The sequence below is a fragment of the Neolamprologus brichardi genome, chromosome 8 (genome assembly GCF_056152115.1).
Source record: "Neolamprologus brichardi isolate AB-2024 chromosome 8, ASM5615211v1, whole genome shotgun sequence".
In the NCBI taxonomy this organism is placed as follows: Eukaryota; Metazoa; Chordata; class Actinopteri; order Cichliformes; family Cichlidae; genus Neolamprologus; species Neolamprologus brichardi.
Window position 1 is genome coordinate 4,848,365 of NC_142111.1, and position 71,139 is coordinate 4,919,503.

A 71,139-nucleotide genomic window follows, 5' to 3' on the forward strand; every position below is an offset into this window, starting at 1 on the left:
GGATTTCTGGTTTCTGTGAGTCATCTATGACCTTGTGTCCTTACAAACCAAAGTGAGGCAGACTGGATAATTAAGGGGGAAAAAGTCACCGAAATGCGTGTGATTTTTAATATTTTTTTATACCTCGGCCAGAAAGACAGCTACGTTTGCAAGCTCTGCCAAAAACAAAATTATGGTTAAGCACCAGCCAGATTTTAAAATGAACTGCCATCTTTATCCAATTATATTACATAAGCTCTAGTTTTGGAAAGCTTAAAATGTTCATCAAATACTGGCAATAAAAACAGTCCCCTTATGTAGGAAACAGTTATTTGCAAAGGGATATATTCATCCAGTTCATATCTGAAATACAAGAAAACATTTGTTTAGAGGCAATGTGGAAAATTAAATTGAATTGTGACAAAAATGATCAAATATTATACTGAAAAATACAGCACCAGTCACTGTCTGATTGAAACATCAACACAAGTGGTTAAACATCACCTTTGAGACCAACTACGATAAAACTGAAGCAGAAGAAGTAAAATATAAGATTTATTTATAGTGCACTTTTGACAGATAAAAAAGTGCTTGAAAATAAAACCAGAAATAAAAACAAAATAATACTATAGAACAACAAAATTATAAAAATCTCGTCTGTATAGAAATGTCAATGGAGTCACAGGGATTTTTTTTCCTACTCCCATGAAATTATGAGCCTGCCAATGGGGAAAAATGTTTAGCTCCACAAACATGAAATATTCATTCACAATTAAGAAAAAAGAAACTGGCACGGATCCAACACACATAAAGCATGTATGCAAAGGCTTTTTGCTGCCACACACGTTTGTTTTAACAGCAACTTGGCCATGAAGGCCATGAAGGCAATCGCATGGAACGAAAAGCACAGAAAGGTTCCTCCAGCAGCTGGGACACAGCTGACCTACTTGACTGTAGACGGAAGCATTGACAGGAAACACAAACAGGCTGGGGTCAGTGATTTTATGCTGACACTGCTATTTCCCCCAAAAAATATAGACTTGGAAAAATAACCTTTAAAGCAATCCCAGCCCTCATTTTTAGGCCCAATATAAATAATAAGCCAGTTTCCTCTTAACCCATGAATGACAGAAGCAAAATTAAAAGTTAAGTTGAATAAAATAAGTTAATGCAGTTAATCAATAATATTATACAAGAACAGAGGACTCATGCCATCAAGCCCAGTTTTTTTAAAGAAGTCTTTCTTCTCTTTGCTCACAAGGCTTTTACACCGTTTCTTTGTACCATTTTCTGACCAAAACACTTCTTTCTTAGCTTGATTTTCTTACTCAAGTGTCTTTTTCGTTTCCCTTGATCTCACATCAACCAGAGAAGATACGTTCTGAAAGCAGGCAGTGTTTATCGAGGACCACAATGAGTACAATTCTGACATAAAAGCTGCTTTTGTTGATAATCTTCCTCCAACCGTGATGTTTTGTGGAAAAGCCAACTGCTCATGACTCATGTCATCTGCTGACCCTAATATGCTCCATTCGCTGTGGATTTATTAGAAGAACATGAAAAATCATAATGGATATCTGATATAAAGTATGCACTGAACAGAGACGGTGAGGCAGCCACTTTTTGTCTTTACAGCAGAATGATTTACTGATGATTTGAGCATGATGCATGAAAACAAAAAACATTGCAAATTATGCTCTTGAGCAGCAACGCTCGCCCAAGCTCCCTTCTAGTCTGCACACTGGCTTCAGGGCAATAGATTTTCTGGTGAGCAGAGTCTAAGTAAATTTACATAACCTGTTCACATCTAAATCTGTGAACAGAATGTCATTAGATATGCTTTCTTTAGTGAAATGTGATGCCAACATCTGAGATGCCAACAGAGATGTCCTAAGTTCTTCCTGTTAAAAGGGAGTTCTTCCTTTCCACTGTCACCAAGTGCTCACTCATGTGAGATCATCTTATTGTGGGTGTTTTCTCCCTAATTTTGAAGAGTCTTTATCTGTCAATATAAAGTGAGGCAACTGAATTGGTGCTTTGTGAACAAAAGTTAAATGAATTGTTGGGCTTCGTAGCAGTGAGTTTAATCAAATTAACAGCTGTCTGTGTAGGTTATTTGTCATCCAGGTCATGACAGTCTGGGCAAGAACTGCAGAAACCTCTTAGATGCGAGGCGTAACATTTTCATCTTCTGCCTTCTTTTTGAGCTCAAGAAAATTAAACGCTTCCATCTGTACAAATCATTTCATCAGCTTCTTGAGATTTTTTCCTCAAATAATATGATCAGTGCAGAGAGCAAACTACAACAAAGAGCACAAAGAGGAGCGTTCTTCATGTTTAGTTAAACCTCCCCCCAAAAGTGCCAGAATGTCAAACCACGAGTGTGGGCATGTTTCCAGACTTTGGCAGGAAGTTATCTATGATTTCATGTGACTAAGCAGCATGCATTTTAATGAAAAAAATATAAAAAGCAACCAAAGCCAATGAAACTTTTAATGGCACTGTTAAATGAAAGAAGATGTCCAAGTCATCAAGTTATTGTTTTTTTGCATGAGTTTTAATAGAGTTGGATCAAAACATTCCAATGGCAGAAACAAACATTTGCATTTGGATTGAACTGACATTTGAATATGTATAAGCTAGTCACAAAAAGACAAGCACTCTAGTTCTCTAGTTCTAGCACTGCGTAGTTCTCTGAAAGGATGCTAGCAGGCAAAAATATACCAGAAGAAATTAAAAAGCATTTTATCCCAGCATCTACATATTGTCTGTGTATCCTAAAGGGGACCTATTACTGCTTTGCTAGCTACAGGTGCTGTTACTCTGGTGGGTGTTCATGTTAAAAGCATCAAGTTTCCAATGAGGTTAGCATCGGTGCAAGTAAGGAAAAGCGAGAATGCACAAAACACTCCATTTCAAGTACTTTTTTCCCAACTCTTTGCTCTGTATGATGTCAGAGAGTGCAAATATTGCAGGCACACAGGAAGTTGGCTCGTTTCCCTCAGAGAACGTATGAAATTAGGTGCCGCACCAAGGCTAGGTATTTTTAACTGTGAATCATATTCAGACATATTCTAGTAGAGTTGGTGAATAAAACTGTAAATGAGTATACAAATTTAAATGAGTGAAGCAGGACAGTGACACTGAGAAAGTGGTGATTTTATACATTTTATAAATGCTAAAAAATATAATAAAAATATAATTGCTAAAAATTAATACAAGTTAAGTTTTCAAGTAATTAATGACAAGCTGAAATAAAAACTGTTTATTTTTGGATTATTAAAACATTTTCTACAACGTACGAAGAGGTAATCCAGTCATCTGATTCAGCTGTGTTTGAGTAGGGTTGCATGTAAAAGCTGCAGGACAGTAGCTCTGAAGGACTGGAGTTGGACACCCCGGCTCTAAAAATATGAACAGAATGGTGACATACCACTTATAAAACATAGTGATTACTGTTGCTGCTCCTATAGATTTGCACTTTTCCTTATTCTGCATTCTGTCATATCCATGCTGTTGCAATTGTGGATGTTTATATTAAACATGGGCAAAGTTTCAAATAATGAGGCCAATGTGTGCAGAAGTAGCCCCTACAGAATTCTCCATACACCTGATGCAAACTCCTGTTTGTGAGGGATAGCCAATCAGAACAAAGTTAGCTTTGGGGGAGGGGGGGGATATGGCTTGTCTATGACCAACGATGAACTTGCGAGGTGGCAGAAGGGTCCAATGTAAACGAAATAATGATTATTATGAACTCAATCATGCAAAGCTACCCTACCACAATTTTGAATAACATATGGACTTGTTAGTGACATATTAATATTGAATATTGGTTCATTATTAGCCAACACTGAACCAATGTTACTCAGTCTTCAGTGCCAAAAACAATCTAGACTAGCAATGTTTGGCAAGATGCACGTGTGCAGCTACTTTTCTCATTTGTGTATCAGTGAACTATTGAACAATTACATATTGTAAAAAAAGAGCACCTATGTACACTTTTAACTTTTTAAAAACCAGAGTGGATTTTACAGTACTTTTGCATTTACATAACAGTGGCATGGCACATACCTACACAATACATGCAAAATAATGACAACCTAATAAAACAGTAATTTTGACTCCAAGTCACTGTCCTGTGTTTCTGTGTTTGCCAGTGCCCACGACTCAGGGTGTATTTTTGAGCTTTTTTGGGTGCAGTGGAGTGCCCTGTTGTGAATCACATCACACAGACTCACGAGTGCAACACGGTGCAGTTAAATATTGATAAGCCTTTTGCGATGAAGGCCACAGATCGACCACGCAGTGTCTCAGAAATCCATTTTGTCTGAATCTGAGAAACATCCAGAATGCAAACTGAGTCCATAACCATCGAGGTCACTTAACACAATCTGTCCTTTCCACTTACCATGTATCTTTTTATGAACTCCTTTTGTCGTTCTCATTCAGTGAGATTGTTCAAAATCTGGTCGCCAACACAAATTCATACACAGTGTCAGAGTGCCCCCTTGTGGTCGAGCAAGTGAACATCCTCTTCCAACAGACTGGATCAACAGTCTGCTTGTACAGCACTTCCATTCAACCTGAAACGTAAACTGCTCATCCCTCTTAAGCCTCCACACCCTACTTAGTGGAGAACAAGGATGCCAAGGCCACAGCAGCGAACCCCAGAACTTCCACTAAGCCTGATGCCAGGCTGCTGTGGAGCTAAGCTGTGCAGGAGCTCCTCACTGCCTTTTGCTGTCCAGGATGGCCCTCCAATCATCGGACCATGACAGGAGTCGTCTCTGGGGGCTGAGGGGCAGGTGCTTGTTGTGGCAGGCAGTGAAAAGGATGTGCTCCCACGCTGGATTTGGCTCCACACCTGTCCAAGTCACAGAAATATAAACATTATTTAAGTAGTAGCTCCCTGTATGTGTGTGAAGGATATAAATTGTCCTGGAATAAATTGTAGGAACGCTGCAGCAGTTGCCTCATGAGGCAATCAAAGCATTGAAAATGGATGCAAATAATTACAACACCCACACTGAGTTTCACAAACATTATTATGCAAAAGTCCTCTTTAAAGATTTTGCTTTGTTCTTCATTTGTTCTTGTTCTTTCAGTGATTTAAAAAAAAATAGTTATCATCCCTGATCTGCTCAGATCAGGGAACTACTGTACTTTCCTACTGAATTAACTGCAGCAGCAATAATTTACACAACTCAAGCCGACTAACTTTGAGATCTACTCATAAGTTAAATACTCAGCATTTCAAGAGGGTTTTTTTTTTTATATGGGCAAATCTGCACTCACAGCCAGCATCAGACATTAGTGTGTATCTGCACATTATTACGTAAAAAAAATCTTTGCACTCTGGAACTCTGTTTGAAAAAATTACTAATGTACAAATGTGTTCTTTTGATTAAAAAAAAAAGTAATGAAAAGCTGACTGTCACACCAAAGCATGTGCACATTTGGAAAACTGCAGCTGTTTTAGCATGATGGTTACAATTTGAATACAAATGTAATCAGGTGTGAAAACATTTCATTCTAGCAATCTAATGCAATATTACTGCTGCTACCTTTAGCATGACAGGGGGCAAAGCATAAACTGTGCATAGAAAATGAACAATGGCAACATAATGTTCATTCATCACTTCGTTTTGGAGTCTGCATTTTATAGCACCAGTGTTGGCATGTTTTTGGCTTAGATTTAGACTCAGCTAACACTGGTTTCTTTACCAAGCTGCATCCTCCGACACCTGCTAATTTAAACACTACATCACAGACTAATAAAATGCTTGAATTTTACTGGACCTGGAATACAAACTTCTTGGATGGGCTGTTGCACACAACCATCATTATCTGTCACCTTTATGAAATATCCTCCAAAAGGCTACAGACAACTGCCTATGTTGGCCAACCAACTTGGCTTAGCCCCGGATTTTAAGTCCCAACAAAATCTAGATGGGTAAGTACAAATTGTTTCATGGTAAACTGATAAGAGAGCAGTGTGTGAGGTAAGCTGCAGGCACTGCTTTCACCGCTTGGAGATCAGTTATGATCTGCGCTTTGTGTGGAAACCAAGCTAGCATTATCAATGACCTTCAGTGGTATAGTCTTGGCTCACCTGTAAAAGTCAGCACATAAAAACACCTGGGAAAGGATTTTAGGACTAGGAAAACAAGGAAGGACTGTCTTTTGAGGACATCAATGTTCACATTTTGGACGAAGAAAGGGTTTAAGAGAGGAACAAAGGAGGCCATCTAGACCCGCTGTAAACAGCTGTCATTGAACAGAGGCGGTGGCTTATGGCACCAGCTATCAGCCACATACGGTCCCGAGTTCTTTTCCCAAGTGTTTCAACCACTCACACCTTGCCTTAGGTGACCTCAATCGCTCACATGACAACTGGGTGGGGTAACGTCTCACAGAGGTTTCCTCTGTCATCTGTTGGCTTATATAATATCTCACATAACTAAGAGTGGGTTAACAATCCTCAAGACCACCTTTACTGGAAGAGTTCACAACCAATTATTCTAGAACTGAAGACGCTGCTTGGATGAGACGTGAAATGTCTTCAAAACCTAAAGAAGTCTAGTTGGCTTATTTTCAGCTCTCACGACTACCATTCTTTGTGTTCCCATATTCAAGTCCAGGAAGATTATCCTGGATCCAAATCCACCATCACTCATGCTTGCGTGGATTCTCTCCAGGTACTTCAACTTCAGACTAATTGGAGATTCTTAGTTGCCCATAGGTATGAATGTGAGTACAAATGGTTGTCTCTCTATGTTAGCCCTGAATCGGACTGGCAACCTGTCCAGTGCGTACTGTGTTTCTTATCCTATGGCAGCAGGGAAAGACTTCCCTGAGACCTTGAACTGGACAAGTGGAGGAAGATGGATGGATGGATGGATGAAATAACACTCCTTTACCTTGTTGTTTAGCATCTTGTTGTATCCTATTGTGCTGCTGATCTTCTCATAGGTCATTTAGGTGCTTTTTCAGTGGGCATTAGTGAGTTTTCCCCTCATTATTGTCTGTGAAGGTTCTCAGTCATCCAGGTCATCGTAGTCTAAGGAGCTTGCAAAGAAAAGCGTCTGGACTTCTTTAAGTTGCTTGAAGACGTTTCACCTCTCATCAGAGAGGCTTCTTCAGTTCTAAGGTCAAATGGTGGAGAGTCCCAGATATAAACCTAGTGGGAGTGTCCCCCCACAGAGGGACAAAAGGACCCCCTGATGATCCTCTAATCGCCTGAGCCAAGGTGTGGAACTGGGTGTGGGTCCCAATCAGCCAGGGTTTCGGGTGAGTTCATTGTGAAACCTGGCCCCACCTTATCATGCAAATTCCTGAGGTCAGATGGCCCAGGATGTGAGTGGGTGTTAAGGCGTCTGGGAAGGGATCTCAAAACTGGATTATAGATGGCAGAGAGTTGGTGTCGTAAACCACCACCTGTGTTCAAAGATGGTCGCTCACAGTGGACATAGATGGCTTCTTTCACTCCTCTTTCAAACCATCTGTCCTCTCTGTCCAAAATGTGAACATTGGCATCCTCGAAAGAGTGTGCTTTATCCTTAAGATGCAGATGGACAGCTGAATCTTGTCCTGTGGAGGTGGCTCTTCTGTGTTGTGCCATGCGCTTGTGAAGTGGCTGTTTGGTCTCTCCAATGTAGAGGTCTGGGCATTCCTCGCTGCACTGTACGGCATACACCACATTGTTAAGTCTGTGTTTTGGCGTTTTGTCTTTCGGTTGAACCAGTTTTTGTCTGAGTGTGTTGCTGGGTCTGAAGTACACCGGGATGTCATGCTTGGAGAAAACCCTCCTGAGTTTCTCTGATACACCGGCTACATAGGGGATCCCCTATGTAGCCGGTCCTTTTGTCCCTCTGTGGGGGGACACTCCCACCAGGTTTATATCTGGGACTCTCCACCATTTGACCTTAGAACTGAAGAAGCCTCTCGGATGAGAGGTGAAACGTCTTCAAGTAACTTAAAGAAGTCCAGACGCTTTTCTTTGCAAGCTCCTTAGACCCCTCATTATTTGTTAGCATCTATCTTTATTTTTATGAACGTCAACATGGCCTTGACTACCCAGAATGCACTGCGATTGCAGCGGTCTACTGAAATTTGCAAAATGAAATGAAGCAAGCTAAAAATAAGTAGTTTGAATGCTTTTTGTTTTTGTTTAGCTAAACTTATTGTTCAAAAATGTTGGTTTTATTTCATGAAAGCCGTAGAGGCTGAACCGGAGCAGATTGCTTCACAGACCAAAAATAACCTAAAAAGATTGTTAGAGCATTAATATTAAAATAAAAGAATCATGATACACACAAAAGTGCACCCACACAAAGTTCCACGGAGGCCTCACCTAGAATGTCGGGTTTGTCGTCTATCAGGAGGTCGCCGGTGATTAACGTCTTGTCTCGGGTCAGAATGACTTGTTCCAGGAAGTCATGGCCCAGATGCTTCTCCACCCAGGCATACTAGACAAAAACACACACACATAGCAGATGAGATCTCATCAGCAAAGAGTGGAACACATTAATCATTTCCACAGAGAAATGGATATTTGTTATTGATTTGCAGTAGGCCTACCTTCTCATGTGGGCAGTGTTTGTAATGTTTTATAGGGCTGGTGCAAATAAAGACATCTGTGCTGCAGAAACAAAGGGAAACAAACAGACCAGAGTGGAAAAGTTACAAACACACAGTATTATGTTTACCTTCCAGCTGCTTAGGCCTGAACTTTTATGACAGGAATTCATGTGGGGAAGGTTCCCAGTAAACATGAAATCATGTGTATGGTGCATTACCCTGATGGGAGAACCTGCACATTCAGGCACTGGTGGCTAAAGAAAGCCATTCATTTTTAGCAGCAGAAGAAATGTAACTTTTGATATTTTTAGATGTTATTCACGTGCATTGTCCTCTGAGAATAATCCCAGAAAAAATAAAAAAGTAGTGACAGTCTGTGTCACGCTGATTCAGATCACACTTATTAAAATATCATCAAAAACTACACGCGACCATCCCTGAGTAAGACTCGGGGCGATGTGTTTTAAATCATTTATTAGAAAGAGGGGGGAAAAAAATACTGAAAATATCACAGCATGGGGGCATCTGAGTCGTGAGGCTGAGTGAATGGGAGAACAGCGTGGTGCTGGCGTGCACAAAGACAGGCTGTGTGGTGACACAACATGGAGGCCAGGTGTCTGTAATTGTCCCTATGGCCTGCTGCTGTCACTGACTGCAGAGCACAAATAGATCATACAGAGAAGACAGACAAACAGACCATCACATTCACTACTGATGCCAGGCCTAGGAGGCTTTACGGCAGCCTCGACGCTTGATTAGGGGTGGGTTTTTATAATCGATTTATCGATTAAAATCGATTCTGGCTTGGATAACGTAAAATCAATTCATTAAAATCCTGAATCAATTTTTTAAAATAAATTTATTTTGCCCGAAATGCCAGAATCTCTTGTGAAATCTCACAAAATATCAACAACCACCAAACAGCTAAGACAGTAAATGCGAGCAGGAACACGGATTCTGCACAAAGACACAGTGGGACCCGCGGATCAGAATCAGTGAGATGTCGCCTTTCTCACGGTCGGGGCTGAAAGCCGATTCTAAAGCTGTTAGTTTGATGTCTCTCCAAACAATATTGACCGAACCAGCAGCAAAAGAAGATCCAAACTAGCTTCACATAAACATCGTCATGAATTCACTCTGACTTTTACTGTTTTGCTTCAACCACGATGCACAGCTCTCTCTCGCTCTCTCTCTCTGTACTGTTTTCTTCATTATTCGCTTGCTTGTTACGCACAAGTCTACCGTTGTTTACAGCGCTGTCGGCCGACTTTTTTTTTTTTCGTTTTATATACTTCCGAAAAGAAAACCTAATTTCTGCCGTTCAATACTGAACAAATTTAAACTTTTTAAAATTATGCAAAATGCGAAAAGCTTAGCCGTGTCTCTAATAAAACCGCTGTAACTTCAGAGGTAATGTTCATATGTTGATTAATGGTTTTCTTTCGTTTTTGATGTACTGCAGAATATTTTTATAAAATCCCAGGCCTGGAAAATCACCTTCATGTTTTTCTGTGTTTTATCCTCAGCTACTTTGACACAAAGGCATCTGCTGTGATGCTCACACCTTTGATAAAGTCTTGCGTGTGTCAGCTTCCTTTTTATAGATACAAAAATATGTAAATGTACTGATCTGAATTATAATATTTCTGACTGTCAAAATTTCCCAGATTCAAATCGAAGTGAATCGAATCGTGGATCGAATCGATTCGGGACCTTGTGAATCGGAATTGAATCGATTCTAGAAAACAGTGACGATACCCAGCCCTACGCTTGATGCCTTCAGGCACAGCACTGAGTGGCAAATTGTCTCTGTTTTGGCAGCGTTGAGGACCCAATACAAAATCACTGTTTTAATGTGTGTAAAAAATATATAAAATGTGCTCCAAACATAAATATCAAATTTACGTGTATGTTATAGAATCTAGTCTTGCTGGCTTTTGTGAGTGACTGGAATGAGTAACAGGGGCTTTCAGACTTAATTCATTTGGTCAGGTTCAGACAAAACAGAAAAAACCTCCATCAAAAGGAGGCGTTAACAATCTGTCTCAAAAATCACAGACTGAATAAAAGATGGATGTACAGTATTGTGCAAAAGTCTTGAACCAATCCTAATTTGTATTTTGCTTCCGTGGAAGCTAAAAAAAGTGCGGTAAAGTCAGTTGAATCTTAGAAAAATGTCAAAGATTGCTCAGCTTAACAAGCATAAAACCTTATTTTTTGTCACCAAAAGGTGATTGACAAAGAGCTATTAGCCAAAAACTTGCCTTATTTCAGCATGGTGTGGAGTGTGTCCTTAAGAATTTGAGGAAATTGAACAGGTGAATGACAAAAGAAGAACAGGACATGAACAGTATCTGAAAATCATATCTTTAAGAACTAGGGAAAAAAAGAATCAAGCAAAGAGCTGAAAACAGATCAGAGAGACGTATCTTGAGTTGATCTACTGTTCGATAAAGCCTTGTCAGAAATTGTGTCATTGTGTAAAGAAAACCTGGTCTTATAAAGGTCTATGGGAAAACAGCCCTCTGATCTGTCCCCGGTAAACACTTTGCTGATGTGTTTAGGAGCATAGTCACTCATTTCAGGCTTCCCACCTCCCAGCTTTTCTTGTAAACTGGGCTGAGCAGGCCATTGCTGCTTTGCTGCTGGCTTTTGTATGAAAACAGAGCCTTAAAATGCAGCCAGCTAAATGTAGAGACTGTGGGGGAAGTCAGATAAAGTGAACTAAACAGGGTGAAACTGTGTGGAAAATGATAAACAAACCACAGAGCCTGGCATTATTTTGCAAAGTTAAATACATATTAACCCAGAACACCATTCCCCCCACCTCCCTTCTGATCAAAGTGCTACATGCAAATATCTAATCATGCACACTTTTCTCCCATTATAGTGATTTAAGCCACTTGTGATACAACAAGAACTCCTCTCAGTCTCTTTTGTTTATGTGAGATAAATGCACTGCAACTTCCAAGACCTACTCGTTCATCTCGGCCATCTCCTTGACCGCCTCCACTCCTCCTGGCAGCGGGTCCAAGTCTATGAAGAAACCTTTGGACTCCCAGATGCTGATAGCTTTTTCCTGGAGTTTAAAAAAAGGAAACAAAACGCATGCATACAGCTTATCTGCAACAGTGTAAATTATTCAGGTGCATGTACAGTATGTGTATCCACGTGAGTGTTCATGAGCCCTGAAGAAGTAAGTCCAAAAGGCCAACTTCTGTGGACATGATTACAAGGTAGCACTTTGCTTCTTGCTTGGAGTAGGTGAATTAAGACACCGAAGGAAACACATAATCAAATGGAGTAGTGAGTGAACTGCTCAACACTTCACATTAAAGTGAACCACAAGGAAATCGAGGTTGAGTCATTCATCCACACAAACCAAAAAGGTCCCCCAATCCTGATTAATGCTACTGAGCTAGAGCACTGTTAATCTCACAATCCCCAGAGCCATGGGATGAGAGCAAGGATAATGCCTGATTTAGACTTCTGCGGGAAATCTACACTGTAACTGTAAACTCCTATGCCATAACCTTCCATGCCATATAGTCTGACCCGACATGTAGTTACATTTCTCGGGTTACGTGGAAGGTTGTGGAGTACGATTAAACTATTTATTGTTTCTTTTTAACCAGAAACATTTAAAGGTATTTTCAGTTTCAGTTATACTATGATGTAGATTTGCCTCAGAAGTCTAAATAAGGCATGAGACCAGTAGTAGACTGTAATGTAGTACATGTGATTATTCTGCTTCCACTGTAAAAATTCCAGCATTTAATTTCCATTCATATTATGCTACTTTCTTCTAATTTTCTGGATGAAAATATTGTTCGACCATGCAATAGTCCAATACTTACTAAGAAGATTAGAAGGTACTGAAAAAGTGGGGCCATCTTTTGTTTTTCAGAATTCTGACAAAAAAATACATTTTTTTCCCAGTGGCCATAATCCTCTTCCATAAATACTCCTGTACCACCCTATTGAAAAGGTCCCAGCCCAGAGCAGTCAGAAACTTGACTGTTAACCATATGTAAATGAGACAGACTTTTGAATTAAAACTTGTAAAAAATAAAAATACAAAACCCAATTCGAGAAAGCCTAAGTTGAATTTCAGCCACTATATTTAGTGCTGCTGTCACTCACACAAAGGTCACTCCTCAGCTGCCCGTACTGCGTTGACACCCAAAACCCTCTCCTGTCCTCCAGGGTGACGTAGGGCTCCGTCGGGTACCTGGCCCGATACTTCTTCAGGAAACCCCCCTCGAAGTCCGCCAGGACTCCGTCCATGTCCACCAGGACCCGCAGTCTCTTCCCGGAACGAGAGGTGAACGACATGTTTGCGCAAATCCTCTTAATGGGATCTCGGAGCAAAGTTTTCCCTCTTCCTAGTAGGCGTGTTGCACTAAGCAGCAACATTTTTCACGCCCTCGGTCACTGCCCTCTCCAAACAGTCAGCAGAAACAGCTTGTGAGGTTGGCATGAGACTTACACAAACAAAAATAATTCCAAGCACTGGAGCTAAACCCCTTTCAGTACTCGTTTTCGACACTGTTATTTGCCCCTTGTGAATTTTTGTCCAACTTTTCACATTCTGAGCGGCAGTTGAGCTAACAGACGCTGGCTAGCTGACAGGCTAGCACCACAGCAGCCGCAGCGGACAGTTCAACTGTGACCTGCCTGTGGCGGTCACAGTTGCCGGGAGCTCTTTGTATCGTTTGTCAGTGTGTATTAGCCGGCCGGCATCCAAGGCATGCCTTTCTAAAATTCCACAGCATATGAGATAAACAACATATGCTGTTAGAGCTGTCTGAGGTGAAACGAGAAGTAAACAACTGGAGCTGCTGCACCAAAGGGAGAAGCGCTCAGCTGTAAGAACAAACTGTACTACGAGCCCGTGCGCAACAAAGATCTCACACGACCAAGATGGTTCACTCCTCAGGTGTTTTCAGGAGCCACGTACAGTGAAAAATATAAACATTTACAACAATACGAAGGTTTTACAACCACAATAATCATACACGCAACGTGTGTGATTATTTACTGGCTAAAGAACGGTCGTGAGTTAGGTTCATTGCAATTTATGCACAGTCATCTCTTTTTGCCCAAATGTGACAGCTTATTCTGAATGATGGATAGGTAGAGGGGCAAAACATTTAGCATCAGACAGGGGAGCTTCCAGAGATCCATCACTTGTACATGAAATACGTTAGTGTGTGTGTGTGTGTGTGTGTGTGAGAGAGAGAGAGAGAGAGAGAGAGAGACAGAAGAAGATGCTGGAGGCAGACCAACTAAGTCTAAGTCTAAGACCAAAACTTAGAGTAACTGGTATTTTAAAGATATCAAATTTATTCAATTTTAAACAAAAACATGATTAAAATCATATATAAATTTAATCATATTTATCAATGTCATCATATTTTCGTTTCCCCAAAGGAGCAGCACTATAGTGGTCCTGTAAAAGTAGTTAGACAAGAGGTCTCACCATAAAACATCTACGTTAACCCCGGTATGTACGTCACTTCCATTATTTCCTAGTCCTCAAAGAGAGAAGTAGAAGTCCTTTTTTAAATAAACACACACTCGTGCAATATATATCTATATATGTATCTCTCTCTCTATATATATATCTATAGATATATATATCTATAGAGATATATATATAGATATATATATATATATATAGATATATATATATAAAAGCAAATCTGGTAGCTGGCCCTTTAAGAATTCAACGGTCGGTTCTCTAAACCTCCTTGCGGTCTGTTCTGTTCTTACGATCTCGCGATAGCCTCACCTCAGTGGCGGCTGTGTGGCCCCCTGTCTTAGTCCGGACGGAGTTGTTTCTGACGTTTGAATGAAATACAGTGCAAATTACCTCCACGTTGGACCCAGGAAATAATGGCTTCAGCCTTGGAGCAGTTTGTGAACAATGTGCGGCAGCTCTCCGCTCAAGGTAGGGTTGATAAACTCATTAGAGTCTGAAGTATTAGCTAGTTAGCTAGCATATGCTATCCAATGCCTTGCCGATAGCTAGGCAGTCAAACTGGTCAGAGGCTTCTTTTTGCTTTATCATGTAAACACATCGCTAAGACGACCTTATGTCGCTGTAGTTCCTATGTAAACTACCACGAGAAGATGCGGTATTACACAAGGACCTGAAGGATAACTGCATAACGTGCATGTCATCAAACTAGATGTGAAAATTATACTTTTTGTTTTTGATCTAGAAAATAATTTCTGGGGACTGCCTACCGGTAGTCCCGCCCTAGCCTCATATGATTGGCTAGCGGACTGAATTGGCAAATATTATTGGCTCGAAGTCATCTGTCAATCCTGCTCGCATTACCTCTGTTGCAAGGCCTTGACAGGACACTTGGCCAGCCGATTTCAATTGAAATGCCCATCCGCAGCGCGGCGGTTATACACAGTTTTATGAGTCCGTGCGTCCTCTAGGTTTATAAAGAATAGCCTCTTTGGATTCGTAAACAAGAACATTCCTATTTTATCCATAATTTGACCAATTAAGCAACAAAGAAAATGTATCACTGTGCATTATTTCTCCTATGTTGATACAACAACTTTACTGATAATAGTTGTAGTGGGGTTGTGGTCAGACTGATTGAGTCTAGTCTTTGTAGCGTTTCCAGCTAAGTTTTTGTCCATGTGCCCTCCTTGTGTGCTTTGTAATGTAATAACAACCTTGTGAAATAGAAACCTGATGACATTAAATCTCAGCATAACAACCTGATTTTATTCTACATCTGGTGGGCTGGTGTCAAAAATTTAATCTGCACCTAGACCTGCAAAACAAGCTACCTTAAGCCTTTAGAAAGACACCCTAGTTTGGACTTCCCATAGATTTAAAAGATCGGTACAGAAAGTTAAGTGTGGTTAAATTTCTCAATGTTGACCTCAATTTCCCTTCATCCCTCCAGGCCAGATGACTCAGCTATGTGAGTTGATCAACAAAAGTGGGGAGCTGCTGGCCAAAAATTTGTCCCACCTGGACACGGTGCTGGGGGCCCTGGACATCCAGGAGCACTCCCTAGGTGTGCTGGCTGTGCTGTAAGTTTCCACTATAACTTTCTTCTGTCTCAGTTACCACATGACAAGAATTTTTTCCCCCCTCTAACTGGTCTAGTATTATTATTATTATTATTATTATTATTATTATTATTAATAATATTTAATTTTTTTATTAGTTTAGATTTTGGTGTTTCACTGCACTCTGCTTTCGTTCTGCTGTTCTTGGCCAAGATATTCTCCTAATGTTGTGTCTATTGAAGGTCACGTTGTACTTTTTGTGTTGGTTGAGGAAGAGGCGGTAGTTCTATAGGGGAAGTCTCTTGGAAAAATGACAGAAGGTTGGAGCCAGCTCAGGATTTAGAGGAAAATGAGAGGAAAAGTTGACAGATAATAAGTTCCTGCATATGATGTTCTATTGAAAGGGAATAATCTCTCTCACTTCTTCAAATTGTTTCCTTTCTTTAAAATTTCCACACATTCTCTGCACTATAGCAAATCCTGCACAGACATGACACTACTAAAGGTTTTCTGTTGCATTTACAACTGATAATAAATAACACAGAAATAAAAGCTATTATTTCCTGTTTACAAAATCAAGCTCGCTTCTGCTTACCCAACATTGCATCTTATCGATACATTTCCCTCCTTACTCAAAACTCAGCCCTTTAGCTCTAAATGATTTTTAAAAATCGGCAAACGAATGCAAAGTTTTGGCTAACCCCCCTTCCTTCCTTCCTTCTGCTTTTGCTCCAGATTTGTGAAGTTCTCCATGCCAAACATCCCTGACTTTGAGACGCTCTTCTCCCAAGTCCAGCTCTTCATCAGTACCTGCAATGGGGAGCACATTAGATATGCAACAGACACTTGTAAGTCTCATTGTTCAGTGAACTTGTTTTGTGTCAAGTTGTTTTTTTTTACATTTGTTTTTGTGATTGTTAAGACAGAAGCATTTTGTGTGTGTGTTTCTAGCTGAGCTGTCATGAATCGCTACTTGTGTTCATATATTTTACACAAGGTTATATAAATGTTGTTGGTATCAGTCACAGATTTGTATCAGTGGTTTGAAATCTGTTATGTGGATTTGTGGGATCTGGCAGAATCCACATGGTTAATCATAACTCCTCTGTTTTCCTGCCACAGTTGCTGGTCTCTGCCACCAGTTGACAAACGCACTTGTAGAGCGGAAACAGGTAAGAATGTCTCTTTCTATCATTCTGAGCCTAATCCAACTAAGGCTACGTTCACACTGCAGGTCTTAATGCTCAATTCCGATCTTTTATTCAAATCCGATTTTTTTTTTGTCTGCTTGTTCACACTACAAATAAAATGTGACAGCCAACGCGCTCTAGTGTGAACCCTCAAAGCGGCCCGCATGCGCAAAAGAACACATCACACACAACGCGCTCTGTTTAGACCCAGAGCAACAGTATTGTTTGACTGATGGCCCTTAATATAAAGACTTTATTCGGACTTTACGTTTCCCAATTTTTTTTAAGTTATAAAGTTATTTACATATGGCCCAATAATTATCCTTATTGCTGTTTTAGAGAGGAGCGGTGCTTCAAAGGATAGTTGCAGATTTCTGTCAGAATCTGGAGATTATACAGTACAAATAAAATATTCACGTTTCTCCAACGTTGTCTTCCCAGCAGTTTCACTAACATCTACACTGGATGACCAGGAAGCGTCCACGATGTCTTCTTGGGCGCTTCTCCGGCGCTGATAATAGGCGTCTGTTTCGTGTCAGTGACGTAAAAGACGGATTTAATGCGACTTGACCATTCAAACAGCAGTCACTTTCTAAAACATCAGATATGTATCGGATTCAGTACCACATACGAAAGTGACCCAGGTCGGGTTTGAAAATATCGGATATGGGTCGCATAGGGTCAAAAAAAGTTGGATTTGATGCGCTTTTGCCTGCAGTGTGAACGTAGCCTATATAGTGATGTAGTTTAGGCTTGACAAAAGTAGGGCTTTGTTGTAAAAGTGAATGCTTAACAAAAAAAAAAGAACACAATTGCATTTTTAAATTTTATTTTTTGTAAGAGAACTGTTAAGATTTGTTCATGATACATCTGCCTAGAAGAAAATGCCTTCTGCATTCTCTGTCCCTCTGTAGATTATGCAGTATGTAATCCTGTTGCACTTGTGCCAAGCAGTTTGTTTTCATTCAGCCCGTGCAGTCGGCTGCACCGTTGTGGCTGCTAATGAAGATCAAGAAGCTTTAATATCAGCGGAAAGAACAGAAAGCAGGCAGGCTTTCTATATTTCCTGGTGCTTCTGTAATTCTTGGTTTTACACTTCATGAGTCTGACTAGTTTGTGGCTTCAGAACTTTTGGCTTCTGTCAGAGGCCACATGTTTTTAAACAGTGTGTATTTATCTGCAGGCTGCTGATGTAGTGACATCCACACAATTGTAGCTCTTGAAGCTAAAGGGGTTAGGGCCTTTCCTGTCAGCAGTTCATTTGATGTCACTCACCCTACGCGCCACTATTGCCATACCCTCGTCAGCATTTCCTACTGAATTAGATTGTGTTTGTGGGATCGGGTGCTTTCTTAAGGAGTCGGTGTAAGAGTAATCCTTTCTAGTTGTTTATCATTGCTCGGATGAGCGTGAAGCGAATGCAATAACAGTAGTCCTTGTTGTGGTTCTTAGCTTCAATGAACAAGCAACCTGTTGCTGGTGCTAGCTATAACCTACAAGAATTACCACCAGCAGCTACAGTTCATGAGGGTGGATGAGAGACTCTGGAGAGTAATATTAAGGAGTGCCACAACAGTAAGCCAGGTTGCAGCCACTGAACACTCAAAATAATGGCGAGGAGACTGCCAGCAGACAAATGTATACTTGGGTGTTGATATATCTGGATGGCCGAATCAAGTCTGTGCGTGGGGAAACACTGCAAGTGTATTTATCCGCGCTCTCACAAGCAGCAGGAGAGTCACATGACCCTGCTGTCTAATACAGCACCCAACCCCCCAACCCCTAAACTTCCTTCCACCTGAATGATCATGTTAGTGTTTATCTCCTAAATGTGGCCTACATAGTGTGTGTGTTGCATTTACCTTGCAGCTAAAACCAATTTCCCCCCTTTGGTCAGAATGAAATGAGTCAGTCACAATCATTTTTCATCACAGGGCTCACATGAGTCATTTCATCACTAAGACAGCGCTGAGTTTCAGCACCACAGTGGAGCATGTTTTCCTTTCCCTTCTTGATCTAAATATTTTAGCGTGTTCTTCAGGCCCTGACTGTTTCCAGCACATTTGGGTGTCTCAGGACGACTTTCAGCTTAGTAACTCACAATTTCTCCTCTTCTGACAGCCATTGAGGGGTGTCGTGGTCCTAAAACAGGCAATAGACAAAATGCAGATGAACACAAACCAACTTACCTCAGTTCACGCAGACCTGTGTCAGGTAAGTTCTTAGCATCACCCCAGTTGTAATCCCAGCACATCTCCTTTTCCATATGCAGTCTAAGCCACTTGTTCACCTCTTATATGTTCTTCTGCAGCTGTGTTTGTTAGCAAAGTGCTTCAAGCCAGCCCTGCCCTTTTTGGAGGTGGACATGATGGACATCTGCAAGGAGAACGGAGCCTACGACGCAAAGCACTTTTTATGTTACTACTATTATGGTGGCATGATCTACACGGGCCTCAAAAATTTTGAAAGAGCACTGTATTTTTATGAACAGGTACTGTCTTTACAGTCTTTTTGTTGCCAGTAATTCTCCTGAATTTAAACGTTCTTTGCGGCATCACTGCACATGGTTTTGTTTTTAATTTTCTGTGACAGGCAATAACCACTCCAGCCATGGCAGTGAGCCACATCATGTTGGAAGCCTATAAAAAATACATCCTGGTGTCACTCATTCTCCACGGCAAAGTGCAGCAGTTGCCCAAATACACTTCACAAATAGTAGGGAGGTTCATCAAGGTAAGGATGCATGACTGGTGGGTGATATTTTTTCTTTTTAGAGGTGTAGCCAAGAAGTGTCATTTCTAAAATCACCAAAAAGTAGTAATAATAACAGTGTATTGATGCTCAGTAATGTATAGATTAACATTTAGATTCATGCATGAAGAATCAGTGATACAGATCGACAGACTGGCTGTTAAAATGTCGTTTTTTTTGCCTGCTAGGCTGAGTCTCAGTGGGAGGGTGAGCCATTCATTCTGTTAGCTAGAATGTGGAAAAGTTATTAAGCTGAATTTGATGAAACGTCATAGAAAAGTGGAGCTCGGGCAAAGGAAGAACTCACCAACATTTTCTTTAAAGTTACGATAAGAGCATCAGCATTGGTGTAGGCATCAGGGGTAGGATGTGAATGCATTTCAATTATTGGTTTACACTAATTGGAACGTAAACACCTCTGAGCACCTAAAAGACTCAAAGATGAATCGTTACTTGGACAGAGTCAAAAGCACTGATTTCAATCAGATTTGATAAAAATACCATCACACACGAGGTGAACACAAAGGCTCACCTGTCATTTTGCCTTTTATGTATCAGACAGCTGCTCACACAGAAAGTTGTTTTGTTTTTTTTCCTTCTCCCGCACTGTGCAGCGCTGCTTTGTAGCCTCACGGCTCACTCACTTAACTGAACGCAGCAGAACAGAGAGTCAGTAAAAGCAAGCAGATCAAGATGTCAGTGTCACGCAGTAGCAATTTTTTTTATTTTATTTATTTTTTTGTAAATCAAAAATTCACTGTGGGCTGTGAAAAGCAGCAAAATCTGCTCACAAAGTTTCTAAGTTTCAACAACAACTAATATTTGGAACAGTTGAATATTTATGTGCAGCCGTAGTGTGAGCCCATCAGGAAAAGCCACTTATTTATTTTGCTGCTACTGAGCTATCCGTCCATAATTGCGTTTGCTTTTTTTTCTTCTTTTTTGTGCCTCAGCCCCTGAGCAACGCATACCACGAGTTGGCTCAGGTTTACACCACCAACAACCCGGCCGAGCTGCGCAGCCTGGTCAACAAACACAGCGAGACTTTCACACGAGACAACAACACGGGCCTGGTCAAACAGTGCCTCTCCTCTCTCTACAAGAAGAATATCCAGAGGCTAACAAAGGTGAGCTGTGTGTGTGTTTTCTATGTGATGTGTGATATTAACACACTCCCGATGCCTTCAAGAGGTTAGCTTCACTGGGTAGCTTGTGCGACTTTACTTTAGGAAATATTCAGTTGTAGGAAGAGAGACGTCAAGAACGTAGAAATGTCTCTGTCGTCTCGAATCATCTGTGGCACAGTTCATTAGAGGTCACGATAATCAAAATGAAAGGAAACGCAGCCAAAACATGGGTGTGCCAAGACAGATGCTGACTTCTGATAACTGGCTGTTGGCCCATCTTTGCTAAAACGACTAACAACAATGACTCTTGAGCTTTCAGTTTCTACCTGTCGGGTCATCTTGTTCACATTACCAAGAAGACTGAAGTTAGAGGGGCTGTGGGACACATAAAACTTGAGTTTCACACTCCATACAGCCTATAGGTTAAATCCAGGCCCAGTGCTGTCTGGATATGACTTTAGGTTATCTTTTAGGTTCAGGTTGCACATGCCAGCTCAAACAGACAGGCACAAATCCAAAGCACCAGCTAGCCAGACAATCCAGAGTACTGAGAGCTTCTTTACTGAGGTTAAAGAGATGTTCGTTGAGTTGTCAAGGGATTTATTTGAAACAAACTGGAGTTTAGATGGCGGGTTTTGCCCATTCACTAGATCTGATATCGGTTTTTCCTCTGTGCGAACCCCACAGACCTTCCTGACACTGTCTTTGCAAGACATGGCGAGTCGAGTGCAGCTTTCAGGCCCGCAGGAAGCAGAGAAATACGTCTTACACATGGTGAGTTCTCCAGAGAGACCAAAGCTCAAAAAATACAATCCAGTTGATGCGGATAGAAATCACGATATCCAACTTTACGTGTTTGTGAAATGGTTTGATATTTTTTTTAGCTGTAGATGTATTATATGTGAGTTCAAGTTTTGGACTTGAAGGCCTTAACGACCATATAACAATAGTCTTTACGCTGGATTTTCTGCATTCCTTCTTGTTTTCTTCTTTGCAGATTGAAGATGGTGAGATCTATGCTAGCATTAACCAAAAAGATGGTATGGTCTGCTTCCATGACAACCCTGAAAAATACAACAACCCAGCAATGCTCCACAAAATTGACCAAGAGGTGTGGAGGCTCAGATCTGTGTTCACTGTTCTTGTGCTTTGCATGGATTGTTTGCAGTTGCAATACACAAATCCTGCATGAATTTTTGAAAATGAGCACGTGTCTTTTTTTCCTCTCTTTTCAGATGTTGAAATGTATACAGCTGGATGAGAAACTAAAGTCTATGGATCAGGAAATCACAGTAAACCCACAATTTGTGCAGAAGGTGAGGGGGGGGCTCCAGCAACACTGGAGTTGCTTTTTCTTATTTTGGCTTATATGTGTATTTTTGGTAGAATGAGCCAGACTAAGGATGTTCTCCTGTCGGCGTGTATGTTGTCCAAAAAGTTCAAATTTTAAACATTTTATATTAAGCAGAGGATAAGATGCTTAGAGGTTTAGAAACAGTGTGATCACTGTTTGTTGCACATGTGGCATGCCTGAGCAGATTGTGTTGCCAAGTCACATGGTGTCTTCAGTCACTGTTTCATGAAATCCATTGCTGGGCGTTTGATAAACACTGACTCTGTAATTCTCCCTTTTCAGTGTAACTGACATGCCACTTGTTATGCAATACGCGATTATAAGGTTTCGCATTTCCATGCATAATAACCAAAAACTACACCTGATTCAAATTATAGATCTCCCCCTTCAAGAACATTTCCAACTGTGCAAGTCAGAAAACGGTCCTAGCCTGGTGCTTCTTTTTCCCTTTTTAAAGATTGCCCCCTGGACGTCCTGTTTTGACCGCTTGCCCTTGTGTGTCTCATTTACACTATGGTGCTAAAACTTGCACAAATTTGCACATTGGCTTCCGTTTCAAACTAACCCAACCTTCCTTATGGAGGGTGGCGAGCCTTTGGCTGTAGACAAAAACCAAGACGCTGTTTTGGATGAAGAATCTGATCCAAGCTTATCAGGTCGGGAATGTGACCACAAGAATGCTTTCACTTTTAGTTTTCTGGGCCGTTTGTGGGGTCGTTCACCCTAAACTCAGGTGTAGGAGGCTTTCCCAGCTATCACAGCGTGAGAATTATTTTTCTTAACCAAATATTTATTAGTTCTTTATTTATCCAGGTAAAAAATCTCATTGAGATTAAAAATCTCATTTTCAAGAGAGACCTGGCATCATGGCAACAAAAGTCAAAATACACATACCACATAAGTATATAACATTTAAAACAAATACAATATCCCATACCAACATGTGTAAAATATACAATAACAGATCAAATTAAGAGTACATTAAAAACAATCACACTGAGTAAAAGAGTTGTTCTCTCGCTCCTTTAAGACAGACTTAAACTCTCCCAAGGTAACCAATTCTGATTGATTCTGATCAATTCTGTTCTGATTTTTGGGACAATCAATTGTATGATATTGTGAGAACGAAGGCTGTACTGGTTGTGGTTTTTACACATATAAACACATAAGAGATTTATAGATAAAGATCAATCAATGGGAGAGTCTGCGAATATGCAAAGATGGACATTTAGCAGCAGCATACAAAGAACGATGATGTACACGATTTCCATAGCCAGTAATAAAACGTAAAGCACAATGGTACACAGTATCCAACCTCATTAGGTAGTGGGCAGGTGCATTCATAAAAAGCAGGTCACCATAATCCAATAAAGGTAAAAAAGTTGCATGAATCAAGTGTTTTCTCACTTGGAGGGAGAAACAGGATTGATTTCTAAAAAAGTAACCTAGTTTTAGTTTTAACTTCGACACAAGCCTTTGAATGTGAGTTTTAAATGACAAATTCTGATCTATAATGATCCCTAGATACTTGTAAGATGTGACCATTTCAATTTCAGTTCCTTGAATTGTTTTAATCTTAGGATTAAAACAGACGTAGCTAACAACTCTTTGCCATTTGAGAATAACATGAACTTGGATTTCTCTGGATTTAACACCAACTTAAGTTGAGTTAAATGGGACTGAACTACATCAAAAGCAGACTGCAGAAATTGCAGGGGTTGTGCTACTGAAGGGGATGAACAATAAATAATTGTATCATCTGCATAAAGATGAAATGCTGCATTTGACAAATTAACACAAAGGTTGTTTATGTAAAGAGAAAATAGCAATGGCCCTAATATGGAGCCCTGCGGAACTCCTTTGGATACTGGGAGAAAAGAGGAAGAAGACCCAGCAGCATGGACACACTGTTTTCTTGCTGACAAGTAATTTGAAAACCAACTTACAGCATTTACAGATAGACCAATGTTGTTTAGTCTATTTAATAAAATAGCATGGTGAACTGTATCAAAAGCCTTTGACAAGTCAAGAAAAAGAGCAGCACAGTATTTTTTGCAGTCCATTCAATCAACGATGTCATTAACCACTTTAATAGCAGCAGTCAGGCTCACTTTCTATCAAATTGTGAACCATTGTGCTTATAAAACACAAATTAATTTGTCGAATCTGGCTAAAGTTAGCAGCAACCTGCCTTTCTTGCAGGCCTGCGTGGTTTAAATCAGTTTAATCTTACATATGACATACAAACGCTTATTTTCTACAGAAGCTAAATGGTTTGCACAGCTGTCGTCTTGCTTATAGTTCACCTCGTTTGTTTACACCTTTCCATCATTGAGAGGCGCTGCCTGGGCTAGTCGTACATTGTGACTCATTTTGTAATTTTGGCTGTAAATTTACGAAATAATTTTCTGCTTTCAAGAACTATTTGAATTTTCTCTCTGGTCCACAATGGTTGAGGACCAACAATAATGTGAAGTGCACATGGTAACATCTGTCTGTTCAGACAGTAGTACCTTGTGAATACTTTGTGCTACCACAATATACCAGATATTGCTGTAAAGCTCGTCTTCCCTTCCTTCCAAAACAGTTTTAAATTTTGTCACAAGAACAAACGGTGATGGAGCTACGGACATTTAAAGTTAACTGACTTGGATTTTCAGTGCCAACAAACAAGGACAGCAACTTTTAAACGACCAGTCAACTAGCTGCATACTTCCTTATTGTATCTATCAGACCTTCCCAAAGTGTGGGGCCAAATCACGGACAAACAGTATCCCACATTCTTGATTTTTAGTTCAAACACTTGCTGTAATGACTAACTACTCCTGACATTTTGGAGATGTTAGCTCTTTATACAGTAAAGCTACAGCGAGATACAAATAATATCAGGCTGATCCTGCCACGATTTGTTCCCCCGGTTCAAATCACGGACTAACATTGAATTGTTAGTCATAAACAGTTGTTTATGTTTTTCAACCCATTTTGCACAGAGAGGCATTTTTTGAAAATGTATTGATAGCAATGTTGAATATTATTACACAGGAAAAAAACAAAAACAACTACACGTAAAATAATCACACCGTGACACCTCTGCCTTTGTAAATGGAGGGACAGTAACTGCGTGTGTGTATGTAAGCCTGTAAAAACCGAAGATAGTCAGATTAACAGTATTTTGTCTCTATCCGCCATTCTGCAATTCTTCTCATGCAAACAATAACGTGGTGCACAGCGTGACGTGAAAAAGGGCACATACCTTTGACGTTGGATGACGAACTCTGTATTCCTCGTCCACAGGTAAACGCAAAAAAGGAGTTTTAAAAAATCTCCGTTTTCGGTGATTCGAAACGTCGTTTACGTGTGGACGAAACAGCTGCGTTGAACATTTTTCTTGTAAAACAAAGGGGGCCCAGCAAAAAAAGTTTGGGAACCACTGGTATATATCAATACAAACTGGGGGAAAAGTCTAAGGAGTTAGTTCCCAGAATGGCAATACGCCCTACCATCAAGTAATATTGGGCATTGAGACCTGAACAAAACAATCAGTCATTGTTGGTGGAAGTGCAGCAGAAACTGGTTTGCAGCAGTGGCTCGGCCTGTTGTGTTCAGATAACAGCTTTGATGTTTTGTGTTGTTTTTTTTTGGTTTTTGTTTCCCCTTCAGAGTATGGGATCGCAGGAGGATGATGTCGGTAGCAAAACGTCTAGTTATTCCTGAGGGGCCTTGGATGGGGAGAGAACGCTGCAGCCACCCAACACGTTCTTCCCAGGATGAGTTGGATTTTTTTAAAAGAGGAAAAACAAACATTCTATCTCACATAAGGACATTGGTCAAGGAAAATCTAATTGTGTGGAATGATGATAAATTTGGTTATTCTTACTTCACAGTGTCTTAAGGATAACATGAGATCCTTACAGAAAAAGGAGGAAAAAAGAAAAAAAATTACAATTTTGTCAGTGTTTTATTTATCAATGTTCAGGTTGAAGCGCCACTGCTACATTAACAGAAATCACAATAATAAAAACTGGACTTATTTGTTCCAAACGTATGTGAAAAATCTCACTGTTTGTTTTGGTTCTGCTGCATGATGGTCGTGACTTTGAGGGCATTACGTACAAGGTCAAACATCTAAAATTGATGAAGAATGAATCTGATAAAATTCTGCATTTGTAAAGACTGCAAACGATCGTTTCTCTCTCACTCCTGCCGGTTAGAATGTAGATATCATCAATAGTGAATCTGTACACATGGACATGCCCTTGACCAAAACTCGGCACAATGGAGGAGTCGTTCACAATCTGGTGCACTGTTTTGTTTTTCTTTTGTTTTGTTTTTCTTTTGTTTAGGTTTTTTTTTGTTTTTGTTGTTGTTTTGTTTTTTTAGGTCGGATCCACTAGAGGTCGCTAGAGCACTGTACAGAAAACCGATTTGACAGCTTGTTATTACAAGAGGTGAAGTCAACAGATGAAACCAAACTGTCATGTAATTTTGGGAGCTTGAGCTTGGCGATTGTGGATCTGTTAATAATAAATTGTTTAAGAATATAGTTCTGGGTTTCATGCCTTTATGGAAAGATTCTCTTCGACACGGGCCCTCGTCTTTACGGTGTGTTTCAATTCTCATCCATTCATGGACTGTCACTTTTTTTTTGTAATTGTTACGCTGAAGCTAATTTTCGCTTCAGCCAATGAACGTACGTATGCAAGCGGATGTGGTTAGCTGGAGAATTCCACCAATCAAGACGAAGCGCCCTTCTTTTTAGAGGCAGGACTTTACCCTCTGAACGAAAGTTGGCACATGTCAATCACATGCAGCACTCGGCCGTGATTGGTCCGTCGCTATGAATGAGGTGGGTCTTAACGACACTCGCCGTGTAAGCTACTTGAAATTCCAATGCTAACCAACTTTAGCCAGCTTGCTAACGTGTAACTGAGCGACTGTGAAGAACTACATGTAAAGCGGTATAGCTGGATTTAAATACATAAATGATACATATCTCCAAAAGAGGTATATTGTAAAATTCGTCTTCATGCTTGCTACTGCGCGTGTCTCTGCTACTGCAACCAGGACATGTCCAGTTAGCCAGAACGCAGCACTCGGTGGATAACAAACCCTGGCAGAGCTAGCCAGTCAGCCCGCTTGGACTGGGTCTGCTTTGAGGGATTTGAACAGGTTTCGTCGCTCAGTGGACAGCGAAGCCGGATGCTGTGACTACCATGAGTCCCGCAGGCTGCCCTCATGTCAACGGCTTCAAGGTGGACAACTGGAAGCAGAACCTGAGGGTCATTTATCAGTGTTTCGTGTGGAGTGGTTCAGCTGAGACCAGAAAACGCAAGGTAACGAGTGTTTAGTAGGGACCCTTAATGTACGACAGTGTATGCGTGTGTTTGTGTGCTGAGCTGCCGTCGTGTGCGTAGATAGTTCTCCGCCCTTCCACAACAACAGACGGTGAATGCCAAAGTACCGCTTTCCCCCTCAGCCAAATACTATCCAAGCTCAGAGACTTGTTTTAGTCTCAGCGTGGCGCCTAAATGCCACTCTGAGCACCTCACCACAGCTGCAGTGTCCTCAAACTGATGCAAACTACTAGCATGTCACCCAGTTAACCCCCTCTCCACTGAACGTTAGCTTAGATCAAAGCTAGAGTCCGCATGATGGATCAGCAAGCTGATGATGTGCATGTGTTTGCACTGGCACTGCGCCTGCTGTGGCTCCACTTCCTCCCACCAGCAGACCGCAGGCCAGTGTTACACGGTGGTGTTTCCTCGCTTATTGGGGCACTGATGGCTCTGAAATCAGCCAAGTACTTCATATCTCTTGTCCTCATAAACCTATGATAACAGATATGCAGCATGGCCATGTTTGTTCAGCATTACAGGATCAACGAGGTTTAACAGGTAAAGCAACAGAATGTGTCTTCAGTTACGCTGAAAGAGGGAATATTATTTTTCTTCTTTGTTTATTTTTTTTAATAATCATGCCATTACTTAGACATATAGCATGTTGTGTTTGCATTATCTGTGTATATACTGCACTGGCTTAAGTCCAGGACACATGTATACAGAAATAAATGGTGCGTATGCAGATGGTATATGTACTGTATGGTCTCTTCCTGTGCCCCTGGAGGGCCAAAATCCCTTCTTATCATGAAATATGTGGGACACCTCTCCAATCAGACACATGCTTCTTATGGGGAAGCTGTTACACCAGGCGGTTCTGCTCCACCTGTCATGCACTTGTTTTCTTTTTATCCAGCTGGATAAGTCTGTTGACAGTCATAGATTAGATTTTCCAGTCTAGTTTCAGGTCCAAGACAGTCTTTAATTTGACCCTGAACAATATTTCAACCGCAAAGTTTATCCATACATTGTTGTTATTCAGCGAGCATTGGTGTATCCAGGTATTTTGGCTTGCTACTCACACTCTGCACCTACACTGGGTTGCTGCAGGGATGCAACAAAGGGAAAGGACAAGTATTGTGATTCCAGGGCCATTCAAAACAACAATGGCAAACAAATTGCATACATTTTGACAGTCAAGTAGCAACACTTGAAAGTGTTACCTGTGAAAAATACAGGTCTGACAACTCCTTAATCACCCGCTTGCCACTCTGTGTCGTCCATTACCTCTGGCGTCAGCCTCAGCACTGTGTACATCAGACAGTCCGCTGACCTTCAGATGTAGATTGAATGCCAAGTATTGGTTCACCTTTAGAATTCAAAGGCTCAGTTCTTTCACTCACTTCACTGACAATCACACAAGTGTTTTATCTCATCTGAATTGCGCCAACATTGAATTTTATCAGTCTACTGCAGAGTAAAAGCGCATTTTCTCACCGCAATCCTAATGTGATCTTTTTACATTGTAATAAAACATTTAACATTTTATTTTCTGTATATTAAACAGCAAAGTTTCAAACAATGAGGTCAGCATATCCTCTGGTAGATCTTGTGTGTCAGAGGCTTCAGGCAGGTTTTTTTTCCCTTACACTTGTCTGTATGATGTCAGTAAGAACAGATATTCCTAATATGGTCAGGCACACGGCTCTGGTTGTTAGCACAGAAGCTCCGCCCACCTACTCTTCAGCTCATCTGTTTATGAGGCGCAGCCAGTCAAATAACAGTGTGCTTGGGAGCGGGAGGATAGAGAACTAAAACGGATAATTTCAAACAGTGGAAGAACTCAGCAGCTGCACTTAGGCCCAGTAAGATTCTTAAAAAAAGGATTATTTTGAACTGTGAAAAATGCAGACCCATTAGTACAGCACAGGATTGACAATTAGGACCTGGACATAGTCCTTTTTAACAGCCAGTATAGGCTGCTCAAGGGACCATAAAATAAGACCATGTTTTAAAATTGGTGAGTCACTACTAAACGTCAGAGCTTAGCAGATTTAGCAGTATTTTCTGTCCTCCTAAGGCTGTCTTCTACTAGCTTGTGCCACTGCAACACAAAGTAGATTTAAAGTGAAAGAGGCCCTCTGAGTATCAAACCCGGAGCTGGTGGCAAAAATAAACAAGGTCAAAGTATTTGCCATTACGACAGTGACAGCTGTTGCTTTAAATTTAAGTTCAGCTTCATTTCTTAGCCCTCTGTTTTTTGTTTTTTTTTCTATGTTGAACATTTAGTCTTTCCACTAGTTTCAAGGGCACACACTCCAACAACAACCAAATCTTAGTATCAGACATATCAACAAATCAGATTTACCTGGGTGTTTTCAGTGGCACAGCTTATGCCGCAAGACTAAATGTTGCAAAATAGAGTGATGACTGTAAAACGGGTCTGTTATTTCTTAGTTTGCCTGGGACAAAGGAGGAAATAATTGATTAATCTTCATAAATAAATATCAGTCTGTTGTTTGGGATGGCAGGCTACCACATCTTTTCCCTAAATGAATGAGACAGGTGTCGCTGCATGGGCACACAGTGTAATAATCTTCTCACTTTACACTTTTCTAACCAGCAACTTTACATCCCATTACCATCTCCAGTTCTCCCTGCCTACTGGTAGCTCGTCTCTGACATCGCAGCATTTGGAGGAATATGGCACAGTTGGAGCTTGGCTGTTCTTCGGGTGTTAGAAGAACCACAAGGCCTCTTAATACACAGTACACAGTGTTCTAAACCATAACTACTGCGCAGTGTATATGTGCTCAGGCTCTTACTGACAGTTTGGGATGTGGAGATGTAGAGCAGAGAAGATGACACAAATCCTACATGAATACAGCGTCCTTGGGGGACTAGCTAAACAGACGTGCACACTGTAACAATGACAGCCAAAAGAATGAGTGACGAAAGATTGTTGCATATTGATGGGTATTTTCATAATTCATGTGCTGTCCGAGCAGTTTTGCAAGGAGGGGTGTGTGTGTGTGACTGGAATAAGAATGTCTTTTTTTTTGTATCTGTGTCCCACATTTAGACTCACAAGAGAAGCATGTTTTTAAATCATGAACAGCAGAGGTGGTACTCAATGAGGAATAAGCCCAGATGAAAAGTTTTTAATCTAGAGGGTTTTAGGCTTTTATTTTGGTAATATGCAAATTAAGCAAATGTGTGACATTTTTCAGAACCCTCATCTGTTTAGTAAGACATGGTTGGTAACCTATGGTAACAACTATGAAGCTACTGCTTAGCTGTACAGTGTAAACTGAAATGGGTGGGAGGTAACTGTGTGACAGTAGTTCCGGAAAACCTGGCAAGAAGCTTGTTTTACATGGCACATATATTGACTTAAACTAAAGGACGATTTATATTTATGAAATCCATTTAAATCACAGTGTGTACTCTGTGGTTTAAATAGATTTCAAACACTTACATTTCATACACTGTCTACAATGTCTAATAAGTCAACTTCAAATGATGTAAAGTTCTGTACAAACGCTGCCAGTATTTTAAATTTAGTTGCACACTGGGACTGTCGTCAGTCTACACAACTATGTATATTGATGTGGATAGATGTGGATAGAAATGGCACAAAACTCCAAGGCTACTACTTACTACTTCTTACTTTCTTTCCCATTCTGAAGCTTTGTTCAGCAACTTCAGAGAGACGTCTTTAGGCGTGTAGAAATGTTCAGAGCACTGAGTTGCTATCAAGCAAACGGCTAATTAGGTAACGATAACAAGCATTTTAGTTGTGTCTAATAAAGAGGCTTGTGAGTGTGTTTCACACATATTGTAATTTTTCTTAAATTGTTCAACTTTTTGATTCAATTCTGTTTTATTCATACAGTGCCAAATTACAGTTACCTGTATTGTAAGGTAGAGCCCCCACAATAATGGAGGGAAAACCCCCAACAATGAGACGACCCCATATCAGCAAGCGCTTGGCAACAGTGGGAAGGAAAAACTGGCTTTTAAACAGGATGAAACCTCCAGCAGAGCCAGGCTCAGGGAGCGGTAGCTGTCTGGTTGGAGGTGACAGGAGATAGTGATGGTAAAATAAACTAGAATCGGGCAGCTAGCTTACCTACAGCACTATGAACTATATGATGCCAGATGCCATGAGAATCTCTGCCTTTAGAGATGTTAGTGTTTACTCCTTTTTTTCTTTTTGCAAAGCCACTCTAGTTGTTTCTTCTGATCTTTATGCAAAGCTAAGCTAACCTGATTACAGAAGAGAAACACAATAGTTTTGAGTTTTGTGAAGGAAAAGGTTTATTTCCTATAATGTGAAAATTTCCTTTAAATAAAATCTACATGCAGTTTTAACTTCTCTTCATATTGGTTGTATTGTTTTATTTATTTATTTTTTACTTCTGTTGACATTGATCATTTAGGGTTTTAGACTTCTTGGTCATACACGTCAGGTAAAGACGGCATCATTTGCCACAATCCTTACATCTTCTAAATTGGGCACCAAACTGTACTGTCACTCTGCCTTTCCATTTTATGTATATTAGCTTACCAGTCTAGATCTCTAAGGTAGAGTTTCCATAAAATGCCACTGATATCAACCTGTCTCATGATTCCAGCTCCAATTTTCTTCTACATTTCCTCCTCTTGTCTTTGTGTCTGATGCTCTCCCATATATCATCCTCTACCCGCTTTCCTTTCTCTCCTGTCTTTTCTTATTTTCCCTGCACTGCTCTTCTTAGGCATTGCTCATTTCTTCCCACCTCCTTATATTCATGCTAGCTCATTGGCATGCCAGCTTGTCATCTGCATGCTTTTGAACTGTTGCTATCTACCCTCCATCCACAGTCATGCCGCCCTTCTTTTTTTCTTTCCATGACTGCCGAAAATAACGAATAAGAAACATCCATCCATTCACTTCCGCTTATCCTTTTCAGGGTCGCGGGGGGCGCTGGAGCCTATCCCAGCTGTCATAGGGCGAGAGGCGGGGTACACCCTGGACAGGTCGCCAGTCTGTCGCAGGGCCAACACACAGGGACAGACAACCATTCGCACCCACATTCACATTCATACCTAGATTATTCAATTATTATTCCCACAAACTGCATGTCTTTGGACGGTGGGAGGAAGCCGGAGTACCCGGAGAGAACCCACGCAAACACGGGGAGAACATGCAAACTCCACACAGAAAGACCCCGGCCTGATGGTGGAATTGAACTCAGGACCTTCTTGCTGTGCGGCAACAGTGCTAACCACCGTGCCACCGTGCTGCCCCGAATAAGAAACACAATTCATATTTAAGAGGTGCATTTTAGGCTAAGGTGAATTTTATCCTGATTCTGTACTTTAAGCCATATCGCATTAAAAAGCAGAATGCATCATGCTTTGTAGCTACATTAATGCCTTGTAGGTTTTTGAGCAGTGTTCATGCACTTAATGTTGAAGTCTTACATAGACCTGCATTAAAGAAATGTTCCGTTTACTTCATAGAAAACACACAGTAGATGGGAAAAATAGCTTTTGACATCCAGAAGTGTAAAATGATGTGTTCACTTCAGCTGCTTAGAAATGTCAGGCTTGACGTCATGTACAGTAGATGACCTTGGCATGATGACGTGGTGCATTTAAATGAGCTCTTAAAGACTTTTCGTTGTTTTGTCTGAGATAAAGTCTTACAGTGATGCTGCTCACACTACTTGGTGTTCAGTTTTTCTGTTTGCAATGACCAGGCAGAAGCTGAGAGACTAGTTGATGACCCCACTAGGGAAAAGTGGTTGCTGGAGGTTGCAAGGTAAATTGGCTGCAAAGCATTGTACAGTGCTGCACCAAAAAATTCTTTGTGATTGCCTTTTTGCCACTCGCAGATTCCCGCAGTTGTCCATAGCTTGCATGGAAAATGCTGACTTGTTTACAAACACTCACCAAGTGCTTGCTGAGTCGTAATGAAACTATGAAAAGTGTAAAAATGGAGAAAAGTCAGCCATTAAGATGCCTCTGTTTCGGTATTGCATCACCCTCTTTCAAGTTTCACTCTCTCTGGGGTTAGTTAGCAGGATTTTGCAGTTTACAATTAGACCTCTCTCATGGATACTATGCAAATCTGCTTGTGGCCAAAACCATCCCCAGCAGGTTGTTGGTTTGTAGCACCCTCTTTGCAACAGATTTCTTTTCATTTCTGTTGTTTTAATTAATGTTGATAAACACTACAGGACATCACGTGATAAATACAAGATCCATTGTTTTGCAAAGTTAAGTTGTCCAGCTGCTGGTTTGTACAAACAAGACACCCATCATGCATTTTGGAGTAGATGGTTTATATTATCACAGCTGTTTTTCTGTGTTAGCAACACAAAACATTGCCTATCTATGCAGTTCTTTCAGTTTGTCGTATGTTTTAAGCTTGTTTGTTTGTATCTGTTGTCTACAGAAGTTCCTTAGATGCTAATGCTACACTGTATTCACAATCTAATGCTAGCACGTCTTTGCAGAGTGTATTAGGTTTTGCTGACTTCAGATGGAAGTAAAGAGAGCAGTGAGCTACAGAGGCTGAAGCATATTCATGTTTCTATGTTGTTTCTGATGTGTTCAAGTGGCAACGTGTGGACTCCAGGAAATTCAAGGTCTGTCTCATAGTGCAGTGTAAAGCAAAAAATGTGAATGCTTTTGTAAATAAGAGATTTCAGGTTTTGATCTGAGCATATCTGTAGCAAACAAATATATAAACACATGCTTTTATTTTGTCACTGAAATTTTCAACATAAGATGTGATAAAAGCAAAATTGCCATAGTTACAGGAAATCTGCATTGTAACCTACGGCATAACTGCAAACCCCTCTGAACCCTACGCCGTAACATGGGATGCACATCACAAAAAATGTAGCTACACGGGTTGGCGCAGCCCACAAGCATCGTGATTGGCCAGTTCAGCTCCATCAAGTTTTTGAAGTTTTGAAGTTTTAGAAAGTAACAATCATCATCTCAGGACAATGAATAATCATCATAGCAGCAAAATAAGGAGTCACAAATGTAACAAATTCCTGGAGGGAGATTGCAGAAACTGTCAGACTGGATGTGAGGGAAGGCACAGAGGAGTAATATGTTTACACCTGTAAACAACTGACCACCACAAAGAGTGGAGACCCAGGTCGGGGAAAAGTCCCAGCAATTAATTTTTTTCATCGGCATGTAAAACACAGGAACTCATCCACAAGATGATTAACATGTAACACACCAGAACACACATAAATAAGGTCGGCCACTTACGTAGGTTATGTCATGGGTTCTACAAAGATTCATCCTTGAAGCTGTTTCAATTTTTATTTTTATTTTTTTAAAGTGTGGAGTACAAGTTTGAGAAGATTCATACAATCGTTTCATCTTCTCTCTATTTTTGTCTCCCTCTCTCCCTGCTGTTCCTCCTCCCGCCCACCACCCCTCCCCCGTCTCTTTCAGGCCAAGTCATGTATCTGCCACATGTGCGGCGCCCACCTCAACAGACTCCACTCCTGCCTCTACTGCGTCTTCTTCGCCTGCTTTGCCAAAAAACACATCCACGAACATGCCAAGAGCAAAAGGCATAACCTAGGTATGACACACACAAACACACGGTCCCATACTAAGCTTCCTCATTGTAACAAACATGGACGATATCCACACAAATGCACACCCCAGCACAACACCATCGGGGCTAATTATACAGCCAGCGGTTAATGGAGGTATAGTGCCACTGCATTGTAAACACCATGCATTTGTGTGTTTGAGACTATATTTATAAGCAGCTTTGGCTTTCTTATATTACTTATATTAATGCTTTTATTTCAGCTGTGACGCATCTGTGGCTTTTGTGAGGCATTCGGAGCCACAGGGGTGTGAGCTGTTACGCAAGCGAGTGCAACATAAATGCAATACTGCCTAAAAGGCTTCATCTCAAGGGGCTTTGGAAAGTCACCTGTGTATTTTGGCCTCACGCAGCCTATTAGAGGGAAAGCATGCAGTATTGAACTTGCTAATGAATGAGCACTGAGGTCTGTCTTGGTAGCTGATTTAAAATTAAGCACGTTTCCATTTTATTGGGTACACCTCCCTGCTCTCCAAAGCCTCTCTCAAAATCCCTGCAATCATTCAGCGGTGTGGGTATTTATAAGCAAGAACAATGAGATCTCTCTGAGCCTTGTTGTAGACAGGATTAATATTGCAGGTCAGCGAAGGTAACACAAAATATCACGAGCCATTGTTTTCAGTGATAATCTGTATATTTTTCTCCTTTTAAAATGACTGAGGAGGCTTTTATTTTGAGGAGCCAAAGCAAGCGCGCTGTATTTCGCACCACAGCTCGCACGGAGGCTGCTTAGTTGGCCTGGGCACACACAGTAAGAAAACGGGAAAGTTGTATTTCAGTTCAATGAGTTATATATTTACAGGAAACAGACGCGATCTGGACAGCTCCAGATCTGAAGGAAGACGTGGGTGTTTGGTGAACAGTTGGTTGTTTTCGCCCAGTGCTTCGACTCCCACTGGGAACACAGCCTGTGATAATCAAAACATTGCTCAAAAATTTACCAAACTGGTCAATATCAATATATTGAGAAAGCTGCTGGTAGTACCTGAACTCATATACTCAGATAGTAGAAACAGCTGCTAAAGAATTCTGCTGTGTGCAGAAATCGCTGCTATTCACATCTAAATGGGTGAAAAATAAAAAGAAACACCACTGAGTACACTATCCTTCCTGAACTATGTGTCTTGCAGCAGGCCTGAGACTTTCTGTGAAAGTTTGATATGTTCTGAAACTCCCATTGGCGCTCGAGTTAAGTGGCGATTGGGGCCCTGTTCCAGAAATCAGATTTAACAAACTCTGAGTTCCAGAAAGGATGATCAGAGTTAGTTTAGTCACTCAGAGTAATGAAAGAACGCCATCGTCGATGGAGCTCTGATACCAAGAGTCACCATGGCAATGGGTAACTAACGATCAGAGCCTTCATTTAAACCCAGTGGATTGAGGAATATCATGTCAGCGCCGACCGTGACATTTATCTAAAAACGATAACAAGAAAGGGGAAAACGTGCCTTCCCCAGTTAAATAACAAACCCGAAGTTATTAAACCCAGAAACATTTACATCACATGTACCTGATTCAGTCTATTTCTACGTTGATTCTTCACCAGCTCTCTGACGCGCACAAATTCGCAGACTCCCACGAGGGTCCGTCATCTGTTAGAACAAGTGCATGAAGGCTAAACGTCATGTTGAGCCTTTTTTGTGCACCATGACCCTGCACACAGGGTTCATAGCATTGCGATGCTGTTTACAGGGTTACACAGGGGTGTGATATAACTTATTCAGGAGTCATGTATTTGAATTTGGGCTTAATGAAGTTGTTTCTAAAGCAAATGACAAATGAAAGTTTGAGTGATCAGAAGTGTTTCTTTACTCTATGGAAGTGCTGATCTCAGCTAGTGACAAGTACATGCTCCATAAAAACATCACAAAAGACTGAAACACAGTGCATTATGTACAATCAATTATTTACACATTCACACTGAGCATGCTAACACTGGACCTGGTGTTAGCAGTGTATTATTAAAGCTGAGGGAGTGTAACTTTCATCGCAGGTGTGCAGATTTTATTGTAAGTTGTGTCATCATGAGTAGGGATGGGTATCGTTTAGGTTTTATCCGATACTGGTGCCAAACCGGTACTTTTGAAACGGTGCCGGTGCTCAAACCGGTGCTTAAAGAATGGAGAACACAAAATTGGTCCAAAAACCTCTCATGTTCAGCTGTTTTTTTTTGGGTTTTTTTTGTAAAAAAAAAACAATGTTAGCCTTTTCTGCAGCTATGGGGCATATATGGTATCACTCTTGGCTGGAAGCAGTGCTTAATCAATGGAAAAAAACACAAACTTTGTCCAAAAACCTCTCATGTTTAACTGTTTTCCACTTTTTCTTTGGTCATTTTAGCCTTTTTGGCCAGGGTGAAGGGAGTATCTGCCATCAACCAAGAAGACAGCCGCATGTAACTACGACAGTGTTTGCTAGTTCACCTTACATGCATTAATGTAATAACGTGGTTAGCCTACTCAACGTAAATTACACACGAACAACATTAAGCGACTCACGCAGAGAAGAACGGCTGCTGCTGCCATCATCATCCGTCATCATTTCTGCTACACTCGCAGGGCTAGGGGCCAGGACTCTACTCTTCGGGTTTTGGGGGATGTTGCTACTTCGGGTCCGATAACAGGCACCACACCCGCAGTGAATGTGCTCGGTGTCAGGTCTCGCAGCAAGCTATCAAATACGACGTATTTCTCGGCTTTTAAAAAAAACGCTATGCGTCGCCAGGTGTTTCATCGGATTTGAGGTGTTACCTCCTTTGACAGTATCACAGTATCAGCTTAAAGCACTTGTTGCAGCTGCTGAGTTTGCATCTTTTGCTGTGAAGTACAGCCAGACTTTTGACCGCTTCGCCTTGGGCGTTTTTAATCTGTAGCTCTGCTCTAAAAGAATGTACGTACCGCCTACTATCCTCGGAAACGTAAAATGATTGGCTAGAATCCAAAGTGTATCACAGCTCAGGAAAAAAAAAAAAGCACCGAAATGTGCGCTGCTTTTCGGTCTGGTTACTACCGTTTATGTCAGAACCGGTACCCATCTCTAATCATGAGTATTGAACACTTGTGTTGCACGAGGAAGGTTGGTGTTTTTTATTTTGTTCCCCCCCCCCCCCCCCCAAAATGGTTACTTGACTAGCACAGCACACATCATCGGGATCATAGTTCCTGAATATCCTTAACAAGTCTTAAAAAGCACTGGGTGCTGTCATCTAAAAAGACGCCATTCATTGTTATGAAAATGTCTTTAATCATTTTATCAAGAGTGTTAAAAGGAGCTTGGAAAGCAGCGTAATGTCTGCTGTCACTGTTCATGTTAGAATCAGGATAATTGCTGACATCCATCCTTTTTATTCTGCTTATCCAACTCATGCACATTCCACAGAGAGAGGCCTCAGTAACCAGTGGATTCAAACCCAAGACCTTCACTGTGCTGCCCATAATTGTTAACATCAGTTCAAAACGACAGAAAATAACTGCTCATATATGTTTTGCAGCTAGATGCTCACAGCAGACATGCTGCCTACTAGGTGGGAGATTAGCAGATTTGGATGCTAACAATCTGCATTTGTTTAAATGGCTCAACCAATACCAAATAGTTTGGCTAAGAAAAGTCTTAAAACATAACCTGCCTCGAGCTGTAGGATCCAAGATGCTTCCTGCTAGTTTTACTGGTTAAATCATGTTTTTTCTAGACTGGAAATCCAGCTTCATCTGCTGCTCTCTGACACTTATACAGTTGACATCAATTAATCGTTTCACTCCAGCAAAAATAGGCTGTGCTAAATGACGAAACTATGGAGGAGCACAAAGCTTTGAGACTCAGGATTATTGTGTTGCTAAAGTCGATCACACAGACATTTGTACAACCTTTTTATTGCCTTTGATATTACCGAAAGCATTAAAAAAAAAAGGGGCAACATTTAATTACACTGTAAACGGCGTATTATCTGCACCAAAAGGCATCATCCTGTTAGTGTGAAAGCGTCGACACCAGCTCGACACCCAGTATCTTTCATTTTTTATTCTCCACATAATGGAATTACGGCTGTTTTGAGCTGCAAGTGGAGTGCGTTACACTGCAGCGTTGTGCAGGAGAGCGCCGCCGTAGCAGAGGCACCGAGGGTGTCGCTGACAAAAGGCTGGATTTGGCAGATGTTGGAGAATCTGTGCTTTGGTTTTTATCAAGCCTGCTTTGCTTTATCACTCGGCTCAGGAAGACCCCCTGCGGGGTGTGTGTGTGTGTGTGAGAGAGAGAGAGAGAGAGAGAGGCCCACATAAACTGTTAGCTGCTGAATTAAATTCTGCAAAAATTGTAAGAAATCATCTGATAGAAGGGGAGGGTAAGGCTTTTTGTTTTGTTTTTTTTAAAGAGAGAGACGCTCTCAGCAGGCTGATGAGGAGGTAATTAAGTCGTTTTTAATACACCCTGTGGAATTAGCCTCCATTAAACCCGGCCCCTCCTCCTCACCCTCCTTCTTTCTGTTCCACCTCCTGTTTTTCCTTTGCATCTCTTTCATCTGCTCATTTTACGGACGTCCACCGTTCTCTTTGCCTCCTCACGTCGGACTCCTCCCGCTCTCTCACCACTGTCCTCTTCTCTTTCTGCCCTCTTCTTGTTCCCATGGTTACCCGATGACCCTTTCGATATTCCGAATTGTTCGAGGATTTCATTTAATTTCACTCGGCACCGTTACAACCCCACCCCCCCCCTCTTCAGTCTTTCATATTTGCCTTTGCTTTTCCTCACCTCCCTCCATTCTGTCCTCTATACCTGCAGAAGATGACAGCCAAGAGAGAGGCCGTCAGGCAGGTTGTTATGGCAACAGCAAACAGGTTGCCGCAGGGTACAGAGCAGGTGAGGAGAGAGAGGTAAGACGGAGTGGAAGCACTGTTTTGGGCCATGAGTGAGCATTTAAGTGAGTCTGCGATGGTGGGAAATTACCCAGAAAGGCGGCGTCCTCACCTTTTGACTTCCCATTGCTCTCTCTATCGTTTCTGGCTGCTGTGAACACATGGCTGATCTGTCAGCAGATAAACCCTGCTGCCTGCCGTCGCAGCGTGACATAAATAGAATAAAACTGAGAGGTGAAGCAGTTGGTCTTTTACACAGTTTGTAGCAACACGCAACCCTTTATAGTCTCGTGAGGGTCCCTGCATTTGAATAAAATGCCATCTTCTTCTTTTATTTATGTGTCTGTCCAGCTATCGACCTGCTGTACGGGGGAATTTACTGCTTTATGTGCCAAGACTACATTTACGACAAAGAGATGGAACAGATCGCCAAAGAGGAGCAACGGAAGGCCTGGAAGATGCAAGGTACAGCAACTTTAAACAACGCACCAAGTGACTTTGACCTCAGTGGGACATTTCTAAACCAGAGCTCACCAAGCAATGACCCTTCTGTGCTCAATCACTGCATTTTGAGATGGCAGCACATATGCAATATTAAAATCCACACTGCGCTGCAAATTCTTTAAACTCCTGGTCTTCATTATCCAGCTTATTAACCTGATTAGATGTAAATTAGCATTTTGCAGTTAAAGTTTTTATAGAGTTCAGTTTTAATGTGCTAATATTCATATGAATGATAATGCTGTACTGCAACATTGTTTCTAATCCTCTGTAAATGTGGATTTTTATAGAGCAGCTGCAGTGGGTTCATGCATATGTAGCAGTGGTCAAATGTGTTTATGGCAGCTTGAACAGAAAGATTCAAGTCTTCAACCTTTAACGGCAAGTGTATTTTGTGAGTGTTTGAGAATTAATCAGTGTGATTTTTTTTTTTATTTATTTTTCCCCCGAAAAACCCAAATAGACAACACAAAAATGCAGAAAGTAGCAAAAATGATAGAAATTTAAACTGATATATGCAAATGCATATTTAATGTCTTTTTTCTCATTTGTAAGAAGCTTCGGTAACCACGCCAGTTTCAAAATTATTATTTCATGGTTCAGGCTACACAGGTTTGTGTGTCCGTGTAAATGTGTTCCAGGTATCGGGGAAAAGTACTCGACGTGGGAGCCGACGAAGAGGGAGCTGGAGCTGCTGCGTCACAACCCCAAAAGGAGGAGGATCACCTCCAACTGTACAATTGGTTAGTCTCTCTCTCTCTCTCTCTCTCTCACACACACGCACATTGACATCACATCAAAGATGAAGCAACACCATCATCCATCGTGTTTTCACACGTACTCTGCAGCCCGGATCTTGTGAGAATGTCTGACACACTTTGGACATCAGCCGCTCTTTAACCTGCCAGCTTCTTACTGCAAAGCCTGTGTGATGGCAGCTGGCCCCATGTGCTAATTGCAGAGCTAACTTTCTGCTTTACCCATTCCTTTAATAATATGAAAAGCTACTAGTCACAGCCACAGGGTGATGCAGAGAGGAGATCTTTGTTGTAGTGATGATGAATATTGGAGTGAGGCAGTGGTGGGACCTTCAGTATGTCGGAGTGAGGAGAGCTGGCATACGTTTAACACCTTGCAGCAGCCTGCAGGGACGTGCTCCAGCGCCAGCAACATCCCTGGCTCTGTCTAAGACGAGGGGAATTACAGGGCTGGCTGCTCATCCATGAAAAACACTACAGCCTTCTTTCTTTTCTGCTTCCTGTCTTTCCTTCCGCCTTTTCTTCTTCCTCCTCCTTTCTCTCTCTCTCCCACCTCTTTTGTCTTTTTTTTTTAATTTATGTGGTTGGTTCTGCTTTAATCAGGCAATGGTTTCCCTGTATGCAGTCCACTAGTGCCTTAGAGACATTGCAGTGTGTGTGTGTGTGTGTGTGTCTATAACAGCATTGCAGCCTAGCTGCCACACTGCAGCAGCCACGAAGCCTCTTTTTCTGTTTATCCTGTCCACACACTTTTGTTTCCTTGAACTGTGTTTGTCTGTTTTCCTTTGCTGTCCCTCTTCCACGCGCAGGCCTGCGCGGGCTGATAAATCTGGGCAACACGTGTTTTATGAACTGCATCGTCCAGGCGCTGACGCACACCCCACTGCTGCGAGACTTCTTCCTCTCGGACCGGCACAAATGCGAGATGCAGAGCAACTCCTGCTTGGTGTGCGAGATGTCGCAACTGTTCCAGGAGGTACTGCGTCTTTGATTTTTATTTTAGTAGTTTAGAGAGGACGAGGAGATGATTCAGAAAGTGTCATTTGAAAACACAAACTCCTCCCACCCCCTCACCGCAGTTCTACTCAGGCCACCGCTCACCTCACATCCCGTTCCGCCTCCTCCACCTCGTGTGGACCCACGCCCGTCACCTGGCTGGCTACGAGCAGCAGGATGCCCACGAGTTCCTCATCGCAGCGCTGGACGTCCTGCACAGACACTGCAAAGGTCAGACGCACAGAGACGATATAATAAACAAGATGAAACGACCATCAAAGCTGAGACATGTGACTTTCAGTCAGACATGTTTGACACGGAGAGTTAAGAGGCTGAAAACACATGAGAGGCAGTATTGATTCTTTTGGATCTCTTGTCAGTTTATAAGCACAGTGGGGATTTGTGAAGTTACACAGTAAGGCTTTTAGTGACAGTGTGCTTTAATGTTTTTGTTTTGTGTGTGTGTTTTCATTGTGTCCCTACAGATGACAACGGGAAGAAGGCAAACAACCCGAACCACTGTAACTGCATCATTGACCAAATCTTCACAGGGGGCCTGCAGTCTGACGTCACCTGTCAAGCCTGCCAGTAAGTGTGTGTGTGAGAATGTGAGTGTGTGTGCAGGGAAAAAACAACTTAAAACCCCACTGATGCCTCACTAGAGTCTGTATAAAGAGATTAAAGTATATAGTTCCATCATGAAGACACCAAACAGCCACAAAACAGGCCTCACTTGTCTGCATCAGAATGTCTAATGGCCTGCCTCGAGGTGACCCTCCTCCCCCTCCCTCCCTAATGCCTCCGTTCTCCTCTATCATTCACATACTGCACCATCAATCACACACTTGGTGAACTGCTACACTGCAGCAACAGGAACAGCCTTTCATGGCATGTAAAGTTGATCTCTAGCTCCACCTGGTGGTTTGCGGAGGCAGTTGAAGCTCTGAGTGGACTAGCCCGCCTTTTTTATTTATTTATTTTTTTAAACTGATCTGTTATGTGATTAGCTCCTATTTCCATATAAGAGATATTTTCACACACTGGGGCATTTTTGCCTTTATTTGGCGTGGCTGAAGTGACGAGTAGACGGGAGAGAGCAGGGGACACGCTGCAGAGGCCACGGGTCAGACTTTAAACCCAGGCAGTAACAAACAAACTGCTACACTTAGTGCAGTGACCCAGGCAGCGGCATTTCTGGGTCACTGCACTAAGTGTAGCAGTTTGTTTGTTACTGTCAGAAGAAGTTTTAAGCTTATTGTCAAGTCATGCTTAGCTGAGGATCACAGCTGGTGCCTCTCCAGTGGGAAAAAGAAATCCGCAGTAAATACAGTGATCCACAATTTTGTGATTCCATCCATCCGTTTTCTTCCACTTATCTGGGGCCGGGTCACAGAGGCAGCTGCCTAAGCAGAGAATGCCTAACCTCCCTGAAGCTCATCCAGGAGAACACCTGGGTTTTTCCAGGTGGGCTGGTGTAGTTGTAATCACTCCTGGGTCTGCCCTGTGTCCCCTGTAGTGCATGCCCAGGACACCTCACCCAGGAGGCATCCTTGCAAGATGTCTAAACCACCTTAACTGGCTCCTTTAGATGTTGTAAGTGGCAGTTCTACTCAGACATCTCCAGTCTGTCTGTCTCCTGCTTCCCTCTCCCCATTACTCATGAACAAGACCTTGAGATACCTAATCGCCTCTGCATGGGGCAGCAACTTATCCCTGACCCGGACCCGGAGTGGCCACGAGATCCTTTTCCAGCTTCCTGCCTCAGACTTGAAGTTGCTGATTCTCATTCCCACTGCTTCTAGGGGTGGGGTAAAAAATCGATACTGTGTAGTATCGTGATATTTTGTTTGCTAATAATGTATCGATACAGGGACAGCAGAAATCGATATTTTGTTACAAGAAACGTTTTTGTGGACTGGAACATGCTCTGACTTCAGAGCATGTTGATCCTTTTTCTGAGCAAGAATCCTGACATTCCTTCACTGTCCAAATGTGTTTAACTTTTTTTTTGGCAGCAATAAACATGTTTTATTTTAATTAAGTTTAAAACTTTTTTATTTAAAGTAAAATTATATTTTGTTTTAATTTACTTTCAAGTTCTTCAGTTGCTGAAGGGGCTGCATAGTTTTCATAAATTTCATAGTTCAGAATAGCTATAATTGTACCAGATGGTTGCGTTCAGTTAAGTTGGACTAGACTGTAATACAAACCGTTCAGTTTGTCAACAATAAAACTGAAATGAGAGAAAGACTGAGTGTGAGACTTTGATATTAGATAAAATGAATATTGATAAAGTTTACCTTTATGTACAGAATCTGAATATTGCAAAATATTAAAAAAAATTGCAATAATATCGTAACGTGCGTTAAGTATTGTGATAATATCGTATCGAGGGATGTATTCTGATTCCCACCTCTAACTGCTTCCCACTCCAGTGTGAGCTGGCCATCACCTGACCAAGTCAACAGGACCACATCTGAAAAGATCAGAGATGAGATCCTGCAGCCACTAAAGTGGAAGCCTTTTGCCATTTTAAATCCATCCCTATAAAATTTGACTAACTAAAAGATGCTGTAGAGGAATGCAGTCCTCTTGTTTTTGTGGCAGCTCTGGAGAAAGTCAGAAATTTCTGCTTTGACCAACCATAACCAGACTGTTGTCAGTCAGCGACACTGTTCAGAGCTTTCATCTTCATGGTGAGGAAGGCTGCTGGATTAGGCTAGTGTGCAGTGGAGGTCCTGGGTGTAGCAGTCATCTTAAACAGCCATCAAATTTGATTAAAGCTCATGTCAGAACCAGTGACATGGCTTTGAAAGAGCCCTTGTTCTGATGACACAGGCGGCTTTGTGGAGATTCATGGCACCAGGAAGTGGAATTATTAGAGCAAAGAGATGGAGCTAAATTTGACAGAAAGCCAGTGATACATCTTGTAATTGTGCTATGGCCCCTTGGCTTAACAAGAACACTATGCATTACAGAGAAAGCAGGCAGAACAATAGATGATTTAGTGGAGCTGTTAGAGAGATAACGGGGGTGCAGTTTGGAAAATGGATATTAACTGAGCAGTGTTTGTGTTGGTGTTGCAGCTCTGAGCAACAAACTGCTGGGTTATAATCCAGCAGTTCCAAATGACTGAAGATACGAACACAGTCACAAATATACCATCAACCAGTAGGATTTGCTTTATGTCCTTAAGAATGAACACACAGTGTTACCAATTAATGTGCAGCTGCAAAAAACTGATAAATAGACCAGCAGTGGAATTCTTTGGCTTTCATTTGTTTGAATGTTGCTTAATTTTTATCTTAAATTCACCTCCTTTCAACACAGTGATGTACTTTTTCCAGTCAACTGTTTTTTTTAAACTGCATATTTACACATAAATAGTGTTCATGTGAGTTAAAGCCGTTTTTAAAATTCATAACCCTTTTCTCTGTGTGACATCAATAAGAACAGAATAACCTTAATATGGTTGTTAGTAACAGTGGCTCCGCCCACCTGCTGTTTGCACCTCCTGTATTTTTGCAAGAAAAGAAATTATCCTTTAAAGCAAACTGTGAAAAAAATGAAGTTGACATCAAGTGATAATGAGCTTGTGCTGATGTTTCTAATAAAGAAGGAGAAGAAAGTGAGATTCTGGGTTCATCCAGTTCTCATAGCTGGTTTTACCATTTCTGGATGATTGTACATTGGGTATGATAATGATTATTTTGAGCTGTGACTTCTCAAGAGTAACACTTGGAGTTATAATTGACCGTGTCACGTGACATCCTGGCATCTGTTCGGTTCCCAGTGGTGTTTCAACAACTATAGACCCATTTTGGGACATCAGCCTGGACCTGCCAGGCTCTTCCACACCATTCTGGCCCCTCAGCCCCGGAGGAGATGGATCAGCACTTAACGGAGAGAGTCACACCACTGGAGCCACAACACTGACGGACTGTCTGCGCAGGTAACTGACATATGATGAATAGATCAGAGAGACATGATCTGAAACGTCAGGATTGAGCTGTAGTCATCAGCATTAAAAGATAAACAGGTGGGGAGTTTTTGTCTGTTTTGTGGTTGTAAAATGAAAAGAATAATTTCAGTGTTTTAATCAGAACAATCCTACATGCTCTGCAAACTCAGACACCCACCCTTTAGCCTCATCCCAGAATCATCATGAGCGTCACATACTCTAAAACTGTTCCTACCCTTCCTGACAGGGGAAGCAGCAGCACTAGTCCCCTGGTACCAAATCTCCCCCTCTGTTGTCCAGGTTCACCAGACCAGAACACCTCGGGAGCAGCGCAAAGATCAAGTGCAGTGGCTGCCATAGTTACCAGGAGTCTACCAAGCAACTGACGATGAAGAAGCTGCCCATCGTGGCGTGCTTTCACCTCAAAGTAAGAGAGGTTACATTTGACGGCTAATGAAGGGGGATATTTATTACCTGTTCTAACTCGTGGATATGTGCGTGTGCTCGCAGAGGTTTGAGCATTCGGCCAAACTGCGGCGGAAGATCACTACTTATGTCTCCTTTCCTCTGGAGCTGGACATGACCCCGTTCATGGCCTCTAGGTGAGCACAATCTAAAAGAAGGCTGGAAGCTGTCAAAGAAAACCCAGTAAGGTGCATAAAAACTAGAAGCTGCTGTGTGCATGCTAGGCCTCAATCACAGTAACAACTGTGTTTATATGGACCTGTGTGCGTCCAGCGTCTTTTCTTTTAAAAAATCGATTTTTGGTCATAAACTGATTTTTGTCATTAATGAGCACAACCGTAAAGACTGATCATTGCAGCAGAGTCTGGATGACGCCTGCATTTCCTAACTCATCAATCAGCTGGAAAAATATGGAGTTCATTACTATGTGCTCATATCTAAATATGTTTACATCCTTACTGTGCAAATGTGTATGTGTACTATATATATATATATATATATATATATATATATATATATATATATATATATATATATATATATATATATATATATATATATATATATATATATATATATATATATATATATATATATATATATATATATATATATATATATAACACTCAAAAAAATGAAAAGAACACTTTGAAAACACATCAGATCTCATTGTGGGGGAAAAAAAATCATGCTCGATATCTGTACTGGTGTGTGTGCTGGGAACTAAAGGATACCACATCACTTGATGGAAATGAAAATTTTCAACCTACAATGGGGTGAATTCAAAGAAACCCCCAAAATCAGGAGGAACCCAGGACCCACTGTACCAGGGTAGGGTCTGAGAGTGGATCCAAGGATTTCATCCTGATACCTAATATCAGGGTGTCGTTGCCTAGTCTCTAGAGATCTGTGAGTCCTTTCATGGATGTCCCTCCCCAGACACCACAGATCCATCACCAAACCGTTACAGGCAGCATAATGTTCTCCACGGCTTCTCCAAACTCTTTCACGTCTGTAACGTGTTCAGAACGTGTGAAAAGCACACAGCATCAGTGGTGGACCTGCCAGTTTTGGTATTCTGTGGCAAATTCCAGTCAGGATCCATAGTGCCAGGCAGTCGGGAACTCAGGCCACCTTCATGAAGTCTGTTTGGTCAGAGACATTCACACCAGTGTCCTGCTGGAGCTCTGGCAGGTGCTCATCCTGTTCCTCCTTCCACAAAAGGAGCAGATACCAGACTTGCTAATGGGTTAAGGACCTTCTATAGCAGCGTTTCCCAACCACTGTGTGTGACACTAGAAATGATCAGGTGTGCCGTGGAACATTATCTGGTTCCACCTCTCAGCGACCGGCTTGGGTAATGAGCAGAACAATTACATTCTCTTCCACTTCGTACTCTAATTAAATAGGTTGCCAACTGCCAGTAAAATAGAAGAAGTAGTTGCATAATAGTCATGCTGACCTCTGTCCTGGAGAAAACTTTTTTGACATTAGACAAAAATGTGAAATATGTGCCGTGGCTCCAAAAGGTTGGGAAACGCTGCTCTACAGCACTGTCGGGCTCTCCTACAGTAACTGCCTGCTTCCTGGAATCTCCTCCATGCTCCTGAGACTGTGCTGGAAGACACCGCAAACCTTCTGGCAACAGCACATATTGATGTTTAAATATCTGTGCAACCTCTTTAGGGTCCAGGTATCGCCTCATGCTCTCAACAGTGACACTGATCCGAGCCAAAACTAGTGGGGAAAAAAAAACAAGCCAGAAAAAATGTGAGAGGCCTGTAGAACTATTTTTGTTTTGGGGACTCAAGTGCATCTTTCATTAATTTTATTGACAACAAAGCAGCTGACACTGAATAACAATGTCCTCTGCTACTTAACTGACCAGATATTTCACTGGCTTGATGCTATAATCTGATCGAAAAGTGTTCTTTTCATTTCTTTGAGCAGTCACAGTCGCTTTGCAGTGGATGTTAATTTGTGTAATACATCAGAGGAAACTATTCTGCTTGAAAGAACAACAGTTGGTATGTCGTTACTGAGTCTCTGCCGTGTGTTTCAGTAAAGAAAGCCGGATGAATGGGCAGTACCAGCAGACCGTGGATCCCTTCAACAACGACAACAAGTAAGCAAAGCGACACGTTTGCAGCATCGATTCCACAATGATCCAAAATGACCAAACGTATATTCTCATCCTTCTGTCACCTGACACAGTGAGCCTCGTGGAAACTCACCTGACAGGTGCAGCAGGGCTTCATGAAGCGCATGTTTATAGAAATGTGCTGTTTTTAATCATCACAAACTGTCTGCTTGACCGCTTCTTCTTTCCACTGGTCTCACATAGGGCTGCCACGATTAGTCGACTACTCACAATTACGTCGACAATCAAAATCGTAGACGACTAATTTAATAGTCGACGCTTCGTTTGAAGCTTTGTAAGATCACAAAAGACGCAGGAATAAGTCGTAGGATTTAAGAGTGTAATAACAGACTGAAACAGAAGATGGCAGCACTGCATGTACAAGGATGCCAGCTGCCGTTAAACCCCAAAGAAGAAGAAGACTGTGTCCCAGAATTCATAGCGTGGCCCAGCTCAGTTTCCAACAATGGCGGCAGCTAGTTCGTTTTAATATTACTGTTATTATTCTTTCTGGGTCACAAAATAAACGTTTAACATATTTTCAGGCGGGAATGTAGCTGTGTAAACCTCAAATATCTGCTCAGTTTATCAAGACACCACATATTTTCAAAAGCGCTCCAACGTTTTCAGAGACGTCTGTTACCCACCAGCTCGATAGCTAGCCGGGGGCTAGGCTAACTAGTGCCCGTGAGAACACCGGACTCCCGGCAAATTGTTTTCAAACCCACCGCCGTCTTTTGCTACTCAGGTTAAACATGATATATGAGTCACTTAGATAACTTAAAAATGTTATTGTTTGGCTTTTTGTAGTATTTTATTTGTTCCTGAGTAAATCGGTTTGGCTGAGATTAAAGTTACACGGCTGAATAAACATCAAGCAGACAGCTGTTTATCAGAAGTGTGAGATGCTGGAGAATATACTCCTGGTGTCCCGTTATATTTTAGATAGCAAGGAGTTTATTAAACTTCACTGAAACAATCTGTAAATTTCATTAAAATTTAATAAACTATCATCTTGTCTTTATTTTTAGTTAGCACATACCTTAAACACTTAAAGCTGTAAGCTAATGATAGTTATATAAGAGCAAATGCATGCTGGTGCAATAAGCTGTATGTTTGACGTCCAGTGGATGCATGATCTGATTAGTCGACTAATCGCAAAAATAATCTGTGACTAGTCGACTATCAAAATAATCGTTTGTGGCAGCCCTAGTCTCACAGCTACATTCATTTCACTGGGTAGAATCCACCACCTCATTTGTTTGCATGGAAATTAGCCCAACAAAATAGGAATTATGAATTTGCAAAACTGCCTGTCATAACAGCTAAGCTGATTATCTGTTAGCTTCCAGTGTCTGGAAAAGCCATTTACAATGCTGCAGTATAATAATAGTCCTTGTACAAAAACATGGTGAACTGGGAACAATAACCTTTAGTGATTTCTAGGCACAACATACTGAATCAATAATTGTATAATGTCCCAGTACACAGGATGAGCATTACCTCCAGTGAATGATCAAAATATTAGGATAGTCGAGGAAAATTGGTAATGTGGTCATCAGGAGCTACAGAACGACACGCTAATGCTGCTGCTGTCCTAAAAAACACCACAGGCGGGCTTCAGCTTTCTCCCAGCCAGTTATAAGTGAAACCTGAATGTTTTTTTGAACAACAGGAAAAGGAAGCTTGATAAATATTGAGAGCACATTTTTAATCACGTGAGAGCGAGATCAATTTGTTTGTGCAGTCACTGTTGTAGTCCTGGCTAAACTCACAAAACAGCTGAAGGAAATGGTGTGTAGGAAGGAAGTCATTATGAATTGAGTAAAAGCCAAACTGCAGCTCGTTCTGCTCTCTTCCTGTCGCAGGTACAGCTTGTTTGCAGTGGTGAACCACCAGGGGACACTAGAGAGCGGCCATTACACCACTTTCATCCGACAGCACAAGGACCAGTGGTTCAAATGTGACGATGCAATCATCACCAAGGCTAGCATCAAGGATGTTCTGGATAGTGAAGGGTGAGAACGTCAAAGAGCTTGAGACACATTTTTGCTTTTGTGTTTCTGCTGCTGACTGACCTCGTGGTGCTTTCATCTCCTCAGGTACCTTCTGTTTTACCACAAACAGTTCCTGGAGTACGAATAAGTCCCCGCATCAGCACGGCCTGCAGGATGAGCTGAGGGACGACGCGAGGATTTGTTTGTAACCAATTGATGAGAAAGGCAAAGAAACACGTTGTCATTGGCAAGTCCCACCCTTACTACACACCAGTCTAGTTACTCTGTGTGACATGCAAGAAGGACACTGTCTGCTGTGCAGGAGAAATCCAACAAATCTGACTGGATGGGCCCTAAAGGAACTTTATGTACTTGAATTCAGGGGATGAAGAAGAAAGCAGCAAGTCCGTGTACAAGTCTGCTAAAAAAAAAAAAGAAGAAGAAGAAAAGAAAAGGAGTGCAGAGTCCTTCTACATTTTTGTTCTCTTATCAGACACAAATGCAAGAGAAGCTTCACTTGATCACAAATGCTGTCCTTCACCAATGTCTTGCTACATGCTTCTTGCACAGCTGCATATGTAGGGGAAGAAGCAGAGCAACAGCTTTACACAGAGCTACAAAGCTCTGTTGTGATATTTTTCTTCCCCCCTCTCTTCAAGGCAACCTTCCGGACACAAGCGCACTTGTCTAACACAGCTACGCTCCTCCAAAAGACCAAATATTTCAAGGGTGGAAGTTGTCTTCGTATGCTTTCTTTTTTTTTCCAGAGTGCAGCTACTGGGGAAGGGAAAAAACATGTTAATCATAGTATTGTGTCTGAAGTTTATTCCATTTTTATTACTTGCGAGCTTGTAGTTATCGCTCAGAAACCATTTTCCCTGCGAAGGACATGAAGGATCTGTTATTTTCTGCCTGTCTCCTCGTCAAAAATGGGGAAATAGACAACACAGTAAATATATTTTTATACATACTGCAATTTAAAAACATTTGTTTGCAGTTTTGCGTTCTCCCTGAACTCTCACGTTGTTCATCTGCGTTACATTGTGCTGTCAATCTCATATATATCATTTTTTTTGTACACATGACTTTCATGACACTGCTGCTATAGGCTGCTTCTTTTTTTTTTATTTCAGTCATGTTCTCCACATTAATGAAACATTGTAATGATGCTGTTTCAGGTAAATGGCAAAAGAAAGAAAGTAAACAAAAAAGGAGGAGAGTCTGTACAGTGGGTCACAGGCTCAGTCCTGCAGTGTTAACTGTCGGCCGCATGTTGCTCTAATTCAGTGTGTTTATATGTGTGTGAATGTGTGCACGTGACTATGCTCGAGAAAGAGGAGGATTAAAAAAAGAAGCAAAAGAAATCCATTAAAAAAACCTCAGCTTAGGTGCGTTTATATAAAATGTGTTATTGAGTGTAAAGAGACAAAAAAAGAGCGCGTATGTGTCCTGTTTGTATGCACGTGTGTCGTGCGCGTGCGTATGTAGCGTATGTTCATGTACTGAATCAGTACTTGCATTTAGCATGCCGTCTGAGCTGGGTATCACAGTTTGATAGGATTTTTTTTTTTTTTTTTTTGTTCCACATGTTGATGACGTGTGTAAAAGTATATATGTACAGTTTGTATGTAGAAACAAAATGGTGAAACCTCAAAGTTGATTTGTTCTTCTATATTGCTGGATCCAGCCACGGGGTTATAATCAGAAAAAAAAAGAACGGTAATAATAATATTAAATATCTTGAGCCAGTCAGTCATTCCACAAAAACACATGTAACTGCTGCAAGAACTGGACACAGTGATGGAAAGACACTCAAATAAAGAAGAATCTATATCTGTAAAATCCTTGTGTGTTGTCACTAATTATGTAAGATTATATTTATGTGTTTATTTTAGTGTTTGTGTTGCTATATTTTAATGTTATATTGCTGATTGAAGGGTTTGAAAACTACTGTAAAAGATTCATGGTGACAACTAACATCAGCCCAAACACCTCATGCCTACTGTCAAGCAAGTGGTCATGATTTAGGCTAGCTTTGCAACCACAGGACCCTACTGTGCATTCACTGAGTCAACTTTAAGTTTAAACGTTAGCTCATCTGTGAAAACAGCTATGTCCAAATTGGGTCATGCAACACGGAAGTGACAGAATGGCTGAAAAAGCGAAGAATCAAGGTGTTGCAATGGTATCAAGAAGGCAATAAAATTGTCTAAAAAATGTTAATAGAAAACCAACAAAATATTTTCTTTTGGAGAAAGAAAGCAAATTATATAACTGACAAGTAAAAAAAAAAAAAAAAAACACATCTTTAAATCAATGAAATTACAAATACTTTTTCCGGCTCTCATTGTTTTAATGTTTCTAAATTAAATCAGAGTTCTCATTCCCGACGCGTAACATACCATCGATTTGTCACGGCTCGAGGCGTGTCATAGTAACGGAAAAGGTACCCTTCCGCATCCTTATGAAACACTCCAGGTTCTTAATTGAAGCGAATGCACTTCCCTTTTTATTTGCTTCGTGACTTTCTATTGCAGCCTTAACCTAACCTTAACCATAACCTTACATTTATAGGTTCATTCCAACTTGCTCTCATGCCTCAGAATGCGTAACAGACAGACAAATTGTCACATATCGTTGGTATGTAACGTGTTGGTATAGCTCGTTTGCGTCTGCCGTTTACAAGCTAAAGAGACCTTCACTTGCTTGACATCTTAAAGTGTTGATTATATTTGTACCCTTTGGTATAAGGCTGTAACAGCAATTCATAGCAGAACAGTATGAAACTTTGCAAACAAACCCACTGGGGGGAAGCAGAGTCACAAAGCCTCTTTCTGCATTGCTAAAAATATGCTCCATATCCGTTTTTCACAAAAGTCAAGTCAGGACCACCGTGAGAGTCAGACGCAGGAGCGGTGTACAGCAAGCGCTTCAAATTCTTATTAGAAGACCCAGAGCAGAGTAAATCCTCTGAAATGCTGACAAGGCGGGTGCTTTTCTGCCGTGCAACAGAACAACAGCGTTACAGACATATAGTCACTCGCTTCACTTAGGAAGTTTGAGGCATAGTCTGTATAGCCGTCATGACACTACCCATACCCACATTATTATTCATCTCTGGCTCTCTTGCACAGCATGTTGGGGTTTTTTTTCCGGTCACCCATAAATGGCTGCAGCAGATGGCCGCCCCTCCCTGAGCCTTGTTCTGCTGGAGGTTACATCCTGCTAAAAGGGAGTTTTTCCTTCCCACTGTCACCAAAACTCTTGCTCACAGGGGGTCAAATTATTGGTGGGTTTTCTCTGTTTTCTTTGTATTATTGTAGGTTCTTTACCTTACAATAGAAAGTTCCTTGAGAAAACTGTTGCGATTTGGCACCATATAAATAAAACAAAAAAAACCCTGAAAATTGAATTTGGACGCTGACTCACGTTGCCACTTGACATCATGATGTCACAAAGTCACACTTGTAAGCTTTACTGGCAATATTTATTCATTGTAGCTATTGCAATATGCGGCCTGATGATTTACATTTACACATTCACAATGACATTAAGCAAAAGCAACATGACAGAAAACCTATAAGCATGTTTCATATGCGGAAATATGAAGTGAAGCATAAAGTTGTATTCATGTTAAAGTGTGTTATTTTCACACCTCACTCGAGGGAAACAGCCTGCTGTTATTTCCCTTTAATTCCCGGTTTTCCGAATTGGGTCGATACATATAGAAAAAAAAAAAAAAAAATTCCCACCTGATCCCTTTAGAATCAGCTGGTTTTTACAGCATAAAGATGACTAGTAGATAAGATGGCTTATCTACGATCAAAATGTAGATAATAATAAGACCTTTCATATCAATTTCATACTTGTTATATCATTTGACCCTTTAAAAAGTGCACTTTGGGTAAAATTGATTTGGTTTCATGTGCTTTCTTATGAGGGTTTAAAACATGCTGGAAAAAGACAAACACAAATTTAAAGGTGACAAATTTCAACACACACACGCACACGTGTGTATTTATATCCTTGTGGGGACATCTCATTGACATAATGGTTTCTCTAGCCGCTTACCCTAACCATCAAAAATGAATGCCTGACCCTTACCCTAAACGTAACCATAACCTAATTGTAACCCCAACACTAAAACCACAATTTGAGTCTCAAAAAAGCCTTTACACTTGTTGGGACCGGGATCGGTCCCCACAAGTATAGTAAACTTCCAATGTTTGGTCCCCACAAAGATGTTAATACCCGTCCACACACACACAGACACTTATGTAGTTCATAAAAATCCTTAAAATCAGACACTTTTTCCTGCAAAGATATAATTAAAGTTTTTGTATTAAAAGTGAGTGTGAAGGTTTCAGTATAAAGGATGAGTGAAGGAACTGAGAGGTCAAAAACCACTTTGTGAACTCTCATTGTGAAGCTGGGAATTTTCACCCTCTCCATCTTTGTGTCTTGCAATTGTACGTTATCAGGGGAGGGACTGATCATTAACACTCTGGGTCTGAGTGTAACACAAGGCTGAGGGCTTGGTTTCGCCCCCTGGTGGTCAGTAAATTCAACCTAGAAGCTATGTCCATATTATATTTATAGTGACGGACTGATTTGTCACATACTTTGTCACATATTGTGATGGTGTTTGTAGCATTTCGTTTTTGGGTTTTTTTGCTGTTATTGTTGGTTTTGTTTTTTTTGTTTTTTGGGGTTTTACCCCCCAAAAATATCCAGTATATCGACAACCTTCTCTGATGGATCGGAGACACGGTAATTAATTCCAGTTCCCTTGCACCACTAAACTCATCCCACTGCTGCCTCCTCCTGGACCTTCATGTCGTAGGTTCGGAAGCTCTGCTCCGTCCAGCAAGCCCCTCCGTTATGGGTCTGGGCTCTTTGGAGGACAGCTTGCTGGTAGAGCACAGGAGGGTCTCTGAGCGTCCTGCTGTGGGCCGGGCCTCGCACGTTCATGTCGGGGAAGCAGTGGACACACACGCAGGTCTCTGTTGGCAGGGAGTCGTCTGATGGCTCGAGGTTAACGGGGCAGCTCGGAGACGTTAGAATATCTATAAGTGAAGAAGGCAGACCCTCGTTAAACTGCTCAGCGTTTCCAGTGTTTTTTTAGTTCATTCCAGACTAACCTTTGGAGCTTTTTCCAAGTTGCCTAGCTGGAATACCAGTCTCCTGTCCCGGCCTGGCCTCGCTCTCTTTCTTCTTCTTGGATTGACTGCCCTTTGTGGATCCTGGGTTAGAGGTTTTGGCCTTGCCTCCTCTAAAAAAGGCTACAAAGGCCAGAAACAAGCTAGAAAACAGCAGCGCCAGGCACACAGCCAGCAGGGAGTAGATGAGGATATCAGAGTCTTTCAGTGTGGAGGGTCCTGCGACAACTTCAGCTAGGAAAGAAGGAGGACAGATCTTTTGACTGAATGTTTCTAGATTCAAATGTCAGGTATATAAGCTCTGAACAATATTAGTCAATCAGAACAATTTGATAAAATTTTGATATTTTCCAATACTTCCTTCTTTAAGGTTTAAAAACACAGAAAAACCCCATCAGGACAAAGGTCACCGAGGGGTCAGCACTCACTCTGGCAGTGTGTGGCGCATTCTGGAGGATGTGTGCCGCAGATCTCTTTACACTCTATACATTTGTTTAGCAGCTTATCGTAGTAGTGGCCAGGTTGAGTCTTACAATTTACAGCCTCTGATGCAGAAGGAGACAACGTGAGAGGAGACGCAGAAGACATGTAAGAAACTGAACTTTGTGGGTTTAGGAGTATCTCTGCTGTTGCTATTACCTTCAGGAAGAAAATCAAATATCAGAAATACATGTTACATGTATATGTCTTCAAGTTTATGTGTAATTCTAGCTGGATTTGAAGTTGCAATCTTGGAAAAGTTGCATGAAAAAATGCCCCTGCATGTGTCTGTGAATGCATGTGTGTGCTCTCACCACAGAAACTTCTGCATCTGCTGATTACAAGTGATTTCTGACATGTCCCCAGACAGTCCATACACCCCACCAAAGCATCCCGATACTGACCTTCAGCACAGCCTCCACCCATCGGCCTGATAACCCTCACACTGAAACACACACACACACACAAAGGGACCAAAACAAATGATTTTATTATTTTCTTTCTGTCTTTGTGACTTCATCTCTATGAAAAGTTTATTTATAAAGAAACTTTACAAAGATGTGTGGCTGTAAACGAGCAGCTGTGGCATTGGCTAACTACAGATGTGTAAATTATGTTGGTTATTTTATGTGCATGTTATCCTGGTATTTATATATATGAAAGCAAAGCAGCTGTGATATGTAATGTATGCAGTGTGGATTAGTAGAAGTGGGAATCACCATACATCCCTCGATACGATATTATCACAATACTTAACGCACGATATGATATTATTGCAATTTTTTAAAATATTTTTCAATATTCAGATTCTGTACATAAAGGTAAACTTTATCAATATTAATTTTATCTAATATCAAAGTCTCACACTCAGTCTTTCTCTCATTTCAGTTTTATTGTTGACAAACTGAACGGTTTGTATTACAGTCTAGTCCAACTTAACTGAATCAACCATCTGGTACAATTATAGCTATTCTGAACTATGAAATTTATGAAAACTATGCAGCCCATTCAGCAACTGAAGAATTTGAAAGTAAATTAAAACAAAATATAATTTTACATTAAATAAAAAAGTTTTAAACTTAATTAAAATAAAACATGTCTTAAATTAAAATAAGTAAACTGTCATGTTTATTGCTGCCAAAAACAAGTTAAACACATTTGGACAGTGAAGGAATGTCAGGATTCTTGCTCAGAAAAAGGATCAACATGCTCTGAAGTCAGAGCACAAAAACCTTTTTTGTAACAAAATATCGATTTCTGCTGTCCCTGTATCGATACATTATTAGCAAACAAAATATCACGATACTACACAGTATCGATTTTTTCCCCCACCCCTATGGATTAGACTGCTAGCTCTATCCTTGACCCAGTGAAACTGAATTATTTTAGAAATCGAGGCTTTACTGAGAAATATCTCCGTTTTTGTCCTCTTTTTGTGTTTTCCACACGTTTTTGGAGCAAAACTTAGCATAGCTCCAACCAGCATCCTTTTAGAAATCATGTACTTTCTTCTTAAGCATATTTTTCTTTGCTCCAGTGAGCACTGAGTCATCCAAGTGCAAAAAGATGCAGATCTCTACACCTCCTCCGCCCTGCGCTGCTTTCACATAGAGCGCTAAGACTAATGCCCGGGTATATCCGTCACACCCCAGCGAGCAGCACTCTGTGTCTAATTCAGGATTCCTATACAGTATGTTCTCTCTTTAACTTTCAGAAACACATATAAAGTCCCCAGCGTCTGAATTCAGAGTACCTTTTAAATGCACTTGGCCATTTCTGTGCTTATTTATGGAGGGCGTTTCTTATTGTTTTGATGTTTGGAATCTACAGAAGGACGTAAACTGCGTTCAAACTGATAGAAAACATTATTTCTTGTTATAAAAGCCTCAACGAGCTACTTGGTTTGTTATGAAGGTCCTCTATGGGAACTTAACCAGCACTCGATAAATGGATTTGATTCTCACCTGCGTTTCAAATGCTAACGAAGCACATTTATCTTACTTGAGCCGCTGCTATAGGCTGTTAATGATGTTGGCAGAGATGACTTACCAAGCGAGATGAAGACGCGGAGGGAGAATCCTTGATTTGAAGATGAGAGTGACACAAGCCTGTATTTCAGCGTGGAAGCTAATTTAAATATACACTTAGTGCCTGACTGGGGACTTCCCCCTATGCATGAGGAGGATCCTCCCACTTAAACACACACACACAGAGTGAGGTCAGACAAGAAAAGTGCCTATATACTGTAGTCACTTTCCCTTGGACTGTATTTTGAGACTGAGTGTAGGCCATAGAGTAAACACGATGTCTGGTACTGAGTGTCTGGCACATGGAAGTGTGAGACAGTTCACTGCACTCTAGTGACTTCCACAGTCACCTGACCGGAGCACTCTTGGGATGTGGTGCAGCAGGAGATTCACATCATGGATGTGCAGCTGATCAAATCTGCAGCTGTGTGATGCTGTCATGGCAATATGGACTAAAACATCTGAGGAATGTTTCCAGCACCTCGGTGAATCTGTGCCGTGAAGAATTAAATCTGAATACAAAGGAGTGCTGGCAAGGTGTACCTAATAAAGTGTCTGAAGGTTGTAGAGGGGTTGAATCACTTTTGGAGCGAGCTACAAGAGGCTGTTAGGAGAACTCATCATTATTATTTTAGTCCACTTAATTACACTTGAACTACATAGAATATGAAATACCCTCTACATCTTTTTTTTTAAAGAATATAAAACATTCATTAAAAAAGAAAAGATATATGGCCTAGAGCTGAGACACCACATTTATTCCAGTTTGATCTTAAGTGGGCCAGGCCACGTGTAATCCCTGAGATAGATTAATATCAGAAAAACAGTCCAATTTCGACAAAATGTATACATTTTGGGGGAGGGGGATGTTTTTTTATATGATAATAAAAACACTGCTGTAGTAAATGCAAGAAATCTGTCAGCACGACTCTCTGGGCTTAATCTGCAAGAGGTAAATGTGTAAAATTATAAACAGAAATTTCTTGTTTATTCACAGAAAATTTCTATTGTAGTGAAAAAAATTGATTTAATTTTGGGGGAAAATTGGATCAAGGTTGAGTTTAAATGGGAAAATCAGTCAACACTTTGTGTTACCCACAATGTTTTATGGCTCGTCTTCAGAAGTGACATCGACATACTGGGCCTTGGGAGACATGAGTTTCTAGGCTGGCTACGCATGTGACCTCATTGTTAGCACCCACCAACAACACATAACAGGCTGATGTTGATATATTGTAATAAAGACAAACTGATGTGACCATGATCATGGAGAGGTCTTCATTAGCAGGAAAAGCTGTAAAACTTAGAAAGAAAATACAATTAAAAATACAAAATTTATGCCCTAACTCATATTTTATAAAAACATCCAGTGGGCCAGATTGGAGTCTTTACAGGCCAATTCTGGCACCTCGAACTAGAATATCAATAATAATGGATTGGATTTATATAGCGCTTTTCAAGGCACTCAAAGCGCTTTACAATGCCACTATTCATTCACTCTCACACACTGGTGGAGTGTGTGAGACCGCAAGCTACGGTCATAGCCACAGCTGCCCTGGGACAGACTGACAGAAGCGAGGCTGCCATATTGTGCCATTGGCCCCTCTGGCCATCACCAGTAGGTGGTAGGGTAAAGTGTCTTGCCCAAGGACACAACAACCAGGACAGAGAGCCCGGTTACAGATATGCTTCCCAACCCCCTGAGCCACGGTCGCCCACATATCAGCAAAGTTTGCCTTTTAGGCCTTTAGTGTGTTTTTAGATCATTGTGCAAAATGCTAAAATGCTGCTACTACAGATCAGAGTGTTTTACTTTGTTAAACTAGAAAAATGTGCCAATTTAATCATACTAAAAAAACTTTTTAAATAAGAATTAAGATTTGTGCAGCTCCGTGTTCCAGTCTTCGCACACGGAGCTCCTACAGTGACTCAGTGTTGACAGATATTAATGCACTGCTGAGCGTGCCTGACACTTGTTGGGAAGATGTGAGTAAACTTTCTCGACATCAGTGTGAAACTGCCGGGCAGTTCCACACCATGTGTTTTACACCACGCTGAGCACAAACCATGACTGCAGTGTCTTATCTCTGCTTCAGTTCTCATATGAACAAGGATTTGCGTACAAAGATTTGTGTCTGTCTAAAACTGAGACCGAATACAATGAACTATTTTTAAGCAAGGCGAGAACACCTGATCTTGGTAAAAACGTGCCTTTGACATGGAGATTTAAACCTCTCAAGCCCTGCACGGCTTTATCTCAGCTCCTTTGTCACTGAAAGGTCCTTTTTGTGATTTGAGATCCCCTCAAAAAAAGTGTGCTCGCAATATACTATTAAAAAGTCACTGCTGGCATTAGATTGAAACTGAGATTAGTAAAGAGGGCGACTTGGACGAGTGTGGAACTAAAATGTCAGTTTGAAAGACAATGATTAATCTCCCAAACCCTGAGGGAGATCTGGAATAAAAAGTTTCAGATATGAGTCTGAGATTTTCAGGGAGGATCTGCTAAGCAGCTGTAAGAAGATAACGGAAATTATGTGGCGAGATGTCATTAAAAGGTGTTAGTTTTGTTTTAAAGCACTCTCATTTAGTTCTGCTTTCTGACACTGTTAGTAATACAAAGAGTCCACTGCTCCCCCTCCCCGATAAAACAACTGCAGGTGCAGGAGCTTATCCTAGTGTGCACCCCTGGTCAGACCACGCAGAGAGACAAACAAGCCTTCACACTCACATTCACATCTACTGCTGATTTAGAATCACGGCTCAGCCTAACATGCATGTGTTTGATCTGTGGGAGGAAGTCAGAGCACCCAGAGAAACCCCCCACAGGGACAGGGAGAACATTCAAACGCCACACAGAAACCCAGGACCTTCATCTATGGGCGGCGCTGCTGTATATCATGGTCATCTATCAAATAAATAAAGTCAAGAAATGACAACCACAACTTTGAACGCCATCAGCCCGTAGGAGTGCTTATTGCACTTACAGGGTCACGGTACCACACTGGCTTCCCACTCATCGAAGCCTGAGAAACTGACTCAGTCTCTGACCCTGAGGTTCTGTAGCAGAAAAATCCAACAATCTAGAATCCAATCTAGAGCCAATCCTGCACAGTTCTACCAGAAAAAGAGTGTATAAAGCACTCAGAGTGCTTTATACAACGTGTCTCATTCATCCAGTCAGACACAAGCATTCCTCACCCCTGCTATATCTAAGTGTTTTCTAACGTTCACTAATAAACGCCTTGGAGAATAATTTGGGGTTCAGTTCCTTGCCAAAGAGTACTTTAGCATGGAAACTGAAGCAGCTAGGGATTAAACCACCAACCTTTAGTTAGTAGGTGCTCTACTGCTTTACTGCTCGAGCCACAACCACATAAATCTGCTGGGCCTTGAGTTAGAACCAGTAATGTCAGTGGTGACAGGAAGGGCTAGTGCAGGAAACCTCTAATGATTTGCAGATGCAGTTTTTCATCCAATGAAATGCATCACAGATTCTTTTAGTCAAAATAATTCTCAAAGGCGTTCAAAAAGTGGCCTGGTTTTCGAAAGGCACCAGGCAGCACCTCTGCACCAAAGCCACACTGGTGGAAGGTGTTTGTTAAGAAAGACTGACAGAACAAAGCCAATCAATGGTTACATAAACAAAAGAGGAAACACGGCCATTAAAAATGCATATTAACAAACAAATTCATCACTGGGATTCAAACTACAGGAGCATGCTTGAGCAAGTGAGCCGTAAATAATCAACTTCCACTTTGGCTACATCTGTATGTAAAACACCTAAATGCAAGTCACCGTGTGAGACAAAAAGAAGCAGAATTTGAGGAAGAGCTGCACATGGATGACTCGGCTCCATGTTGACTCACAGTGAAAGCAAAAGATTGGTCATCAGATTTGATCTAATCTGCACCAAAGTGTTAAATGCAAAATATTGGAGAGAAATCAAAACAAAACTAACAAAAAACAACAAAAAAAGAAGAAATAGTTTGACAGGAAATATTTTTGCATCACCAAGGTGGTTCCCATAGAGCTATTAGCCAAAAACGTCCCATATAAGTGATTTACAGTAGATGAGCTGAAGTATCTGAAAGTCATGTCATGTCAAAAAGGAAACAAAAATCCAACAAACACCTGACAGGACCATAGAGATGGACTCTTCAGCTGATCTATCTGCAGTTCACCCAAACCTCTTAATAGAGGGGGGGCTTCTTAAGGAAGAGAAACAGTGGGGGAAAGCCTCAGGTGTGCCAAAATACACAAGATTTGAACTGAAAATCAGTGGCAACAGGTCTGTTGGAGAGATGAGTCCAAATTTGAAACTTGTAGCTAAAATCAGCTTCAAGGATGGAAGTCAGGAAAGATACACAGCAGTAAGTGTCATGGTTCCATTGTTTCATGGAATTATAGTTCGATTCCGCTCCACCACACAATATGATGAAAGTCTCTGATTGGCTATAGTTTCACTCTTCAACATGACAATTCAGTTCAGTTTCTTTTCAGTTTTAATTACACAATGCCAAATCACAATTTGCCTTAAGGTGCTTAATGTTGTTTTTATACAGAGAAAACCCCAATGACCGCACAAGTGCGTCATCTGGCTTAATGGATAGAGCTGGGCATCATCTGCATAGCAGTGAAAATTTATGATATGGCTTTGAACGATAGTACCTAAAGGAAGCATGTATAATATCAACAGAGCTGGTCCTGGTGAGGAACCCTGTGGAACATGTCAATGATCCCAAACATACTGGCCAGATAGAGAAACACACATTACACACTACTAGTCATGGACAAGCCTCACCAGAGCCCCGACTTCAACATTATTGAAGCAGTCTGGGATCAAATGGACAGTGAATGGAACAAAAGGCAGGCAACATCCGAAAACTGTCATGGTGTGGGTCTAGGGACCCAGGGCTCATGTATTTTTGTATTTTGTATGTTTATTTTTCCATATGTAGGGTTTTGGTTGTTTTGAATAAATCGACTGTCCTTCACAATAAGAGTCCAGCGTTTGGGTCCTTCTTACCTCAACTCCACGGTCTGCCATTGCAATCCGTGACAGTATAATCCCGCCATAATGGACCCAGCGGACTCAAGTGTTGCCTCAGAGAAGGAGTTGTTCTCCCAGCTCTGCTGAAGCATAATCCAGACTGCGAGCAAACACCAGAGACACATAGAGGTAGTGTTTTTTGATAACTTCCTGTCATCCACTACCTTTTCTGTGAGCTTTTTGGACATTAAAAAACCGTCGCTTGCTACTCACTTGTTGGAACCTCCATTCTGGGGGAGACGGCTCCCTCGCCATCAGCATCCCACCACATCTCCTCTCACTCCTGCAGCGTGTGCTGAGTCAGCAGACAAAGGACTGACAGCTCTAGTGACTGCAGTGAGTAAACCGGACTCTGTTGTTTTAATAAATCCTGTCACAGGGGATCAAACTGCAGATGATCAAGAGGGGACAGTTTCCACACACGTGGCCCCACCTTCTCGGAGGAGACGGCGCCCGTGCCATCGTCAAACCACAACTCACCTCACTCCTGTGGCTTTAGAGGAATCAGCTGATTCTGGACCAGCTGAGCAAGGCGCCACAGAGAGTTACTCAGCCATAGTTGTAATTCTACTTGCTTTGAACAGGAAACTAAAGACTGTTTCTTCCCCGTTCACTGGCAATGCTAAGCCTGCTAAATGTGGAGAGAGAGAGGTTTTGGCTAACCTGTCCACTGTGGGTTTCTCTGAGTCAGTGGGCCTAGAGACTGTCAGTGGGCCCTGTAGCTACTAACTGTGAATCTGTTATGAGTAACCCAGGCTCCTTTTCGTTACCTGTAGTGTGTCTATTGACACTCTCCCAGGGAGGGATGAGAGTTGTTTTTCCGGTGCTCATTCCGAGCCTGGGACTATAGTTATCAGACCTGTTCAGTCTGTTTGTTTGTTTTTTGGAGGACACTTCCACAGTCTTTGAGAATATGGATTTTTTTCCACTACGCTCCATCTGAGCTTATGAGCCAAGAGACTATTAGCCTAGCGCCTACTGTTAACTTTGGGACTGTTTTTATGGCTGCTGAATGGACAGCGTTAGAGAGCCCGGCATTAGGGAGCCTGGCGTCAGAACCCTTTTCCGCCCAGTCACTCAGCCAAAAGACAGTTACTCTCCCCAGGGCTTCCCCAGAGAGTGAGTCTGTGATTTTCGTCACCTCTGGACCCCTGCAGATGGCTCAGTCAGCTGCCCAGCCTGTGGCTCAGCCATTTCTTCAGCCACCTGTCACCACCACGCCGCCACCGTCAGTTCAATTGCCACAAAGGCTGCCACACCACCATCATCACAGATGCTCATGACAGGTTCGCCACCATCATGTCCACCACCTGTGGCTGCCACACCACCATCGCCATTGCCTCAACCATCTGCAGCTGCCGCCCCGCCTGGGGGACCCGCTCAGCCCGAGCTGGAGGTCAGTTCGCCTGGGGGACCCGCTCAGCCCGAGCTGGAGGACAGCATGCCGGGGGGGTGTGGGCCGTCTGCTGCGCCTCAGGATATCAAGCCAAATGGTCCTGCCTCGTCTGGCCATGCATGCCAGCCATCCACCAAGTTGCCCGGGCCACGGCCTGCATGACCTGCACGTCATGGAGCGTCTGCTGTGCAACGCTGCCGCCACTGGACCCGCGGACGGCCACCTGAGCCGCTAAGTTGCTGCCAAGGGATCTGCGGCCGTCCACCAGAGCTGCCATGTTACCAACACCAGGCCCGTGGCAGGCCACCTAAACTGTTTTGCCACAGTCGCCGCCCGCTGGGCCAACCTCCAGAACTGTCTCACTGTCGCTGCTGGACCCATGGCATGCCACCGGAAGGATCTTGCCAGCATCACCACCGGTTTGGTGGGCCACCTGAACTGTTCTGTCGCCACCATGGAAATCATGGTTTGTGGAACTGTTATGGGGCCTTATCAAGAGTGTGCTATTTAAGAAGGTGGCAGAGCTCCAGTCAGCGCAGGATTATACTGCGTCAAACCTGTAAAGTACCTCCGTTGATGAGTGTTTGTGAACAACATTGCTACTGTGGGTGTCTTGCTGAGCTGCGTGTTTTTGTCACCAGGAGACAGGAGCGGAGAGCGTCGTCAGGAGGGGAAGTCACAGAGCTGAATTAGGTTTTGGAGTTTTCACCTTTTCACTGTTTATGGACACGTGCACGTGCACACACAGCTTTTAATGTCCTCTGAGAATGTCATTTGATACTATTGGCTGATCATGCGAATAGGTCCCTTCAACATTAAACTCTACAGAGCTAAGATTGCCAAGAAATACTCACTGTGAACAAAGGCCCAAAGAAGAGAATTTGTGTTGCTATACTGAAGAAAGTTCAAAGTTAATTGAGTTTGTAGATTCTTGTATGCAGCATGTATACTACATGCAAATAACACCATTAGCCATGTTTTACATTATAGTTATTCTGACATTTAACAAGGTGGTTAACAAGATTGAATATTTGTTATTTTTGCTTTGACTAAGCTGCCACATAAAAACATTAAGAGAACCCTCAATCATTGTAGTATAACACATTATTAAGCATCAGGCATATCATAAAAATCCATCGTGAAGGCATTTCAGCTGATTTGGTGCAAGTCAAAGGGGCAACAGGTGCAGCAGGGAGGCAACAATAAGACCAACCTCCAAGAAAGGAAATAGTTTTGCAGGTGGTGGCCACAGACCATTGCCCCTCCTATCTGATTTTTCAGCTTTCTCTTAGTTCCTGTCACAGCTGGCAGCCCGTGATGGTGCATACAAGGCATTGCACAGGTAGCCCAACTCCTCCAGGAGGGGACACCCATACATACTACGACCAGAAGTAACTTCAAGCACAGTGTGGATGAGATACCAGCAGACGGGCGGTTATATGAGCATACTTGGACAGGCTGTAGAAAGGCATCAACCCAGCAGCAGGACCAGGAGGAGTGTTATCAGAGCCCTACAGGATGACCTCCAGTGGAATACTTATGTGTGTATTTCTGACCAGACTGTCCAAAAAAGGCTTATGTAATGTGTTCACCATGGTTTATGCTTCCTAGCTGGACAGATTGAGATCATTGATGTGTACTGACTTTATTTTATACTTTGATATATTATTGCTTCAAGAATAGTTTTAAGTTTAGGTTTTGATTAAATGAAAGCATGCTTTGCCATATATGTCCTGGGTGTGAATCTGTAGAGCCATGAAAAAGTATTTGTGTCCTTCCTGATTTCTGATTTTTTTTAAAAATTGTATATATATTGTCACTCTTAAATGTTACAGATCATCAAACAAATTTTAATAGTAGACAAAGATAACCTCGGTAAATACAAAATGCAGTTTTTATATGATGATGTCATTTATTATGGGAAAAGTTATTCAAGCTTACCTGAACCTGCGTAAAAAAGTAACTGCCCCACACTGGGAAATTACTGCACTGTACTTTCCCAGTGTGGCCCACTGCGAAACTGAATGTGACACTCCTCATTTAGAGAACTATGAAGCTACGTGTTTTTGGCTAGTATGGTATTACCTGAGGATACAGCAGTGACATTATCTGAAACTCGAGCCATGTCTAATATGAGCGCTCGGTATGTGAAGGTAAAGGATTTATTAGTATCCATGAATAAAGCCAAAAGGATTTATGGATTTAAATACATGCATTTGTTTTCATAAAAAGACTCACAGCAGGCGAGAGGAGATTTCATAAAGAGCAGTTTGTTGTTGGAGGTTTGTATTGTTGCGAAAAGCGTGCCACAGATGGCGAACAACTGGTGCGAATTCTGAGAAAGAAAAAGGAGGTTGCTGTACATTGTGGATCACACCTTTAACCAAATAACCCCTGGCAGAAACCTGAAGTCACCCAGAATAGATTCACTGCAGGTGGGTAGTCAAATTCTGCAAAGGGAAAAGGAAGCCAGCTCACATGATTAAAACTGAAAACAATGAAAAATAGTCCAAACAGGACTAAATCAGCCTTGGTCTGATTTGCTGAAATATTTCATGCACAACATTTAGAAGAGCAGGGTAGCAAGAAGAGTGAGTTTAGTTCTACATAGAGTGTTACCTTATTAGATATTCACTTGATTTGACTGCTTTTCACTGTTGAAAATGATAGAAAATGTTGAGTTGTTGCTCCTGCGAAAGCATGGTGGTGTAATATTTTGGTGGGCATGATGGAGAAGAAAGATAAATAAAGCCTGCAAAAACATCTTTGTTCCCATAAACTACTGGGATGTTTGGCATTTTATAGGGGACACAAAAAGCAGCAGACTCTGACCAGCAGATGGAGTCACGCTACAGTAAATGAAAGGATAATCTGCTCTGTGCACGTTCAACAGTAACTTCCAGCCTGGTCTATGTTCTGTTCAACATGGATTGCAGTGGCTTACACGCACCATCTTTTTTCTTTCTTCATACCACTGGAACACTTTGTTCATCAGTTGTAATCCTCTTATGAAGGTGTTGAAACTCTACTCAGGCACAGGTTGGAAGAGGATGAAAGTAGGCTCAGCATGTGATAAAGATAGTATTGACAGGTATATGAAGATATGTGATCAAAGGATGAGAGCTCATATGTCGAGCAGACCTGAAATGCCTCTTGGACCACCGAACACCCAAGAGGGGCGTCTTTGCTAGATCAAATAGACAACGTTGCATAGTTGCACTCTCACATTTACTTTCTTCAGTGTCGGTGTAGCATCTGTTTTCACTTTACCCATGCTGGGAAACACGATGTTCATTACGGAATAATGGAAAACCCAGACATCATCCTTTGCTTTGTTTATGCAGGTGAAAATTACTGTATTTACAACCAAGTGCTGTTATGAATACTAGATGGTTAAAATGCAACTATGTTTCTCTTTTCATGCATTCTTCCTGCAGAGGCTGTTATAATGAACTGACATGTTGTATTTGCACTATTTTCTACGGTGTCTTTGAAAGGTCAAACACACTGTGAACCATACAAAACACAACAGAAGTGGGAGGAAAAAAGCTAAAAAAAACAAAAAACAAAAACCCAACCAAGGTAGAAAAACTTTAAATTTATCACATTCAGAAGATTTTCAGAAAACTTGACCTCTGACCTTAAGGTCAAGGTCAAAGTTCAAGGTCTCTGAAATTCAAACTCATCTGAAAATCATAGTGGATGCACCTTTGGTATGAATTTGAATATGTAAAATGAATGCATTCACAAAGTTAGGTATTCACGCTGTCCGGCAAGGTGACAACACCACATCACCCTTTTACCTCAGTGGTTGAAGGGTGATGTGATAGTGTTTTTAAAACCCCCAGTGTAAAAAAAAGGCTAAAAACTATTGCAGTGCAGCCCAATGTAAGTAACTGACACTGTAATTAATGAAAAAATGAAAGTAAATGAAAAAAAGGGAGGAATCGTTCACGACTGCGTAACAAACAAAGTCACTTAAACTTCATTAAACTTTAATCTGCCATCAGCCATTGTCAGACCTTATCCTTCCTGACTGATCTCCTTGTCACTTGTCACCCATTCAAGTTGGCACAGGTAGTTCAACTGCTCCAGAGTGGCACAGCGTACTGCCACAACACTGTTTGCTGCGTCTCCCAGCACAGTCTCATAAGTTTGGAGGAGATGGGCCATTATACAAGGAGAGTTGGACAGGGCATCAACCAGGGAAATGGACCGGTGTCTGCTCCTTTGTGCAAGAAAAGAGAGGAGGAATGCTGCCAGATCACCACAAAATGACACTGCAGTGCAGTGCAGTGTACATGACCGGTCGCATGTAGTGACAGGAAATTGTCAAATGCCATTTGTGTCTATTTTTCTGTTGGTTTTAGTATCTTTAGCTTCTTTAGCTTCTTTTTTCCCTCTCTCTGCTCTTGTGGTGTCATCACTGTAAACTACCTACAACAAAATTAGCGTAAATAGCACTTTTCTACTCTGTCTGAGCACTCAAAGCGCTTTATACAGCTAATTCATTCACCCAATCACACTTCTAAGCTTAAGTGCCTAACATTCTAACATTTATACTGCTCTCCGATGGATGCATTGGAGAGCGGATATTTGGCATGAAGACTGGAGCAGCCTGGGATCGAACCACCGACCTTCTGGTTTTCTGCTCTGCCACCTGAGCTACAGCCACCCCAATTAATTAAAGCTAACAGTTAGCTGGTAAATGCAATAACACTTTTGGCCATTAAATGCTTCCTCTCAGAGTTAAGGGAGACAAAAAAGAAAGGAACAAATGGAAAATAAGACTTACTATTGGACTTATTAATCTGAAAAATTGGACAGACACATAACTTGAAAACACAAAATCTAATGGTAATTCTATCTATTGCTAACATGACAAATATGTGATGTTGAGGTTTTAATAGTGAGGTGGTGAGTAAAACTGCATGTCTGTTATCACAGCGTACCGAATAATATTTCTTTGTTTTATGCTGATTTTGTGTGTGCCCACCTCTTAAACTCATGCACCGCGGCGTTGAATATATCATAGTACGCTGCAGGAGCCTTTGACAGCATTCTGCATAAAATCATTTATGCATGAATTATGTAAAATGCTTGTTTGTGAGTATGATTAAAACTACGCTGAAAGTTGGCTCTTCAATGGTTGATATGGCAAACTGCAGGGGCCATAGTGTTCTTTGACTCTTCACTATGTAAACAACAAACCTTAACACAGCGATTACTTATAAGAGAATCATGTAAAAGCTTCTTTTAAGAGTCCTTTTATGGAGAATCTGCTTTTCTTAAGTGCTGCATGATGAATGCAGTCACGACAGCTGAATCTTGGTGTTACGTTTGGCAGAAGAGAAAAGCACAGCACTTTTGGTGTGTGAAAACTTGTGATATAAAACCTGCGCTTTGTGATTTTACATCACAATTTAATCTATCGCAGAAACCCACCAAATTTCCATTTATTTCGTCAGTACCTAATTTTGTGGCGTTTCTTATGCTGATTGCATCTCGGCCTACTTTAAATTCACATTATGCAACAGAACTTTTCAAAAGACGTACAAGGAATGGTTTGATCAGTCATTTTTCCGTCTGGTTATCGAAAAGGTCAGAGAGGCGCAATTATACCCCTCTGAAGCTTTGGCACAGTGCTGACCTATAATAATAAAACCACGGGAGCATGGTCAGCGCTCACTGACATTTTTTAGATTGGCATTCAAACCTAATTCTCATAAAGCTTCAGCTGACGAGATATGGACATGAAAAATCTCCCTCTACTCTGAGCATTTAATCTTCATTTCCATCCTCTCACCTGCCGCCACCACAATAAAACACCCCCGAGCACGACATTCATTATAGAATACATTACTTGTTTTTCGGAGTGGAACTGCAGCGCAGCCTGGCACGGCGTTCTGAGTCGTGAGTCATTCGGAGGCGACTCAGGCTGGAGAGAAAATGAGAAGTGATATGAGGGAATAGTGTTGCACGTAGGCTCACTGGCGTGTGGAAGGTAATAGATTGAGCTTTGACTGTTTCTTCTTGCCAGGGAATGTCCTCATAACCCCACATGAAAATAAATAAAACACACATTTTGACCTTGTCACAATAAACCTAATATGAAATAATAAATGAGAAGCTGTAACTCAAGTTTCCTAATTGCAATTATGTTCTTGTAGTTTGTTTGGGGTTTTGGGGGGATTCTTTTGCAATTTTGACCTTGAACAATAGTTCTCTAGGCTTTTAAGGTCTTATAAATTTTCTTTTGGTCAGTTTTGGGTTGAATTTCAGTCAGTGGTGTTGGGGATCTTGTCAAAAGTGATGGAATTATTATATTTGGCTTTTGGTTTTCCTGTAATACCATCAGG

The 71,139-nt window shown here is 41.5% G+C and overlaps 4 protein-coding genes across 6 annotated transcripts; 2 read left to right on the plus strand and 2 right to left on the minus strand.

Moving 5' to 3' along the window:
- Positions 1-2,525: 2,525 nt before the first annotated feature.
- Positions 2,526-13,486, minus strand: nt5m (5',3'-nucleotidase, mitochondrial). Of its 2 annotated transcripts, XR_437140.3 has the most exons (6): positions 12,706-13,486; positions 11,541-11,641; positions 8,563-8,623; positions 8,336-8,450; positions 4,391-4,846; positions 2,526-3,383 (listed from the first exon to the last, which is right to left on the minus strand). XR_437140.3 is itself a non-coding variant. In XM_006796986.3 (5 exons), the coding sequence occupies exons 1-5, from the start codon at positions 12,976-12,978 to the stop codon at positions 4,710-4,712; spliced, it is 687 nt and encodes a 228-aa protein (XP_006797049.1). In that variant the 5' UTR covers positions 12,979-13,486; the 3' UTR covers positions 2,526-4,709. The 2 variants fall into 2 exon arrangements, 1 of the variants encoding a protein (XP_006797049.1); XM_006796986.3 differs by having other exon boundaries at positions 2,526-4,846.
- Positions 13,487-14,233: 747 nt separating this feature from the next.
- Positions 14,234-26,552, plus strand: cops3 (COP9 signalosome subunit 3). Its single transcript, XM_087845304.1, has 12 exons — positions 14,234-14,515; positions 15,498-15,627; positions 16,342-16,454; positions 16,729-16,778; positions 18,918-19,010; positions 19,108-19,287; positions 19,389-19,529; positions 20,501-20,674; positions 21,362-21,448; positions 21,672-21,785; positions 21,910-21,990; positions 25,689-26,552. The coding sequence occupies exons 1-12, from the start codon at positions 14,461-14,463 to the stop codon at positions 25,740-25,742; spliced, it is 1,272 nt and encodes a 423-aa protein (XP_087701430.1). The 5' UTR covers positions 14,234-14,460; the 3' UTR covers positions 25,743-26,552.
- A 200-nt stretch (positions 26,553-26,752) lies between these two features.
- Positions 26,753-52,484, plus strand: usp22 (ubiquitin specific peptidase 22). Of its 2 annotated transcripts, XM_006796988.2 has the most exons (13): positions 26,753-27,361; positions 34,835-34,967; positions 40,199-40,312; positions 40,990-41,091; positions 41,916-42,082; positions 42,186-42,333; positions 42,588-42,690; positions 45,896-46,054; positions 46,364-46,490; positions 46,574-46,665; positions 48,591-48,653; positions 50,537-50,686; positions 50,771-52,484. In XM_006796988.2, exons 1-13 carry the CDS (start codon positions 27,242-27,244, stop codon positions 50,811-50,813), a joined length of 1,521 nt encoding a protein of 506 aa, XP_006797051.1. In that variant the 5' UTR covers positions 26,753-27,241; the 3' UTR covers positions 50,814-52,484. The 2 variants fall into 2 exon arrangements, with proteins under 2 accessions (XP_006797051.1, XP_006797052.1); XM_006796989.3 differs by lacking the exons at positions 50,537-50,686; positions 50,771-52,484 and having other exon boundaries at positions 46,574-46,716; positions 48,591-48,644.
- A 2,984-nt stretch (positions 52,485-55,468) lies between these two features.
- On the minus strand, positions 55,469-58,419 carry tnfrsf13b (TNF receptor superfamily member 13B). Its single transcript, XM_006796990.3, has 5 exons — positions 58,354-58,419; positions 56,619-56,749; positions 56,253-56,369; positions 55,807-56,058; positions 55,469-55,731 (listed from the first exon to the last, which is right to left on the minus strand). Exons 2-5 carry the CDS (start codon positions 56,728-56,730, stop codon positions 55,469-55,471), a joined length of 744 nt encoding a protein of 247 aa, XP_006797053.3. The 5' UTR covers positions 56,731-56,749; positions 58,354-58,419.
- Between the last annotated feature and the right edge of the window lie 12,720 nt (positions 58,420-71,139).

Coding starts and splice junctions, on each gene's coding strand:
- nt5m (XM_006796986.3), bottom strand. CDS start 12,978: ATGTTGCTGCTTAGTGCAACACGCCTACTAGGAAGAGGGAAAACTTTG. Junction 11,642..12,705: donor AGCTGAGGAGTGACCTTTGT/GTGAGTGACAGC, acceptor TTTAAACTCCAG/GAAAAAGCTATCAGCATCTG. Junction 8,451..8,562: donor AACACTGCCCACATGAGAAG/GTAGGCCTACTG, acceptor GTTTTTGTCTAG/TATGCCTGGGTGGAGAAGCA.
- cops3 (XM_087845304.1), top strand. CDS start 14,461: ATGGCTTCAGCCTTGGAGCAGTTTGTGAACAATGTGCGGCAGCTCTCC. Junction 14,516..15,497: donor GCGGCAGCTCTCCGCTCAAG/GTAGGGTTGATA, acceptor TCATCCCTCCAG/GCCAGATGACTCAGCTATGT. Junction 16,455..16,728: donor TAGATATGCAACAGACACTT/GTAAGTCTCATT, acceptor TTCCTGCCACAG/TTGCTGGTCTCTGCCACCAG.
- usp22 (XM_006796988.2), top strand. CDS start 27,242: ATGAGTCCCGCAGGCTGCCCTCATGTCAACGGCTTCAAGGTGGACAAC. Junction 46,055..46,363: donor CTGACGGACTGTCTGCGCAG/GTAACTGACATA, acceptor TCTGTTGTCCAG/GTTCACCAGACCAGAACACC. Junction 46,491..46,573: donor TGGCGTGCTTTCACCTCAAA/GTAAGAGAGGTT, acceptor GTGTGCTCGCAG/AGGTTTGAGCATTCGGCCAA.
- tnfrsf13b (XM_006796990.3), bottom strand. CDS start 56,730: ATGGGTGGAGGCTGTGCTGAAGGTCAGTATCGGGATGCTTTGGTGGGG. Junction 56,059..56,252: donor ATGCGCCACACACTGCCAGA/GTGAGTGCTGAC, acceptor CTTCTTTCCTAG/CTGAAGTTGTCGCAGGACCC. Junction 55,732..55,806: donor ACTTGGAAAAAGCTCCAAAG/GTTAGTCTGGAA, acceptor CTTCACTTATAG/ATATTCTAACGTCTCCGAGC.